The following is a 72,089-nucleotide window of genomic DNA, read 5'->3' as shown; positions in this document are numbered from 1 at the left end:
ATAACTTTTGCTTAATAAAATCTAAAAGAGAAACTGCTTATCGAGCCATTTTTTAGTAGTTATATTGCAACATATAATAAAATTATTTGCAGATAAGGTGTTGTTTGCAAAAATATTCACCTTAAGTATGAGGCAACGATTTCTCCTATATTTCTTTTAAGTAAATGATAGATCGTGAAGTGACCTCCCTGAAAGAAGACCAGATGTTGGTAGGATCCATGGGTTAATGACAGTAATTTGAAACCAAGATTCAACAACTTTTTCCACCTTGCTATACATAAGGATAGCTAGGTTGCTAATAATTGTTTTGGTCAACGAGTATGGTATATCATGTTCCTTAGGAGTCTCTCTCGAAGTGAGTTTGATGAATCACTTAAGTTGAACTCTTGGAAGATGCCATTTACTGGAGATGACTTAGGAGCTTCCAAACTTGAAGTTGGAACTCTTGGAAGATGCTATTTAGTGAAGATGCTCAAATAACATCATGTTCACAATTCAATTGTGCAATTCTTCTATTTTTCCCTAATACTATGTAACATGGACACTTCTAACAAGGCAACGCTTCTGTGTCGCACCCGCACTGATGCATGTGCGACACTTGGACACGACTTCCTTTGACCTTTCTTGATAGAAGAGTCTTCTAAAATATTGGATGAACAAGAGGATCCACTCCAATCACCAAAAAATTGAGGGCACACTTTTTGAGGCGCCCAAAAAAGTGAGAATCCACACGATCTTTCTTTCTCCAACCTTGCTCTGATACCATGTGAAGAATCCTTGCAAACAATCAAGTTTTCAAATAACTTGATACTTTAAATACTCAAGCCACAAAATAAATGCACATGTTTATAAGCTTTACACCATAAAAGAAGTGCAATAAATGCACAGTGTTTATAAGCTTTACACCACAAAAGAAGTGCAATAAATGCACACTGTTTATAAGCTTAAGGAGACAACTCCTTAATGTAATACTCACATAAAATGGGCTCACATAGCCCTTATTTATAAGCACACATAAAGAGTCGTTGGGCTATTCCCAACGACTCTTATTAGAGACGTTGGGAATCAGCCCAACGACTATCCTTTTAAAACTGTGTACAACAGTCAGTGGCTGACTGTTGTACACAGTAAGCCACTGACTGTGTACAAAAATATTATATAAAAAGAACAAAAATAAGAAATAAAAAAATTACAAAAATAAGAAAAAATAAAAAGGAGGAATTACAATCATATTCAAAAACATGAATATGCATAAAATGTAAAAATGACTAAAATACCCCTACAACTAATACAAGAAAGAAATATATATTTTATATATACAAGTAGATGGATACATGTACATATATATGAAATACATATATGTATATGTATCTTCTTATATATATATAATATATGTATATATATATATATATATATATATATATATATATATATATATATATATATATATATAGAGAGAGAGAGAGAGAGAGAGAGAGAGAGAGAGAGAGAGAGAGAGAGAGAGAGAAAATACATTGTCTTATGAATTACAATTTAACAGTTTGATAGAAAATGGTATTCCACCATTCAATCACAAGAAGAGAAGTAAAAAAGAGAGAGAGACGTCAATGGCTACAGAAAACCCAATTATGGTCTGCGGTATTGGCTTCCCATTAAGTATGTGCTGATACAACTATTAGGGTACGAAAATACCCATTACATAACAGGTTAAAATTACACTATGCCATTAATGAGCATGTTTTAAAATAAAACCAAATTGGGTCTGGATCCTGAGATCCAAACCTAGTCGTGAATGACGTCTTTTCACCCTCCCTCAAGTTGTACATGGTTTTAAACCATGAACAACTTGCCTTTTAACATCCAAAATCCACCCTTTATAAGCCCTTTTGTAAACAAGTCAGTAACTTGATCAACAGTCCGAACAAATTTTGGTTCAATTTCCTTCTCTTCGACCTTCTGCCTTACAAAATGTTGATCAATTTTAATATGCTTGGCACGGTTGTGGTAGATAGGATTAAATGACATGTTGATGGCACTTTGATTGTCACACAATAGAATGCATTTAGAAATTGATTCTCCTACTTCTGTCAACAGGTGTCTGACCCATGTTACTTTGACTGTAGCAGCTGCCATTGACCTATATTCAACTTCAGTGCTCGACCTGGCTATGGCCTTTTGTTTCATACTGTTCCAGGAGACAAGATTTAGGCCAATGAAAACACAGTATCCTAAGAGTGACCTACGCTCATCTGGATCTCCTGCCCAATCTGCATATGTGTAAGTGAGAAGTTCATGCATGTGATGGCGATGCATACTCTTTTTGTACACAAGACCATCTCCAATAGTTCCCTTCAAATATCGAAGAATGCATTTAACAACTTCCATATGCCCAATATGTGGTTCATGTATGAACTGAGATGCCTGATTAACAGAATAGACAATATTAGGTCGAGTGAAGGTAAGATACTGAAGCATTCCTACTATCCTACGATATCCTGTAGTGTCTTCATACAAATCTTCATCTTGGGAACTGAGTTTCTGATGAAGTACATTGGGTGTGCGTAGGGGCTTGTAATTTGTTATACCTGCCTTGCTAAGAACATCAATGATATACTTATGTTGGGTAAGCATCATGCCTTCAGTAGTCCTATCGACTTCTACTCCAAGGAAATATCGCAGTTTACCAAGATCCTTTATCTTGAATCTATGGTTCAAGAGTTCTTTAACCTGTTCAATATGATCATTAGAGTTACCTGTAACGATAAGGTCATCAACATATATCAATAACAGAGTAACTATATCCTTGAATTTGAATATGAAAAAAGAATGATCAAGAAAAGACCGACTAAAATCATATTTTTCTACTTCAAGAGAGAAACTATCAAACCAAGATCGAGAAGCTTGCTTCAGACCATATATAGCTCTCTTTAAACCAGAGTTACCGGAAGCGCTTAGGCAAAAGGGGAAGCGCGCTTCCCCGAAGCGCGCTTCGGAAGCGCGAAACATCGCGCTTCCGAAGCGTGGGGGGAAGCGTCCCCCTTTTATGGGAAGCGCGCTTCCCCCACGCTTCCCCCTCGCTTCCCCATTTTTTTCATTTTTTTTCGCTTCCCCTCGCTTCCGGTTCGCTTCCTAGGTCGCTTCCGGTTCGCTTCCTAGGTCGTTTCCGAGACGGTTCGGAATTTTCTTCTAAGTGGTCCCACGCTTCCCCGCTTCCTAAATTTTTGAAAGTGCCTCGCTTCCCGCTCCCGCTTCCCGTATCGCTTCCCGCTCCCGCTTCTTCGACTGGTAACTCTGCTTTAAACTGCACACGTATTCTTTGGAGTTCCCTTTTGCATACCCAGTGGGCTGCTCCATGTATACTTCCTCCTTCAGAGTTCCATTTTCCAATGCATTTTTCACATCCAGTTGACTGGGAGTCCACTGGTGCTCAACAACTAATGATAGTATGATTCTGATAGTGCCCATTTTCATGACTGGAATGAAGGTCTCAACATAGTATTGTCCTTGCTCCTGTGTGAAGCCTTTGGCCACCAGCCTAGCATTGTATCGCTTGATAGTACCATCCAGTTTATACTTTATCTTATACACCCACTTTGACCCAACTGTATTTCGATTGTGTGGTCTGGGAAAAATATCCCAAGTGCCACATTCATGAAGAGCCTTCATTTCTTCATTCATAGCTTTAATTCATCTCTTAGAATTTGTTGCTTGATAAAATGTTGTGGGTTAATCTTCCTTGCCCAAAGAGGTTAAGAAGAGTTGAAAATTCATCGTAAAGTTCTCATAACTAACCCACCTATAAATAAGATGTCGAGGCCGGGCATACCTTCTGTAGACAGGTGATTGAATGGAAACAAAAGGAGAATTCAACTCCTTATTAGAGCTGGGAGGTATCTCCTTCTCACGTCGAGAGTAAACAATGCCTTTATACCTTTTGGGGGACAATAGTGGTTTAGAAATCACACTTTTCTGAGTTCTTTGCGCAGCAGTAGACATGTTTTCCTCATCCCTTTGATTACATTCAGAAGAACAAACATCATCAATACTAGAAAAGAGATCCGAGTTCAACCAAGGGTGATAAACTTCAATTTTAGGAGTGTTAGCATTATGACCAAAATTTGATTCGTCAAACACAACATTTCTGGATATTTTGATGCGCTTGCTCACGGGACCATAGCATCTGCATCCTTTGTAATCATCAGCGTACCCCACAAATTTGCACTTTAAGGCCTTATCCTGAAACTTGTGCCGCATTGAACTGTCAACATGAACATAACATACACCTGAATGCACGCAAGTCATGATAATTTGGATGCACACCATGCAAAGAGAAATAAGGTGATTTGTTTTCCAAGATGTTCATGGGCAATCGATTTATGACATAGACTACTGTATGAAAAGCCTCTGCCCAGATGGTGACTGGAAGATTACTATCATGCATCATGCTCATTGCACTCTCGACAATATGGCGATGCTTCAGTTCAGCAATCCCATTCTGTTGAGGTGTATGAGGGCAAGACACCTGCCTACTTATTCCATTTGTCTGAAGGAATTAATAAAAAAGTCATTTGAAGAGAATTCACCCCCTCCATCACATTGAAAACAAATAATATTCTCAGAGAATTGATTTTGAACAAATGAATGAAAATTCTGAAATAACTTAAAGGTTTCAGATTTACTTTTCATAAAGAAGATCCATGTATATCGAGAATAGCTATCAACAAAAATGAGATAATATCTAGTGCCAAACATGGAAGGAACTGGAGTCGGACCCTAAACATCAGAGCATATAATTTCAAATGGTCTTGAAGCTCATTTATTAATGGGATGAAATGAAAGAACATGACTCTTACACTGAAGACAACTAGAACATTTTTTATTATCAACACTTAAATTTAGACTTGACTTGGGAATAAGACTACTTAAAACATGCTTATCAATAAATCGACTACTACAATGACCCAAACGACCATGCCAAAGATTCGGCTCAATACATTCAGAAAGATTAAAAACACTGTCAGGAGGAACCGAAGATAATGATGTGAGCTTCAAGGTGGAATCAACAGGTTGAACATGAGAGGAAGGATTATCTTGGAACACATATATATTTCCTTGTCGTTTTCCTTCAGCGAACGTTTCCCTCGTGTGAAGGTCCTTAACACGAACAAAAAAAGGAGTAAACTCAATTGAAACATTAATGTCATCTACAAGCTTAGAGACAGAAACAATATTTTTCTTGATATTAGGAGCATGAATGACATTTGAAAGGGCAAGAGAAGAGTTGGACATAAGAATTACAGAATTTTCAATGTGCGAAATATGGTTGTGAAACCCATATCCAGTGACTATACTATTTCTACCAACATAAGGAAAAGATTTAGGAGCTTACCAGCATCACCAGTGACATGAGTGGCTGCACCAGAATCAACATACCAAGTGCCTTGATCATTCTGTTTGATATTTAATTCAGCCAAGGCAGAAGATAATAACAACTCTTTGACTTCACTATTCTTCAATGTATTTGTTCCCTTTCTTGTCTCAAATTTCTTTCCTCTATTTTGCGGGTTGAACCAACAATTTGCGTTGATGTGCCCCCTTTTGTTGCAGAGAAAACAGATAGGTATTGTCCTTTGCCTTTGCAGATTTGGTGGCATACTGGGAGTAGGTAATATTCCACGAGCTCCTTGTCCAGTCCTCTCATGACCTCCCCTTTCTCGAGATTCATACCTGCCACATCCTCTACCATAGGTAACTCCTGTGGTAAGAACGTCGTGTGCTCCAATGGGGTTGTGATTACCTTCAGAGAATCCCTTCAAAGTCATCTCATATTGTAGGAGCTTAGCACGAAGGTATTCAAATGTAGGTAAGTCTGGTAAACACAACAAGGAAGTAACCATCATATGATAATCAAGTTCCAGCACACTCAAAGTTTGCTGCACCATATCTTTTGTCACTGATCGTGAAACCCACGATGGCCAACTGATCCGTGATAGTCTTCATTTTGTTTAAGTACTCCATGATAGTCATGAAATCCTTTCTCAGCATTTGAAACTCTTTCTTTAAAAATAAAACTCTAGCCTGAGAAACTTGAGAATATGTTTGAACAAGACGATGTCATAACTGCATAGTTGAACAACCATCTAGGATTGCCACAAGCACCTCCTGTGACAAAGTGAAAGTGATGTAGGCAACAAAAGCCTGATCTCTCTTCATCCATGATATATACTCTGGATTTCTAACAAATATAATCGAAGTGTCACCCTCCCCATTCTTTCCTTCTTGTGATATGAACTCTGGAGGAACAGAGCTATCTAGATGCCCAGAAAGATCCTGACTTCTTATGAATGGGATGATTTGTCTCTTCGAGGTTAGAAAATTAGAATTGTTCAGTTTCTCAGGCACAAGCTAACTGAGAAAGTTGGAAGAAAGGCCAGATTGAGAAGAAGAAAATGAATCCAGTCAATGGGAAACGAAAACTAAAAAGCTAGGAAGATTAAGAGATCAGAAAGAAAAATTCACTTTAGAGCAAACAAAATAAAAATTGAGAACAAATATTTGAATTTCAGAGAACTCGGCTCCCCCCCCCCTTTTTTTTTAATAACGTGTAGACTCGAGGCAGAAAACCAGACTATGCAGTAAAGAAAAACTGTTCTGAAGAAAAATAAGAATTCAATCAGTAAAAAGCACGTTAATATGAGAATAACGTGTTTTCTTTTCAGAATAGAGAGGAAAATAGGTTCAAAGTGATATCAATCAAGACAGAACTGAGAACATGTCCAGATCAGAATCTGTTCTGACATCAATTTGGAAAAACAGAAAGAACGAGTTTGACGTGATTTCAACCTTTGAAATCACGCACATGAAATCTGATATTGCGTGATTATGAAAGGTTATTGTTTAGGGGAAATCACTTGCAGCAATATGAAAGAAAGAACAGTAAGAGAAGAGACAATCAGGGGAAGGAAAGAATACGTGATTAATGAGCAAATCCAAGATTTTGGATTGTGAAAAAAGAGGGAATGATATGAACCGATAGGGAAATACCTTAGAAGAAGATAAAGAGGCTTGACTGGATGCTCATAAGAAAAACACGATCTTTAAGGGTGGATCTCTTGCTCTGATATCATGATAGAAAATGGTATTCCACCATTTAATCACAAGAAGAGAAGTAGAAAAGAGAGAGAGACGTCGGTGCCTGCAGAAAACCCAATTAGGATCTGCGGTATTGGCTTCCCATTAAGTATGTGCTGATACAACTATTAGGGTACGAACATACCCATTACATAATAGGTTAAAATTACAATATGCCATTATTGAGCATGTGTTAAAATAAAACCTAATTGGGTCTGGATCCTGAGATCCAAACCCAATCGTGAATGACGTCTTTTCAATGTTAACCACACTGAGGTCCATTTCTATCCGAAAGTGGATTTGGTTAACCCTAACCAAGTCCAGTTTTATCTATATTATATAATTATATATAAATACATAAATGCATACACACACCCACACACGTGTGTGTATATATGTATGTATGTATATTTTCACCCCCGTGTTAGAACGAGATCATCCACCAGAATCACTTAAGTTGAACTCTTGGAAGATGCCATTTAGTGGAGATGACTCAAGAGCTTCCAAACTTGAAGTTGAACTCTTGAAAGATGCTATTTAGTGAAGATGCTCAAATAACATCATGTTCACAATTCAATTGTGCAATTCTTCTAATTTTCCCTAATACTATGTAACATGGACACTTCTAACAAGGCAACGCTTCTGTGTCACACTCGCACTGACGCAGGTGCAACACTTGGACACGACTTCCTTTGTGCCAGGTGATGTTAGCCACACTGAGGTCCATTTCTATCCGAAAGTGAATTTGGTTAACCCCCAAGTGTGCCTTTAAGATACCGAAGAATTCTTTTGACAACCTCTACGTGAATGGTTCTTGGACAGTGCATATACTGTGATACCTGATTTATTGCATAAACAACATCTGGTCGAGTAAATGTGAGGTATTGAAGCATACCCACAACACTCCAGTATTCGGTTGGATCTTCAAACACTTCTCCTTCATCACAACTGAGCCTTTGATTTAAATGACTAGGAGTCAGAAGAGGTTTGCAATCTTTTATACTACTTTTGTTCAATAAATCAATGGTGTATTTGTGTTGTGTCAGCAACAATGTATCCTTCCTTCTATCAACCTCTACTCCTAGAAAATATTTGAGCTTGAAATCTTTGACTTTGAACTTCTTTGATCTCAATAATATGCTTTTCTGAATTCCTTGCAACTATTATATCATCCACATAAATGAGTAAGACAATTAGCCAATCTTTACCTTTATACACAAAAGGTGAATGATCAAGCTGCGATCTTATGAATTCATGTTTTTGAATTTCAAGGGAGAAACTTGAACCACGATCTGAATGCCTGCATAAGCCCATATATAGCTCTGTTCAGCTTGCACACATATTTGTTTGAATCTCTTTCACTATATCCCTGTGGTTGCTCCATGTAAACTTCTTCCTTCAAGTCCTCATGTAAAAACACATTTTTAACATCCAATTGGTTTAATATCCAACCATGATTGATTGCAAGAGATATAACACAAATAGTTCTCATTTTAATCGTTGGGCTGAAAGTCTCATCATAATCCAATCCGTGTTATTGTGTGAATCCTTTTGTTACAAGTCAAGCCTTATATCTTTTTATGCTCTCATCTAATTTATATTTGATTTTATGAACCCACTTTGATCCCACAACATTTTTGTTAAGAGGCCCTGGTACAATGTCCCATGTTTGACACTCATATAACATCTTCATCTCTTCATTCATAGCTTCAATCCATCTATTTGATTTTGATGCATGATGAAATGTTTTGGGCTCTTCTTGTTTTGAGACCGATGTTAAAAACATTGATCTATACTGAATTTTTCATAGCTTATCCATCTTTCCAATAGATGTTTGATACGCTCAAATCTTCTTACAGTTGGGGCCATGCAATCAATATATGTGCTGATTGCATTCTTCTGCACCTGATTGGCTGTGATTTCTTATAATAAACTTGTGTCAAATTCACTCCCATTTCTGCGGTTGTATACCATCCCTTTAAATATGTCATTATGGGATGCTGGAACTGCGTTTGATACATCATATTGGTTTTTTGAGTTGTCACCTTGCTGCTGTACATGAATTTCACCTGCACATTCATCTTTGTTTCCCAAGTCTTGTGATGTCTCATCATTTTTTGCCGGAAATGGATTTTCACTTAACCAGGGCTGGTAAAATGTGGCTGTTTGTACTCCTTCATGCATGTTGTCTTTGTGATTGAATTTTCTTTCATAAAAAACAATATTTCTTGATACTCGAATGCACCTGTTCTCAATGTCATAACATCGATAACCTTTGTAATCATTAGCATAACCAACAAATTTGCAGAAGTATGCTTTCTTATTAAATTTATTTCTCAGCGATGCATCAATATGAACAAAACAAACACATCCATAGGCCTTTAAAGTTTTATAATCAAGATGTTTGCGAAACAGTTTATAGCTGGGAGATTTATCATAAATCACTCTCATTGGCAGCTTATTGATAGCATGAACAACGGTATGAAATGCCTTGATTCATAAATATATAGGAACACATCCTTCATGTATCATGGCTAACACACTTTCAACGATATGTCTCTGCTTTTTCTCAGTAAGCTCATTTTACTGAGGTGTTCGAGGACAAGAGACTCTTCAATTTATCCCATTTATTTTGAGGTATTCAATAAATTCATTCGAAGAATACTCTTCCCCACCACCACACTAGATATTCATTATAGACGTGGAAAATTGATTTCGAACCATAGCATGAAATTTTTTGAAAATGTCAAAAACTTTATGCTTATGTTTCATGAATTATATCCAAGTGTATTGAGAATAGTTATCAACAAAGATCACATAGAATCTACTCCCCGAAGAAGGATTGAGAGCAGGTCCCTAAACATCAGAATGAATGATTTCAAATACCTTGGAAGTTCTTTTATTACTGGAAATAAAAGGTAGTACATGACTCTTAGACATTTGACAACTAGGACAAACATGACTCCAACTCTAAATTTAAATCAGAAACGAAAACTAATTTACTTGAAATTAGCTTCATAATGAAAGCTTTATTACAATGCGCAAGATGACTATGCCAGGCACTGGAATGATTTAACTCAGACTCATTAACAAGACACAATATTAAAGAATGACTTTTGGATTTCTGAATTGATTTACTCTTGACCTCAACTGATGGATCTTTCTTAAAGAGGTACATGTTTCCTTGTTTTTGGCCTTTAACATATGTCCTCTTCATGTGAAGATACTTCACATAAACAAAAGGGGTAAAAATAACACACAAATTGGTGTTATCAACTAATTTTGAAACAGACACGAGATTCTTTTTGTAACGCCCCAAATTTCAAACTTGCGAACCTTTTCAGAAAAACAGGCAAGAGACTAAAAATATCTCTTTTCTTCAGAGTTTGTTTATGAAATCAGCGAAAGATTTTTCTTTTGTTAAATCAGAAGGCAAGCTGACAACTTTGGGTACGTTAGCTAAAAGAACCAAAACTCACAAAATTAGGGTATCATAAGGAAAATCCGTTACAAACCCAAAGCGTCCAGGACGCGAGCTAAGAGCAGGAAGAAGAAGTCTTGAAGCCATCTTGCAATCGCGCCATCGCCCGTAGTGTACCTAATCATCACCTGTACCCATAGAATGAGTTAGTTTCGCGAAAAACTAGTAGGTGCACAAGAGAGACCACGAGAAATTAAATTAAGTACATTTAATTCAGTATGTTGAGCAGTTTAAAGCAGATATGCAGTTAAACAGGTAAGCAGTGCAACAAGGTAAGCAGTGTAAACGGGTAAGTAGTGCAAGCGAGTAAACAGTGCAAACGCGTAAGTAGTGCAAGCGAGTAAGCAGTGCAAACGCGTAAGTAGTGCAAGCGGGTAAGTAAGCAGTGCAAATGGCAAAACGTAGCAAGACGATTCATTTGATCGTAGGTTGTGAACCACCACGCAACTAGCTTGTTCTCGTTCCTAGGACGAGGTCGTTACATTGAATCATTATCAGAACATCGTTTGTCGCCCTCACTACTTCTAACAAACGCTTGTCCTGAATCACCTTAAACTATTCCCATCTCTCAAGGCCTTACGCGGCCAACTGTCATCGGTTATGACTAACTAAGGCGTCATACTTTCTCAGAAAAACCCACCCTTCCGTTGAAGGTCCAAAACATGATCACTATCTCAAATCGCTAATGATCTGATTCTCACATCTGAGTTCTGCATGTAATCATGCTAAAACAGAAAACCGAAGCTATAAATTTATAACTGGCTATCTCAAACAATCTCAGAAGAGCATCACAACTCACCATAACTTTTTATGGTAAGCAAAAACACAAGCTCCACGTCGGATCGCTCGGTCCGGGAGATATACGACCTGACAGGGAATTACCGCCCTAGAGGGTAGACCTGGTCTTGGACCCTACACTTCCTCACAGGAGTTCGCCGTCTTTGCGGCTACCCATTCGTGGATAGTGTACATCCTTATAGAGATTCTACCGCTCTAGTCGGATTACCTGATCTGGGAAATGTACAACTTCACAAGGAATTACCGCCTTAGATGGTATACCTGGTCTTGGACCATACACTTCCCCACAGGAGTTCACCGTCCTTGCGGCTACCCATTCGCGGACAGTGTACATCCTCACATAGAATCTACCACTCTAGCCGGGTCACCTGGTCTTGATCATACATACCCTCACAGCGAAACCTTTGGGAAGTCTGTCCCCAACAACTGTCATATCCAATGAAAATCATTGCGATACACACATCAACGCAAATGACCGCTCTCAGGGTCGATAGCCACTATTACAATCAACAAGATCAACGCTGGATCACCTTGTCTGCAAAATATATAACCTCAAAAGGAATTTCGCCCTAGATGGTATACCTGGTCTTGGACCATACACTTCCTCACAGGAGTTCACCGTCTTTGCGGCTACCTGTTCGTGGACAATATACATCCTCACAAAGAATCTACCACTCTAGCCGATTACTTGGTCTTGATCATACACGCCCTCGCAGATAATCCTTTGGAGATCAGGTCCTCAACAAATACCATACTCAGTGATACACGCATCTATACAATCGACTGCTCCGAACAATTGACCGCTCTTGGGGTCAGTAGCCACAATATGGGTACAAGCATGTATATCAGCAATATGCATCGTATCACTTCACATAGTAAAACAAAACACACGATCACCCATTCCTCCAATAAGGTTCCATAAACCCTGAACATATTATCGCATACTTCCAACATTTCATATCACGTGGCATATCAATCACATCACATAGAAGCATATAATACTACGCATCGTGTTATTTCCACAAGGAACATTGCAATCCTCAAATAGGACCTCAAAGCATGCGTAAACGACACATGAGAACACACAGATATGGCAATCCAGTTGATTCTATAGGCGAAGAGTAACTAACTCTATCTGACAGCCAAACAAAACAACTGAATAAGACAAGTACTCGTAACAATGCTCGTAAAACATACAATTACCATAATATGGCTCAGTCCATCAACAAATAATTAAATTAATCGTAAGGCATAAACCATTGCATCGCAAGCCATTCATAAGCTATACACGATAAGCAATCATACGGCAGCAGTCACATCAATCCTAGTTGCCACCAGTTCGTAGATTACGAGTTGTATGCAATCACATCAATCATAAGAGATGCAAGCCAACAAGTGCTACACTACAATAAACACCAAACAGTTCGACCAAGGGGTAAAGCAAGTCACATGCTAATATGTAGCAACTGGCATAATGCTATTATTATAAGCATTTAACTAGTATGAGAAGCTACTTATTACTCCGCAAAGAACTGCGTAAGCAGTTTAACCAACTAGAGTAACACCTCGACAGGCAGGTACAACTCAACGAGTAGCATACTGAACTACCAAGCAAGAAAGCAATCGACCAGTGTGAACAGACTTTATGTTTTGATATTACTGGCCTGCGGGTACGCGCAGGCAAAACATAGAAACAACTGAGACTAATTCGGGCGTCTGTTATTCTATGTATTTTCAATAACCCGAATAGCTAGTTGAGTCTGCTTCAAATGGACGACTTTAGCTGAGAGAGGATTCTCCAAAGGAGGTTGTGCCACGGATGCATCAAACTCTTGCAGAAGTGTTGAGCTAACTATTGTAGCCCCTTTCCCCTAACTCCAACGACTGGAGAAGCCAGATCATTGCCCGTAGGGTGGTTGTTAACAACCTGTCCATTGGAGTTTGTACCGCTCTGTCCTCTCTCTTGACAGACAACAAGGAGTGAATAGGTACATTAGGGGTTGCTTAACTAACGAGTCATTTTATGCTGTGGTCTTTAACCCACTCGAGCATCTTGCCTGTGAAGGCGAATGTGAGGCCATTTTATGTGATTACAACATTGTGCATTTAGCACTGTTCGAGGTCACACGACCGTCTCATCCGATCATCGCAGTACTAGACGTGTTGTGCACGACTACAAGTACTCTAGGATGAAGAGGGTATAGCTCCTCAATAGAAGCCTCAACAGGAGTGTTCCACAAAGATGTAATATTTATCTTTTGAAACAGCAGTACCTTGTGCCAACATTATGCATGCGATTTTCTAGAATCTCATCCGCTATCGGGGTATCTACATGCCTCGCATGACTCGATACCGGCCTCGATAGACGGGATACAGGTTCTCAACAGAACCAGCCAATCACCTCCTTCCAAATGCTTTGATTTGGGCAGTCTTTGATGCTTTTGCGCAACTCCCTAAAATCTCAAGTCGACTCTACAGGATTGCGCACACGAAGAGCCAGGATCCTTGCGAGGTATCCCTCTCCTTAGACGAGGATGTATCGCTCGCTCCCGACTAAACTCTTGTCGCAAGAGGGAGAGTGGTAGATGTCTTGCATCCTCCACGAAGATGCCTCAAAAGCATATGCAATGAGCGAGAACCTGAGTGTCATCTGCAATAGCACGACACTAACAACACATGCAAAAGCAAGAGCCCGGGCGCAAAGCGCGACGGCAAAGTAAAGACTGTGAGCAGGAGTGCAACGCAAAACCTTTGCGCGATGCGCGACGACAAAGTAAAGGACTGTAAGTAGGAGTGCAACGCAGAACCTTTGCGCGATGCGCGATGACAAAGTAAGAGACTGTAAGCAAGAGTGCAACGCAAAACCTTTGCGCGATGCGCAACGACAAAGTAAAGGACTGTAAGCAGGAGTCCAACGCAAAACCTTTGTGTGATGCGGCAAAGTAAAGGACAAGGATAGCGAAACCGCGTCTTTGAGTTAAGTGCGTACTCGTATATATATATATATATTTAAAGGTCTATTTTAGTTAATTGAACTTAATTCAATTATCCAAGTCTTCTGTGCAATCTTCCCCTACCTTGAGGGGTGACAGTCCTCGTATGCCAGCGGCGTAGGTAAGCACGAGCTCAAGCCATGAAGAACAAGCAGGATCCACCATTCAACCTGTGATGCTAAAAAGGTTAGCATGCCAAAATACAAATAAGAAGTGGGTCCGGTAAGACCTACAGCAGTACCGGACCCCTATACGAGGGTAGGCAGGGAGCTCAACTCCCTGCAGGAAGCAGAAGAGCAACAGAGGCCGCAAGGCTTCTTGTAGGTTGCAGTGCCAGAGGCAGGGGCCTCAGCCCTGCTCGGTAAAAAGCAACAGAGGCTGCAAGGCCTCGCCCCCTACCGGCAAAGCGCAGGAGAGCAGGGGGAGCTTCGCCCCCTGCCAGAAAACACAAAAGGGACAGGGGGAGAGGAACCCCCTGTCGACAAGACAAATGGTAGGGGGACGAAGCTCCCTACCGACAAAGTGAATGGCAAGGGGACGGAGCCCCCTGCCGGCACAACAAGAAGGGCAGGGGGAAGCGGAGCCCCCCTGCCGACCTAGCAAGGACAGGGGGAACGAAACCCCCTGCCGACAAGAGGCGACGACAGGGGGATCAACCCCCCCTCCCCCTTGTCGACCGATTCCAAAAAGGAAGGCATGGGGGTTTAACCCCCTGCCGACAAGAGGTGACGACAGGGGGCTCAGCCCCCCTGTCGATCAACCCCTTCGCGAAGTAGAAAAAGAAGGGAGAAGGGGTTTACCTCAGAAGATGACAACAAAGCGAGAGGGTGACGGGGTCACACACCGACAGAGGGTGCCGAGGCAGGGAGGAGAACAACAGGCGGTCGTCGGAGGTCACCGCTCACAGGAAAAAGAGGGAGAAGAAGGTGGCCGATGGCGGGTCGCCGACGCCAGCTCGGAGAGGGAGATGGCCGCTGGTGTCAGGCGATCGTCGGCATGATCGTCGGTGGTTGCAGAGAAAGGTGAGGAAGCAGTGGGGGTTGCCGGAGCTCAAAGGTCATCGACGACCCCGATCGTCGATGACGGCACAGGAGAGACGAAAGGGGGAAAGAGAAACAATGAGATCGTGGACTTCGGCGTCGGGAACAGGGGTTGCCGAAACTCTGAGGCCGTCGACGACGGCAAGAGAATGGGGAGAAGGTGGTGGCGACGGTCACCGGCAGTCGGAGGTCGCTGACGGCTACGATCGTCGACGTCCGCAGCACCCGGGGCAAAGGCAGTGGCCGGCGGCTGCGATTGCTGGCGACGGGAAGGTCGTCGAGGGGTATGCCTGACTCAGAGAGGAGGTGTCCGGACGGAGTTGGTTGTCGGTGTCTCCAATTGCCGACGGCAGCGCGCGAGAGAGAGAGAGTCGGTCGGGGGAGAGAGACCGAGAGACGAGAGGGGGAAGGAGGTTTCGAGAACCTCCCCCCTTCGTCGCTGCGTGCTTTTAAAAGCACGCAGCCGACTTATCACCCGGGTCGGATCCGGGTCCGAATTCGGCCCGGTTTCAAATGATATATTTTTTTTACTTGGGTTATTACACTTTTTGATGTTGGGAATGAGAAAAACATTTGATAACTGAAGACTAGATTTGAACATATGAATAAAAACTTTTCTAATGCGAGTGATGGGGTGTCAAGTTTCATCTCCGGTAATTACTCTATCTTTTCCAAAATAAGGAACCAAGTTTCAAATTTTACCTTTATCTCCCGTGATGTGGTTTGCTGCCCTAGAGTCCAAATACCAAACTCTTTGATAATTCTGTTTTAGATTAAGTCCCGCAAGTGCTGCCAATAAGAATTGTCTGTCCATAGGTGCTTGAACATCTGAACTTGACCTGGATCCTCCTTGCTTATCTGACAGTTTTCCTTAATTGTACTTGAAATCATCCTTAAACCAACAATCTTTCTTCACGTGACCTGGTTTCTTGTACACATAGCACGTTGGGACCTTTCCGTTTTGACCCGTCAATGGTAGAGTATTTAGGTGTGGAAGAATGCCACGACCTTCCTATTTCCCTGTACTTCCATGCCCCTTCCTCCTCGTACTCCACCACGTCCTCTTCCATACTGTGACTCAGACAGGAAGACATTATGATTGTCTAGCCGAATTTGCCCCTAAAGTTTCAGGCATGTTCATCTCTAAAGGCAACAATTTAGATCTCAATACTTCAAAACTGGGCAATGTTTCAAAGCAGGGTAGTGTAGTATATACCACACCATATTTAGGTCCCAAACCATTAAGTGCTTGCTGCACTTTATCCTTTTTTGGATCTTCATAACCATCCATAGCGAGTTGGTTAGTGATTTGCTTCATCTTATTCAGGTATTCTATTATGGACATGGAACACTTCTTAAGATTTTGAATTTCTTTTTTTAAAAACATGACTTTTGCTTTTGAAACTTGTGAAAATGTTTGAACCAACTTACTTCAAAGTTCCAGTTGTGCAGTCCTCAGGGATGCTAATTAAAACTTCCTGAGACATTGTACATGTAATATATGCAACAAGTGCCTGGTCTCACTTCATCCAAGAGATAAAATCTGGATTCTGCACATGGGTAGTCTCAACAACCTCTTTTCTTCACAATAAATTCTGGTGGAACCTGGATTGATCCATCTAAATGACCCAAAAGACCTTTTGCGAATGAAGAGAATAATCTGTGTCTTCCAGGTGAGGAAATTGGAATGATTTAAGTTTTTTAGATACGAGTTGATTCAAGAAATTAGCAGAAATAGAAGTAGAGGAGTCCATATCGAGATAAAGACAATGATCCAAGAAACAGTGATATGATCAACTATTAACAACAATCTGGCCTGTTTTTTTTTTTGCAAAAAACAGATAACTAGAAATTAAATCTCAAAAAGGGTTGATCTTAATAACCATATCAGATATGAAATAAAAGAATATCTTGAAAAAGAAAATCACTTGAAATATGCTGCAAAAAGATGGATTCTGAGACTCAAGAGAAAACAGGTCTCACGTGAGAAACCTGGAAGAGATGAAGAGAGAAGAATTTTGCAATTCACGTGAATCTGGGTTTGCAATTCACGTGAAAACAAGAAGAGATAAAACAGAGAGAAATCGAATGGAGAAAGATTTCAGGATTCAAGAAAATATTTTCTGAATTTCTGAATATTTAGAAATCAGATGAGATAAAAAAGAGATCAAGAATAAAAAGATCGAAAGCCAAGATCTTGGAATCACCTTGATAGTCAACCAGATATCGCCTGCTCTGATACCATGTTAGAACGAGATCATCCACCAGAATCGTGGGTAGGAGAGAGAAAGAGAGGAGAGGACTGCAGCAGAATACCCAGAAACGTCAATACCTCAGACATGTGTGGGTGTCCTCATTATATTGTTATGCTTTCTATAATTGTTACATCAAAAAATATAATATTAACCCCAAACTATAAAATACAACTATTAAATGATAAGGGGTAAACTGGATATATAAAATAATACAAAGGAAACATATTTCATAGCAAATCTTAATGTGGATCCAGATCTGGATCCACATTATATAACATTCCAACAGATCTGGATCCAAAACATAAACATATCACGTTCCAACACCCTGCACCCAGGATTTTTGAAATTGCCATGTCGCATCCTCCACACCCGCACCTATGTGACATAGCCCTAATGGAATCGATGAATACAGCATTTCCCAAGAAAACTATTTGCGGTCCTCTATTCAATCACAATAGCAATCACATTTGCATGGCTGGTAGTGGTAAACCTGAACAGAGCACTAAAACGGTATAATCTAAAATACGGTGGAATTCAGCTGGCCAATTATTGTTATATGTGTGAACTGTGATGCAAATGAAGAATTCACATATCACCTATTATGAATGTGTTGCTTTTTTTGCCAAACTCCTGAAGTAAGCATGGACTGACTGAGAGTTTGAAGATTGGGAAATAAACTCTTTTAGGGATATCTTTCTGGCCTTGTGGCCTTAAAAAAAAAGCAAGAAATGGAAGTCAGTTTGGAGGTGGTGGATCTTTTTAGCATGGTGGGAGATTTGGAATAAATGGAATAAGCTAATATTCAAGGATGAATGAAAAGGAAGACATTGCAATGACACATGGTAGAATTCACCCCCAATTACAGCTATTTACTAGAGAAAAATAGACTGATTTGGATATTTCTAGCTGCCTTTCTAGTTAGGCTACTCCATGGCCACTTGGATTTGCAGCTCATTTCTTCCACCAATGAGCAAAACCTTGATGTTTGCTTTATCACTGCTTTTCGGTTTCATGTTGCTTGCCCGACCAAGGAAGGCTGTTCATTCAATGCATCCTCGTCCTTTCCCTGCAAAATGCCGGCCCCTAACCATTTGAAGGAAAGGGGTAATTGGGCATAGTTGTATAGGATTGAGTAGTCTGGGTCTGAATATAACATCCTCATAGATTGTACTGTCGATGATATTCAGTTTATTTATGTCTATATTTTTTTGTATATTTTCTTTACAGGAACAGCTCATCAGCTATCTTTAAATGCAAATTTATCTTTCCTCTCAAACAAGATAATCACTTAGAGTTGTGGTCAAATGGACACAATGCACAGTTACATGCTACGCAGTGATGACACTGCTTCTAGAATGGACAACAGTAACCATGTAGGCTTCATCTTGTATGTGAAGTAGATTGTTGCAAATAGTAGAGGACTCTTATTTCGCCCTACACACGATGCCTCAATGTTTTGGTATATTAAACAGTTGGAAATAGGGATGTTAACAGTTCAGGTTTGGGTCAGATATCCAGCCGACCAGAACCTGATTAGTCAGAGGCGGAGCCAGGAATCTACACTAGGGTGGGCACAAATGCTAGGGATGTAAATGGTATGGGTTCAAGTTGGATATCTGACTGACCTGAACCCGTTTAGTCTAGTTTGGTTAAAAAAAATTCAATCCGATTGAGAAATAGAGTCAAATACGGTTTTATCCAATCAGATACGGATTCAGATTCGGTTTTTAAACATGATTCGGATCCTTAACATATTTCAAAAAGTTGCTACTAAAGAGGTTTGAACTTGAGAAATAAGATAACAAAATACCTTCCAACCAACCCATGCCACCACATGCCCATTCACATAGTTGTGATATAATGCAGAAAGTATTTTTTAAATGTGCAATAATAGTGTTAGGGTGGGCACTGCCCACCCTGGCCCAAACCCCTATGTTGGGGATTTTGGGGTTAGGGTGGGCACATAGGGGATTTTTGGATCAAAGTGGGCACATGCCCACCCTGCCCCTTACCTAGATCCGTCCCTATGATTAGTTGGGTTTGGTTAAAAAAAATCAAATTTGATTAGAAAAATGGGTTAGGTTCGGATTTGCATGGTAGAATCTGATCAGATTTGGATTGGACTTGGTTTCATACCAGGATATGATCGGATTCTTAAAGGTTCTCCTTTCATATGTTCTCTGAAAAAATACATTGGTGAGATTTGAACATGAAAACTTGCATGCTCAAAATGTCTATCAGACCAAATCTGCACTTGCGATAATTAGTGGGAAGATATATTACTTATGACACTACAGGTGGAACCGACCCAAATCGACTCTAAGATTTTGGGTCAGATTTGGTTAGTTCCAGTGTTGTTAAAAGCGCGCCTCAAGGCGCAAAAAGCGTGCCTCGCCTCGAGGCGAGGCCCTTTTCGCCTTGAGGCGCACTTAAAAAGCGCAACAGCCTCAAGGCGTACGCCTCGTGCCTTGAGGCGTACGCCTTGAGGCGAGGCGCGCCTCAAAGTGAGGCGCGCATTAAACATCGGATGGCTTGGACCCGAGTTCGACCCGGATCTGGGCCCGTATTCTCGAAAGATCGAGAACCTGTGTCTTTAAAAAAGACACAGGCGCTTCGGGGTGAGGGAAAGCCCTCGCCCCTTCTCTCTCCACTCCGTCCCCTCTCGTCCACCGCCACTGCTCGCCGCCGGCCACCACTCACCGCCGGCCACCACTCGCCGATCATCGCCTCTGCTGAGAAGGGATCGTAACCAATCGAATGATGCGAAGAATGGGTTTCTCTGTTGGAATCCCTCTGGTACTGGGACTCCCCTTCTTCCCTTTCTTCTATTATCTGAAGGTTGTGCAGAAGTTGGATGTGCCCACGTGGTTGCCCTTCACCGTCTCCTTTTTCTTCTTTGGTTCTGCTCTGTTGGGGGTGAGTTATGGGATTGTGTCCTCTAGTTGGGACCCTTTGAGGGAAGGGTCCCTTTTGGGATGGAACGAAGCTCAGAGGAACTGGCCCGTTTTCTGGCAGTCGCTGTGGGGAAGATCAGAGAAGAAGTAGTGGCGCTCCAATATGTATTTTTTATTGTGTAGTTCCAACTCTTGCGAGAGAAACCGCAGGCAAAGTGTTGTGAGTTGTTCCTATAAATTCTTTGTTTTGCTGCTTACCTTATTATTGGTTTTCACCTATCTGAGATACGCTTTTATCATGATATTTTGAAAGAATATATGTCGAAAAAAATGATATTTACGATACATCTCTTATTTGAAAGTGCCACCTTTTTATCACTGTATTAACACAAATAAAGAAATGTCTAAACTCTTAAAAAAGGATTGCAAAACCCTCCAGTAAGTTTAGTGAAAGCTATGTAGTCTAACATGAACTTATAATTAAATGGTTTGTTGAAACTGTAGAGAGAGAGAGAGAGATGGTTCTGCCAAATTGTCGTTGCTAAAATATGTTTTTCAAATGTGGTGTTGGGAATAGAATTGCTGAATGGTGTGCAGAGGATGTTGGGGAAACCGCAACACATCTCTAGTTCAAGGATCCCAAACACAGCATTGATGGTTAATGAGATTCAGGATTTATGTTTCGTATATGCTGTGAAATAAGAGCTCGCGTCCTGTTTAATCGCAGTTTGGATAGATTTTCCCTTTGTTCAATTGTATATCCACAATCTAAAAGCTTTTATGGATTTCTGTGGATCCCCACTTAAATCTTTTCCTTCTTTGAATTGTCTTGCCTATTTTTATGCAAGCCATCTGAGCCATGTTTCAAATATCTGGCCAAGACATCACTGAGATAACCATATTCCAAGTTATAATTTGTATCATAGAGATGATTAAAGTGTTTGGCTTGCAAGTAATAAGTTTTAGCGTTCAAATCTTTTTGGTTTTCTTTTTTTTGATCTCCATCTACAGAAATAGTATCCAACAATTTACACAGCATCAAATCAAGCCGCTTCTTCCTTAAACAACAGTGCAACATTAAGAGTTTTTGAACAATCTCACTCCTAAGAGCACCCGTGTCCATTCATTGCTTCCTCCATATAGGCAAGCCAAATAGAATTGTTGGACAACACCGACAAATGAACCAGCCGGATCCTCATCATTTAGCATATCAGACAACACATCAGTCTCAGGCAGAATGATATCAAATGGGCTCTGCATTACACCAGCCACCCTGATAAAACCGGCAGCATCATGAAGGGCATAAGCAACCCGAATGCACCCGAACATACTACGCTACCTGAAACTCTAACTGCAAAATGTCGGGAGGCTCCCAATTTGATGGAAACTCTACCTGAAACTCGTGTTGGTTGGCGCTTCATCAATAAAGCATTTCTTATTTATTTATAATTTTAGATCATTTTTATAGTTTTTTTTAAGTTTAATTTTTTTTTGAGGCTTACGCTTTGCGCCTCGAGGCTTACGCCTCGCATCAGATTTTGGTGGAGCGCCTTGCTACGCCTCAATGCTTTTCACAACACTGGTTAGTTCTTTCTTAATCATATTCGGTTCAGTTTTTGTTTTTGTTCATTCGAGCCTGAATCTGTATCCCTCTCTGATTAAAGCACATCCGTTAAGCTGGATTTGGTAATGCTCACATCTGAACCAAATCTGACCTGTTTACATCCCTAGTTGGAAAAGAAAGTAAAGTTCATACATACATAACATACTCGTACATACCCTTGTGGGTAAAGAACCCTCTGTTAGAAAGTGGCTTTGAATACATTAGGTTCAATAATGAACCCATACATGCACATGAAGTGCGAATAAACCAATTAAAGGGAACAACATAAGCACATAATGTGCTAACACATAAACCCACATAAGAGGCAAAAATATGACTTAAAGTCATAAGTTGAATATTATTGAAAGAAAGGAAGAAGAGGGGAAAAACCTCTTACAATGGAGCAAGAGCTCCTCCCAATCTCAAGAAATACAAGGGGGAGACCCCTATTTATAACACAAGAGAGGAGCCACAAAGGGGCTCCCAAAGGAGTCATTGGGAGCCCCCAACGACTCTTTGGGGAGCCTCCCTAGGTGGCGCAAACCCAAAAAAAATAGAAAAATAAAAAATAAAAAATAAAATTAAGTTACAAACATATTCAGAATGGAATATGCGTAAAACTGGAAATGTCTAAACTACCCCTATGCCTATAAATAGAAAAATATAAATTTTATATATATATAATTAGGATAATACATATGCATATATACAATATATGAATATGTATTATCCTTTATATATATAAAATATATATAATATTACAAAGGTTGAATGATACATTTTAACACCCTCTAGTTGGAACTCATAGTGGGAGGTTGTTTTGAACGAATTTAACCCCATGGATGTGTTCGACATGGTCAAAATAGTAGGAATGGACTCATATCGTTTGACGTAAAAATATGATTTTATGAGGGTTGAAAATATGGTACATTGTAGGCTGTTGATTTTTCAGCCCTCATAAAATCTTACATACATGTTGGAATAACATGATCCAAGTACTGATTTCTACTAACCCAAACATGTAGATCACATCTGGAGGGTTAGATTTGCAAAAAACATTAAAAAAATAAAAATGTGATTAGGTTTTTACCGGGGGTTCTTTATCCACAAGGGTAGCAAACATTAACCCATATATATAATCTAGCATTTGCCTCAAATTGAAGGTGCACAAGGAACATGAGTTTGTTGACAAGGCATCTAGCAAATATTAGAGATATTCTGAAGAAGTACTTACATAATGAACATGGGTTAGCTTTTTGTGCTTCACCTAAGCTAGTGCAATATGTATAACTATGTAAAGTCCGCAAAATTTTCTGTGTTTATTCCATTATTTTATGAAAATTCATCGACCATGAATAAATCAATGAACTTTTGGATGTTAAAAAGGTATAGAGTTTAATCATACACATTATGGATTTGGATCTTAGTATAAGATCCACACAGATCAACATCCATGAAACCCAGTTTCGAGGGTACTTTTGACACTGAAGAGATTCCCTGAATCTTTGAGTTTATTATATTCAAATTTAGTATAGATCCGAGCTTATAAAGCTTATAACAATGACTCAAACCCATTTAGTGGACCCGATCCGACTACAAACCCCTTTTTAAAAACTTTCCTTTTAAGGTTGTTTTTTATTTGGATCTTCGAAAGATCCAAATCCAAAACACCATTTTTCGCTTTTTGGGTATATATATTATATATATATATATATACATATAATTGAGGATTTAGTTGGGTCCTACTAGACCCAACCCAATCCAGATTTGGGTCTCAAACCCAAAGTCTTGGGTTGGATCAAAGTAAGGGATGTCGACATCCCCCCTCTTGGCTCCCTATTTAAACCCCCTACGAAGAGTTTTTTCTTTTTAAACTACATGCTCTACCCCTCTCTCTGCTTACTCTCTCCCTCTCCCCGGTTTCCCCTCCCCCCCCCCCCCCCTGCTGCACCCTCATTGCCTCTCTCCCACTCGCCTACCCACCCCACCCCCCCTTTCGGTAAGTGCTCTCTCTCTCTTTATGTGAATGACAGGAGGGCGCCACCCTCCTGCCATGCTCCCTCGTCTCTCTGTTTTCTGGCAGGAGGGTGCTGCCCTCTTGCCTTTCTCGCGACCCCTTCTTCCCCTTTTTTGTGGTTGCCCAAGGCAGCCATTGCAACAACAACCGTTGTTGTTGCCGCCGCAAGGGAGGGTCCCTCCCTTGCCTTGCCTTGTACCAGCCACCAATGGTGGTGGCTGGTCCTGGTGAACCCGAGTTGGGCTTGGGTTCCTAGCACCTTGTCGTGCCACCAAGGGTGGGCGGGGATCTTTGCCTGGAGCAAAGGAGGCCATATCGACACTCGCGTTGCCGTGGTACCTCCCCCTTTTTGCCTCTATGACGCGCCACGCTTTTGGCCCTACGCCGACCCTGTCCCCTTTCCCCTACTCTGTCATTTGGCCGCGATAGCCACTGCCTCCAACAGTGGCATGGTTGTCGTCCCTCTCCCTTTTCCCCTGCTCTGTCAGTTGGCTGCGACAGCCACTGTCTCTGGCAGTGGCCTGGCCGCCGGCCCTTTCCCCTGCTCTGTCGGTTGGCCGCAGCAGCCACTGCCTCCGGCAATGGCCTAGTTGCCAGCCTCTCCCTTTTCTCCTCTGTTTGAGGATCGAGCCAGGCTCGGTCTTGTCCTGGTTTGGGACTGGGCACTGCTCGACCTGACTGATGAGCCCTCACCCTCGTCCCCTTGCTGTGCTCGAGTTGGGCCGAATCAAGTTGAGCCCGGCTAAGGCCAAGTTCAGCCCGATTCAATCCAACACTCTCGGGTCGGCTCGGGTGCGTCGAGTCTGACTCGATTCCATCGAGCCAGCTCGATCAGACCCTGTTAGCCCTCCCTCGGCCTGACTTGTCAGGTACTACCGAGCTGAGCTCGGGTAGCCCTGAGCCCCGCTCGGTTCTCCTTGGCCCAATCTGTCTAGCCGTCAAGATCGGCTCGACTTGTACTGAGTTCGGCTCGGTCCGGTCAACTCAAATTGGGTTCAGGTTCGACCCCTGCGGCACTATCGTCGCCTCTTCCGATAAAAACCTTTTGAGTGTACCACATCAGCGCAACAGATGAAACTCCGTACTTCCGACATGCATATCGAAGCACAAACAAATTGATAACCTACGCTCAGAATCATCAAAAATTCAGACCATTTCCGAAGTAGTGGAAAGTTGCATGTGATGACGACGATGGAACCTTTTTGATATATATGTATTATATTTACACCAAATATATATGTACACTTTTAACTTAAGGATGTAGTTTTGCGTATTCTTGTCCCATTTAAATTACATTATTTACTTTGTCGCTGCGTTGTAATGTGCACAAGCTCCTGCTTTATGCAATTTATTTAGTCTAATGTACAGTTTCATACACCAGACCTTGCTTACACAATTTACTTAGCCCGATATACAGTTTTGTATACCCGGCCTTGCTTAGGCAATTTACTTAGCCCGATATACGGTTTCATACACCTGGCCTTGCTTACGCAATTTACTTAGCCCGATGTACGATTTCACCACCGGGCCTTGCTTATGCAATTTATTTAGCCTGATGTATGGTTTCACGCACCGAGCCTTGCTTTACGATATTTACTTTGCCGTCGCGCTGTTATATGCATAAGCTTCTGCTTTAATATATATATATATATATATATGTATCCTATATACATATATAATTATATAGGCTACGCAGTTTTGTGTACACTTTCTCTATTTCTATTACGCGTGTATTTATTTAGGTTACGCAGTTTTGCGTACTCCTGCTTACTTTAAAATTATGCCAGTATTTATTTAAAGATGCAGATTTGTGCATCCTTGCTTTAATACTTCAAAAGAATTTGCATGTGAGATCTCAAATTCGCATGGTCCGATGTCTTGTAAAACAAGACAAGTGTTTTATGTTCGCCTGTTCGTGATATTCATCATACACCCGCTGCTTATCCTACAAACAGATTAAGGCTCATATGCTCTCATGCATCAAGGTTGTTGCGTTCGTTTTTATCGAAAAATTGTGATTTTCAATGTGATGGGGGTTCTCTATGATAAACCAATATCTTCCTCTTCATGGTAGTACTATCAGACATGCTTGTGCGAATATCAATGAATTAGAGGTTTATGACAATCCTCATTGTGCGACTATGCACCTTTCTATGGGAAAATCATGTAAACAGAGATGATCTCCTTCACAGGCAAGATGCTCGATTTAGTTTAAAAGACCAGAGCATATTGAATGAGTTGTTGGATAAAATAAGACCTAACACACCCATTCATCATTTGGTTTTGTTAAGAGAGATGATAGAAGGTATAAATTCCGATAGATAAATTGTTAATAACTATGTTTCTCGAGTGGCAATGGCTCGACGTTCCTGATCATCAAAGTTGGGGGACTGAGCTACCAAATATTATCCTAGGTGGTAGATCCCATTGACTTATGCAGAAGTTCGGATGCATCCCCTGGTTCTTCACGCCTCTGGGGAATTCTCTCTTGGTCTCTAAAATCGTCCTCATTGAAGGGGACTCAATTAGTCGTTCGGGTTATAATTTACATGAAATAATAAACCCCCGACCGGTCTCAGTTGTTTCTCTGTATTGTCTTGTTAGTACCTACAAGTCGTTAATTATCGAAACAAGATTATCTTGTCCACTTTACTTCTCTTGAACTTGAATATTATGAAATATGATAATGCATATGTTAGTCTCGTTTGATATCGATGCACATACCAGGTTTTCATGAGTCTGGCCCGTTTTATGGGATATAGGTGACGAATAGACTGATGCTGCAACTGATGATATGATGACGCGATGATATCAAAAATCCACTTTCTCTGTTATTCGCTCCTGAGCAAACTTTTGTAATTTTGTATAAGGGTTCTTTTGCAATAACACTTTCTATATAAGACCTTGTTTTTTTTAATCTGCATGATTTTGAATGAATGTATGGAGATACATACCTAATTTGTTGAATGGGAAGTTCGTTTGTAATCCGCCTAAGGTTCGCCGATTTGTTCTTTTCAAACTTTGTTTCCGCTGAACTATCATTTTTAACTCTGAAAAAGGATTGATTGTTAAAATTTCAAAGTTTTCCTAAAATTTACAAGTTGATATTTATTGAAGAATTGACATTCTATATCCCAATGCCATCATTCTTAATGAAAAATAGCAGATTGCATCAAATACCTCTAAGGTACAAATTAAAAGCAAGTACAAACGATGCTCCAATATGTAATATATATCCTATATGAGTACAATGAGATGTCTAATGAGTGGAGAAAGAGTACTTTGGTGTTTCTATATAAGAATAAGGGTGATATACAAGATTGCACAAACTATCGTGGTATAAAACTCATGAGTCATACTATGAAACTTTGGGAGAGGGTGATTGAGTCTAGGTTGAGGAAGATTGTCATGATATCGGAGAATCAATTTGGTTTTATGCCTGGAAGATCAACTATGGAAGCTATACATCTTCTTAGACAACTTATTGAGAGAAATAGAGAGAGGAACAAAGATTTGCATATGGATTTTATTGATTTGGAGAAGGCTTACGATAGAGTACCTAGGGACGTTCTCTGGTGGACAATGATGAAGAAAGGTGTTTCTCTCAAGTACATTAGTATAATTAAAGATATGTATGAAGGAGTAGTAACCAATGTCCGCACTTGTGGAGGGGTGACAACCAATTTTCCTATAACGGTTGGGTTACATCAAGGATCTGCTTTAAGCCCTTTCCTATTTGCTATAGTGATGGATGGGCTTACGAGATCAATTCAAGAAAATGTGTCGTGGTGTATGTTGTTTGCTGATGATATTGTTTTGATTGATGAGTCTAGAGCTGGGGTTAATGCTAAGTTAGAATTATGGAGACGGACATTGGAAGCAAGAGGTTTTAAGTTGAGTAAGAGTAAGACAGAATACATGGAATGTCGATTTAGTAAGCAACGAAGTAGTGATGGGAGTGTAGTGAAGCTTAGTGAGCACGAAATACCAGTGGATGATTCTTTCAAATATTTGCGATCTATCATTTAAAAGTATGGAGAAATTGATGGAGATGTAAATCATAGGATAAAGGTTGGGTGGATGAAATGGAAGAGTGCAACTGGAGTGTTATGCGATCGTAGAATGCCATTGCGGTTAAAGGGAAAGTTTTATAGGACGACTATTAGGCCCGCTTTACTATTTGGTACGGAATGTTGGGCTGCCAAGAGACATCATATTCAAAAAATGAGTGTAGCTGAGATGCGTATGCTGAGATGGATGTGTGGAAATACAATAAAAGATAAGATTCGGAACGAGGAGATACGTAAGAAGGTAGGCATTGCACCCATTGAAAATAAGATGAGAGAGAATCGTTTACGGTGGTTTGGACATATTCGACAAAGGCCTAATGATGCTCCAGTTAGAAGGATGGAGAAATGGGAAAATATATTAGTTAAAAGAGGTCGGGGTAGGCCTAGGAAGACATGGATGGAGGTGATAGGAAAGGATATGAATGGTTTGACCCTCACCGAGGACATGACATTGGATAGAAATGAATGGAGGAGAAGGATTCATGTGGAAGACCCAGAATGATTTTCTTTGTTGGTTCATATCGCCGACCCCAATTGTTTTGGGATGAAGGTGTAGTTGTTGTTTGTTGTATCCTATATGAGTACAATATACGGTGAGAAATTTTAATTCACTAATGGCATGATAGTTATATATGTGGGGTTCATGTGACAAGAAAATGGTAGCTATTCTGCATGTGAATGTACACACGAGCATGCATAAATAAGTATTATGTTTAAATGCTTCTAATGCTTTAACTGGTGTTTGGAATTGGTATTGTTTTTTTTTTTTTGCTATATTTGACTTGGGAGGAACAGAAAATATCAGTTCGTTTGGAATCACTCTATGTTTGGAATCACTCTATATGTTGTCATACATTTCATTTTTCTACAGGTTTCATGTTTTTGGTGTTGGAAAATGGTCACTAGCATTCAATATTCGAGTTGAAGTGAAGACACAGTCTAGGAAATCGGTATGTTTAGTCATTGGGCTGTCTTAATATTTGTGCCTGCTGGGATATAAATTTGTTAGCCTAACCCATTCCTTTAACCACTCAATTTTTTGTGGTGTAAAGTGTGTTCTATGAGCTTATGTTACAATTGTTCATCAGATCTTTTGTTTGAATCTCTCTTCAAAATGAGTTTTCAATTTGTTCTACATTGAAGTTTGATGCTTGAATTCCTAGTTATTTTGTTGGCTAAGCTAGAGAGACTAATTTGCAATCCAGCATTTATGCAAACAGGATAACTATTCAGCTTTATTATCAATGCTCTCATCGCTTCCAACTAGGAAAACAAGCATAATATCCCAACGTGCTAGTCAAAATACTCAACCCAAAAGTGCACAAATCTGAACACACAAACAAAGCACACCACCATGCTGACAAACTGCTAAGAACACCTCATCTCATCCACCCAAATAGGTCTGTTAGGTAGCATGATTCTTGAAGTAGCACGAGCACAACACTATATGCAGCAAAATCAGAGAACCCATAGTCCAAAACTCGAGTTCTAAGCATAGGACATGTTACCACTAGATAGAAACTGCTCAAAATGACGTTAAAACTCAGCTAAAATCACAAAATATGCACCCACACTTATTCCAATCCCTCTCTAAGGTAAAAACGACAAGATTAGGAGCAAACCCAAGCAACAAATACCATTGACAAAGGCAGAATGAACAGTTTTCTTGAATCTGGATACTATTCATCACAATATCCAGAAATTCTAAGAAAAATCAGATTAATCCAAAACTCAACCGATGAACACGATTTTGTATTTATACATCTTCTAAAATCATAAACTAGCAAATGCCTAAGTCACAACCCTCAAATCTCTACTGACCGTACAATCCGAGCCTTCAAAGATGATGTCAGCAGGAACTATGCACTAGTTCCAGCAAAGTCCTCTTCTTCCTTATACCAGCATACTCAGATCTCCTCTTTAGATTGCATACATGGCTCTGATACCATGAACAAGTTTCCTATATTTAAGGTTTTCTCAAGAGCTCACAAGAGGAGAGGTTCTCATGTTTACGAGTTTCCATTCAATAGTTTCTAAAATGAGAGTCCCACATTTTTTATATGGGTCGACCCTCTCAATGTTACAAAGTAAAGGAAACAATAAAGAAGCATAAGATTAAACTACCCCTTTACAATATTGTAATGTACAAAAGAATGTTTATGACAAGGGTTAGTATAAGAACAGTATGTTTATGACAAGGGGTAGCATAAGAACGGTAAGACACTTATATTACATAAGTCTCAACACCACCAAGCGGTCATGATTGGTGAGCAAGGTGCAGTTATGTCCATATATTATATTTGTTCAATGCAGTTCTACTGTTTTCTCTTTGTATTCATTTAACTTTTTGTACTCTTCGTTCAGTTAAAGGTATTTACGCCTTTCTTCTGCTCTTTTTACATGCTGCAATGTCTATGTAGGCATTCACACCTTAATTTTCCATTAATGGGAACAAGGTTGACCCTTTTTATTGTGTTTTTTCTCATTTAATGGTATTAGTGTCATAGCAACAGATATATAAGGCTATGAGCCTATGACACAGACATGAATGTGGGCGTGGGGTATGACACAAGTATACAGGAACTTCTAGAGGAATGGGTATGGAGGTACGACTATAAATAAATGTGTAAATAAATGCGCACACATACACATATAGAAAAATACACAATTAGGCTTTGTTTTACAAAATGCTCCATATATGAAACTATAGACTATTGATTATGAACTAAAAGACTAGAACATATCAAAGATATATAGTTAACTAATAATTAAGGTATATTGTTAATATTGATGCTTTTGATCCTGAGGTTTGACTACACAGACAGAATCATAAAATGGATAAAATGGGTTGAGTCAAGTTTGAAATCCAATTGACCCATACCTGAAATACCCAAGTATATGTACTAGTAATTGTTAGGATCCTAGTGATTTAAGAGCTTCACTTTATGCACCTTAATCACCCTAGGGATTGGTTAGGCAACTAACATTTGGTATCAGAGCAACCTCCACGCTCAAGTTTGATTCCTGTAAGGTGTGACCTAGGAAAATGGCTACTTGAAACAAAGCCAGAGCAACCAAATTTGGAACTAAGGTTAGAGTAAGAGCCGTCCTAGTGCGTGTAGTCGAGGATATTGTAATGAAATATATTCAACCCAATAAACATGCAAGAACACACTTCAATCAAATAGAATACTTGATTGAATAATCAAACCACCCACACAAGGGTCAAATAAACTTTGTTATTGCATAGAGGCACTCTTGAATGAGTTGAAAATACAAGGTCACAAAGGGCCTATTTATAATACAAATGGAGGCTAAAGGGTGCGCTGTTGGGGCTGGGTAGCTCCAATAGCTATATAGAGTTGTCCCATCATATCTTGAAAAAAGATAATAAAAAAAGATAAAAGGAAAAATAAAATACAAAAAAAATTTAAAATATCAGCTCCTAATGGGCTGATGCCTATTACAGTGAAAAGACTGAAATACCCCTATGGGTATTTCGGTTTATATATATCTTAACACCCCCCTCAAACTCATGGTAGAACAATCGAGAGTTTGCCAAGTAGAAAATGAAATCGAGGTGACGGAAGCGCTTTAGTGAAGAAGTCTGCTAGTTGGTACTTCGAGGGAACGTAAGGCAATGTGATGGTCTTCTTCAGAAATTCTTCACGAACATAGTGGCAATCTATTTCAATATGTTTTGTCCTCTCATGAAATGTATAATTGCTTGCAATGTAGAATGCGCTCTTGTTATCACAATATAGTTTGGAGGGTTCTACGATGTGAATTCCCAGGTCCTCTAGTAGTTGGCGCAACCATACTAACTCAGATGTGGTCGTTGCCATGACACAATACTCAGCTTCAGTGGAGGAAAGCGACACCTTTTGCAACTTCTTGCATCGCCATGAAATTAGGGAACCATACTAACTCAGATGTCTGCTTGGCCAACAACTTGACCACTAACAAGAATATTCGTATTTCCTTTTCTTTCTTGATTTTCTAACAAGAATATTCTTTTTTCCTTTTCTTTCTTAATTTTCTTCGCTTTTTCCACCTCACCATGGTCGACCCCATCTTGGGTCCTTTATTGGGTCCAAACCCACATGGATCCAACGAATTCCAATTTGGGCAAATTAACCCTAATTTAAATTGCTAATTAATTTCTAACTATATTTAAATTACTATCTTAATTAAGTGCATAATTATGTGCCAATAAAAATGCTTAACAATATAGTTAACACTAAATGCCAATTAAATATGGTTTTTATTGATTTGGAGAAGGCATACGATAGAGTACCTAGGAATGTTCTCTGGTGGACAATGATGAAGAAAGGTGTTTCTCTCAAGTATATTAGTATAATTAAAGATATGTACGAAGGAGTAGTAACCATTGTCGTGTGACAACCAATTTTCCTATAACGGTTGGGTTAGATCAAGGATCTGCATTAAGCCCTTTTCTATTTGCTATAGTGATGGATGAGCTTACGAGATCAATTCAAGAAAATGTGTCGTGGTGTATGTTATTTGCTGATGATATTGTTTTGATTGATGAGTCTAGAGCTGGGGTTAATGCTAAGTTAGAATTATGGAGACAGACATTGGAAGAAAGAGGTTTTAAGTTGAGTAAGAGTAAGACAGAATATATGGAATATCGGTTTATTAAGCAACGAAGTAGTGATGATAGTGTAGTGAAGCTTGGTGAGCAAGAAATACCGGTGGATGACTGTTTCAAATATTTGGGATCTATCATTCAAAAGTATGGAGAAATTGATGGAGATGTAAATCATAGGATAACGGTTGGGTGGATGAAATGGAAAAGTGCAACTGGAGTGTTGTGCGATCGTAGAATGCCATTGCGGTTGAGGGAAAAATTTTATAGGACGACTATTAGGCCCGCTTTACCATATGATACAGAATGTTGGGCTGCCAAGAGATATCATATTCAAAAAATGAGTGTAGTTGAGATGCACATGCTTAGATGGATGTGTGGAAATACAATAAAAGATAAGATTCGAAACGAGGAGATACGTAAGAAGGTAGGCATTGCATCCATTGAAAATAAGATGAGAGAGAATCGTTTACGGTGGTTTGGACATATTCGACGAAGGCCTAATGATGCTCCAGTTAGAAGGATGGAGAAATGGGAAAATATATTAGTTAAAAGAGGTCGGGGTAGGCCTCAGAAGACTTGGATGGAGATGATAGGAAAGAATATGAATGCTTTGAACCTCGCCGAGGACATGGCATTGGATAGAAATGATTGGAGGAGAAGGATTCATGTGGAAGACCCAAAATGATTTTCTTTTTTGGTTCATATCGCCGACCCCAATTGTTTTGGGATGAAGGCATAGTTGTTGTTGTAAATGTCAATTAAATCAAATGGACAATTAAATGCCTAATTAAATGAAATTAATAATTGTCAATTAATTTAAATTAGAAATTGTATGCCAATTAACTCATAAATGCCAATTAAACTATAATTAGCAAGAAACGGCAAATTAAAAATATAATCTACACTTAATGCTAATTATAATATAATAATGGCCACATTATTCCTGAAATTCACTTTTCATTTATTTAAAAATCTTAGAAATTTTGCAGATATTACATAGCTTGTCAAAGAAAGAAGAATCAATGACTATTGAAAAAGAAAAGAATCAAAAGCTGAAGCAAAGTTTATTAGTTCTAAATATCAAGTGGTGGATATTCTCGTGAAATGCTTATCAATCAGTTCTTGAAAGACAAGTGCATATTTAAAAATGATATACAAGTTGTTTGGAGTATCGAGAAGCATCAGTAGGAAAAAATTCATGATTTTGCTTAGTGGCATCAATTTAATGACTTTATTGTAATTTTCTTTTTGTGTTGTATATTTCTTGTATTTATTTTATTTTGGCAATTTTTCAACCTTGTGAAACATTTGGAGAACATGTACTTCACACTCTAATGTTTCTTCATATATGTAAGATTATAATGGAGTCGCCCCTCTCCATCAAAGAACATTAGGGGTTCTTGGCTGGCTGGATCCTTATGTTGCCTTAACCATTGCCATTTAACGTAGGTCAGTAGACAGATTTATAAGTTCTTGATACCCAACAAACAATTAGCTTCTTATTCCTTTCTAAGATTTGAAAATTGGAAGGTGTTCTTAAAAAATACTTTTACTTTGGATAAATAAGGATGAGATCTGAATGATCTGGTTAATCAACTACCTAGTTCGGGAGGGTTTCTATTCAGAAAATACTTGTAGCCAGGTCCTCTTTGGATAGAGAAAAAAGATGCCTGGTTAGTCAAATACGTTTTCATAGTGGTCCCAAAGCTGTTGAATGCCCACGACGATTGAGACATGGATGATGATATATAATTCCTGGAATGAGGAAGAAGTCCTTTATTGTATTTTTGATGATTCATGTCTTCCGATAGAATTCCAAGTTATTTGCTTCATATGAGAACAGTTGCAAATTATCTCTTCTATTGTTTGTGTCCATATGCACGTATTGTTTGCTTCCCTCGATGCCATCAGTTGTAGAGCTAATGGCACAAACTTAGTGTTTCCACAGCTGATTGACATTTGGTACTATAATCATAAATTAAAAGCATTGAAAATTTCATCAATTTGTTGATTTGTTCTTAAATCAAGCTCTTTCAGACCTTTTGCAATTATTATAGTACATTAAATTTGATAGCTAGTTGAAACTCTTGGTTTTTTATTTAGATTGCAACAGTACTTGGTGAGTGCCATTTCTATTTATTTATTTTTTGCATCAGGAGGTCGTTCTTGGTCCTGAAAAGAAAATGGTGGTATCAAGCGACAACTTTTTAAGAGCAAACCTCATTGGTGATTATGTTGGCTACTCTAGTATACCATCATTTGAAAACTTTTATCTTGTTACTCCAAGGGAGGTACGCATACTTACAGACACAAGCTAAAAACATTACTCTCCCCCCTTATTGTTTGAGAATAGTAAAAGTCTTTGAGTTTCGTTTTGCTTAGCATATTCAGAACAATGTGTGTATAAAAACCTGCCTTTGAAGAAATATTTATTAAGCAGCAATGGCATACTTTTGAGCTATTATATGCCCTATTATTTGGCCATTTGATTCTGAACAAAGTTCATAAATATAAATTTTAATCATGCTTATCCACTATGTACCATATGCCTTGACATAAACACGAAACCTTTTAGGATGTCCTAGAGACTGTTCACCATCTTCACTGGTGATGATCTCTTTTATGGTAATTGGATATAACAAAATTTGCCAACGAGAATAGGGTGAGGTCATGCTACCACTTTGATTTTTGTAAGCCTAATGTGGTTGATGTATGTAATTGTTGTCCCTTAAAACAAAAAATTTGATGTATGCATCCATAATCCCTAGGTCCCAGACCTGGCTCTGATAGTTTAGAGAGGGCTTTTGCATTAACTTCCTTTGGATTAAAAAAAAAATGATGTATAGGAGCTTGTGTGTGGATGAGAGCATGCTAGAGGTTATTTTTAGCTATTATAATGTGGCAGTGTGGACAGTTGATACAAGTTTTTTTTCTTTTTAGAGAGGTAGTTGTCTTTTTACTCCAACCTAGTGCAATGCTGTTATCTCTTTCATTTTGTGAGGGCATTTTCTCTACATGGATAAGCGACTCTTATGTAAATATGAAGATATCAATCTTAAATCTAGTCTGATATAAACTTAGTTCAAAACTTCAAATGTGATTTTATAGTTTGTAGAGGATTACCAAAATGTCTTATAACAGGCTAATTGGTTGTTCAGTATATTATATTATATTTTATTACATCATTATCACTCATTCATGCAGTCAAATTGTCACTATATGGTGCTTTCAGAGGATTACCAAAATGTCTTATAACAGGCTAATTGGTTATTCAGTATATTATATTATCTTTTATTACATCATTATCATGCATGCATGCAGTCAAATTGTATCACTATATGGTGCTTTCAGGCTGTAAAATTTTATTTGTGTATAAAAATTGTAGCATTAATGATGGTCTTCTTTAGTGTAGCTATTCATATTTGCAGTTCACTTTTGACAAGGGAAATCTGGATATTGAACTTAATGTACTTCTGTAATGCATATAAACCCTCACTTTTTTTTTTGACAAGCCTGATGCATGAAGCTGGATTCAATATACTGTTGCCCTTGTTTTGTTGCAATAGATAGACATGGTTCCAAGTTTTGTTTTGTTTCTTCTTTTTTTCGGTCCAAGAAGGTTGTTTATTTTGAAATGTTCTATTTAGGAGTTCTTATGTACAGTTTCTCTTATTTTTCTTCAATCTTCATATGTTTCAACTTATTTTGCATACATTTCTGTTTTATTTTAGGGAAACTCTGGCCAACCAGAGGCTCTTGGGGGAAATTATTCAATGTGGATGCTTTTGGAGAGGGTACGTTTTACTTTGGATGGAGTAGAGTGCAACAAAATTGGAGTAAGCTATGAAGCATTCAATAGCCAACCTGATTTTTGCCATTCACCATTTGGGACTTGCTTGCATAATCAGCTATGGAACTTTTGGGAAGTACGTCTCTTCTCTTCAGTATGCTCTACTATTATGTGATCTCAAAGTTCTTACATATGCCATTTTGCCTTCCTGGGTTGCACTAGTTGTTCGGTTTCTTGCTTAGTTTGTTCCTTCTTGACTATATTTTATTTATTTTCTTTGGATGAACATATTCAGTTCATAAACATGTAAAAGCCGATATGAAAATTGGAGATTTAATAGTACACAGGTATAATATTGGCTCCACAATAAAAATAATCTATTTATCTACTGTTAAGTGCCAGAAACACATTCACTGAATTAGGTTTGCTACCATGATGGTATGAACCCTACAGAAATAACAGGAAAATAATAGCATTGAAAACAAGATCCAGAACTGATGCAGTACATCAGAAATTTGACTGAAACAATAAAATGGGGCTATAATATTCAACAAACTCCAATAAAAGAATTACTAGTATAACACTATCTTCTTGCTACACAACCAGCATAGCCAGGAATACTGTAACGCTCCAAGATTTAAAACCTGAAAAAACATGTTTTTTTATAGCAGTGGGTAAACAACCTTTTTGACTTTTGGTTGAAAACCTCAGGCGGGTTATAGGTTCGGTCGATAACAATAACACTGAATCATTAAGCATCTTATATTTCTAAAAGATTCAAATCCAAAATCAGAGTGTTTTCATTTCAATATGAACCATAAGGTCTGTACAAAATTAGTACAAACAAATATTTCGATGCCGCCACAACTTCCTGCAGTTGCTCAAACAACTATTCCGTGCCTAAAATTGGTAGGGGGTCAATATCCACAACCCCTCAGTAGGAATACAATAACATAACATATTTGCATAGAAACATGCATACATGAAATGCCATTATTTTTTATGTAAATAAACAATTATCAGTACAGTCATATAACAATTCAATATCATATGCAATAACTTACTTATGTAATTTAATTCATGCATGACTTACATATGCAAACAAAGCGTTCTCAATAAGCATGAATAACTTACAATTCTTTCATTTATGTTTTATTTCTTAGATGATGCATGCTATGCTTTATTATATGCACAATAGACTTTTTGTTTCTCTTTCACTATACTCTGTGGGTACTAACGCAGACAATATCCGAATCAGAGGCTCGACCCAAAGGGTATATTCAATCAAATTGTGGCTTATTACCCTAACCTTGCTCATCATTTCCGGTTTTAGCTGAGGGACGACCGTGTCGAGAGAGAGATCCCACCACTCCTAACTTGATATATCAAAATTTACTTTCAGCTGAAACAATCTCACTACCGCCCCACATGATCGGTAACAGCTATCCCCTATCTCCGTGGTTGGAGAAGCAACCCTTCATTCTTATCAATATCCCACGAATCTAGAAGTAATTCTCGACATACATGCTTAGACAATAATTAATCAATTACAGATTCAGTAGCCTCCAAAAGGCACATACATGTATGATTTCAATTTAACCTATCACAAGGTTCTAGGCCACCCATTTGGGGCACTTAACACATATCAGTCTATTAGACCGGGCATAAGGTCTGGAGCACCCATTTGTGTTGAAGCCTTCATAAAACAATAATTGCATAATGTGTTTTTCATCATAGACATTATGCAATACAAACATACATCATTCATCATGTCATAAGCATAAAATATCATGCTAACAACAACTACGCCTTCATCCCAAAACAATTGGGGTCGGCGATATGAACCAAAAAAGAAAATCATTCTGGGTCTTCCACATGAATCCTTCTCCTCCAATCATTTCTATCCAATGCCATGTCCTCGGTGAGGTTCAAAGCATTCATATCCTTTCCTATCATCTTCATCCAAGTCTTCCTAGGCCTATCCCGACCTCTTTTAACTAATATATTTTCCCATTTCTCCATCCTTCTAACTGGAGCATCATTAGGCCTTTGCCGCATATGTCCAAACCACTGTAAACGATTCTCTCTCATCTTATTTTCAATGAGTGCAACGCCTACCTTCTTACGTATCTCCTCGTTCTGAATCTTATCTTTTATTGTATTTCCACACATCCATCTAAGCATACGCATCTCAGCTACACTCATTTTTTGAATATGATGTCTCTTGGCAGCCCAACATTCCGTACCATATAGTAAAGTGTGCCTAATAGTCGTCCTATAAAACTTTTCTTTCAACCGCAATGACATTCTATGATCGCACAACACTCCAGTTGCACTTTTCTATTTCATCCACCCAACCTTTATCCTATGATTTACATCTCCATCAATTTGTCCATACTTTTGAATGATAGATCCCAAATATTTGAAACAATCATCCACCGATATTTCTTGCTCACCAAGCATTACTACATTCTCATCACTACTTCGTTGCTTACTAAACCGACATTCCATATATTCTGTCTTACTCTTACTCAACTTAAAACCTCTTGTTTCCAATGTTTGTCTCCATAATTCTAACTTAGCATTAACCCTAGCTCTAGACTCATCAATCAAAACAATATCATCAGTAAACAACATACACCATGGCACATTTTCTTGAATTGATCTCGTAAGCTCATCCATCACTATAGCAAATAGGAAAGGGCTTAAAGCAGATCCTTGATGTAACCCAACCGTTATAAGAAAATCGGTTGTCACCCCTCCACAAGTGCGGACATTGGTTACTACTCATTCTTACATATCTTTAATTATACTAATGTACTTGAGAGAAACACCTTTCTTCATCATTGTCCACAAGAGAACGTCCCTAGGTACTCTATCGTATGCCTTCTCCAAATCAATAAAAACCTTATGCAAATCTTTGTTCCTCTCTCTATATCTCTCAATAAGTCGTCTAAGAAGATGTATAGCTTCTATAGTTGATCTTCCAGGCATAAAACCAAATTGATTCTACGATATCATGGCAATCTTCCTCAACCTAGACTCAATCACCCTCTCCCAAAGTTTCATAGTATGACTCATGAGTTTTATACCACGATAGTTTGTGCAATCTTGTATATCACCCTTATTCTTATATAGAGGCACCAAAGTACTCTTCCTTCACTCATTAGGCATCTTATTTGTCCGCCAAATCTTGTTAAAAAGATTTGTCAACCATTCTAAACCTTTCTCTCCCAAGCATTTCCAAGCTTCGATATGTATACCATCTGGGCCAACAGTCCTTCTTGATTTCATTTTCTTCAAAGCCTCTGCAATTTCTTTCTTTTGAATCTTGCGCATGAAGTAACCATTCATCTCATACAAAGGAATGAAGAAGTCTCCAAGATCCTGAGCATGACTTCCATTAAATAGCTTATCAAAATAATCTTTTCATCTCTCCTTAATCTCCTCATCTTTGACTAAAACCCTTTGCGTTTCATCTTTGATACATCTAACCATACCCAGATCCCTTGATTTCTTATCTCTCATCTTTGCAAGCCTATAAATATCCTTCTCGCCCTCTTTGGTATCCAACTTGTCATAAACCTCCTTGTATACCTTATCCCTTGCGTTTCGACATTGGTATCCAACTTGTCATAAAATATCATGCTAACATACATCATAAATATAGATTGTACTCATGCATAAAAAATCTATTTTTCATTCATGCACAAGTTTAAAACTTTGTAATAATTCAGAGACATACATATTTAGAAAATCTGAGCCACATACGTACATTTATTCATAAAATTTTGAAATGCACTCGTATTTTACATGCTTGTAAAATTTTAAATACACATCAAAATATGTTCATAAAACTTGAACATATATGTGTCTTTATTTTAAACATATTTGAAATACTCACACATGGATAATTTCAAAACTTTTTGAACACATTTTTTCTCGTAAAAAAACCAATGGTTGAGGATTTCTGAAAACCGTACAATATGAACAATTTCTAAAACTATATATATATAACTTCATAAATACATAAATCCAAACATTTCAAATTACCTAAAACTACGCATGTATGTAAGTTATCGTAAACCTACCTTGTAACAAGTGCGGTCTCATAAGAAACTGAGAAATTTCAAAAATACCCTTAGGGATTTCCTCGATAAGCACGATGTGGATCATAATTTGCCGATGATCTGACTACAAGCGATGACATGTGTGCTTGCCTTGGGTTCTGTGTTGCAAGCACGGAAAAATGTGGGTGCGGTATTTGCACCTATATGCAGACTCGATGGTGGCGGCGAAGTGACGACACCAAAGCGGTTTGGCCGAACCGAAGCGGAGGAGGATCCAGATAAGTGCAGCTAAGTCGAGTCTCCTTAATGCGGCAGAGAGAGAGAGAGAGAGAGAGAGAGAGAGAGAGAGAGAGAGAGAGAGAGAGAGAGAGAGAGAGAGAGAGAGAGAGAGAGAGTGGCACGGTTGGGAACCGGACATGGTTCAGCCGCAAACAACATAAAAAAGGAGGCATTATGGGGTGGTTTTCTGGCAAAGAACCGGCAGAGGAGTGGTGGCATTGGTTGGTTTGGTGGCTACCTCAGGTGACAGCAGAAATGGAGGTGTTGATTGTGTAGTGGCAAAACAAAGTTATGGTGGTGATTGACTTTAGAGTTTTTTTTTTTTTTAAATCAAAGGGGAAATTAAAATTTTTTTGAGATCTTTTGAGTTTTCAAATTTGAGGGAAAACAAGTGGGTTTGGATTTGGATTTGGATTTTGATGAGACCCATTTGGGTCTCATTAAATCCAGATTCATTCTACTAGTTAATATATATATATATATATATATATATATATATATATATATATATATAACGAGATCCATTTGGGTCTCAAGTGGACCCAAACCCTATTTGCGTTAGTGGGATCCATTTGGGTCTCAAATGGATCCAAAATTTCATTTCACGTTAGTGGGATCCATTTGGGTCTTTAAATGGATCCAAAAATCCAATTTACTTTAATGGGATCCATTTGGGTCTCAAATAGATCCAAAATACTTTTTACTTAGTGGGATCCAAATCTCATTTTACTTAGTGGGATCCAATTGGGTCTCCAAATGGATCCAAATCCCTTTTATATCCGGTTTAAACCTCAATATGGGTCTAAACCCTACCCAAACCCATTTGGGTTGACTCGAATCATTCAGAGATCCAAATCTGAATAACTTAAGATCCAGTGGATCCTACATGTTCATTCGGATAGTTCGAACTTATGTTGGTGTGGGTTGATCCGCGTGGATCCCCACCGAGGTCAAGATCCAAATACCTCGTAAAAAACCTCATAAATCCTCAATTAAATATCAAATAACTTACAGAAATGCTAGAATATTATTGTTAAATAATCGCTAATTAACCGATCAATATTAGCTAATTAATTTGCCAAAAAGTGTTATTTAATCAAAGCTAAATATCAGAATAATTCACAAAAATTTCATCTTTTATTTATTTAGAAATTCTGAGAAATTTTCGGACTTTACAAATAGTGTTACTTGGAGAATTGCAAACCTGATTGCTCAGGCATTTGTCTTATCTTCCTCAAATGTACCTACCTTGGTAACAGGCACAAATCTAGCTAACCAAGCTTTCTTTCTGCCTCATTCATTGTAGCATTTGCAGGAAGTCCAAATCTATTCACATTCCTTGCACACACTCTTCTGCATGTACAATTTTCCTGTTAAGTTGTTTGTTTGACAGATTAGTTACATAAAATCTATTGTATATATCTATCTGAAATAACGTACTTGAATTGAAGAGTTGATAGGTTGGAGCAAGAAAGATTGTTCTGGGTACTTTAGCATAGTCCAAATTACATTAGTTCCATCATTACATTTTTCTGATCTTTACCTAGCAATTCCATATATTCTGTTTTGATTTATTTGCTAACTAAATTTATGATATTGAAACAGTCTGACTCCAATCGAATAAAAAGGGGACAACTGCCACAATTTATGGTTGAGAAAAGATTTGAAAGGATCAACCAGCATCCAGTTATGTTTCTATTTGTTATGTACGTTTCATCTCCAAATTCTTCTCTGTTCAAAACAAGGCTTTGATCTTTCATTGCTTTTCCAAGCAGAATGCTGGCTCACACTCTTTTTCAATTGGAATCACCGAAGCTCTTAGCACAAACCTTTTGGTAGAAATTAACGCTGATGACATTAAGTATGTCATTCAAAGGTAATAGTCAATTAGACTGGAATTTTTTGTCCGAAACATGTAACTGTCACTTCTTACTGTTTACCATAAATGAATTTGTATTCCATCTTTTTGTTAGAATATGGGTTCTTATTATATATACATTTGTTCATATATATATGTGTGTGTGTGTGTGTGTGTGTGTGTGTGACTATAATATGTATTACCCTGCAGGGGTATTTGGGTCTTTTAACCATTGTAATAGGTGTTGCCCATTAGGGGCTTTTTATATTTGATTTTGTACTTTGTTATATTATCAAGGGCATTATTGTCCTTGACAATATAACTGCTTTATAGCTGTTGGGAGCTCCCAATGGCTAGATTTCTAGCCGTTGGGGAGCCCCCACCAGCCATATTTAGGGAGTCGGGCCTTGAGCCCCTTGTAAATCTATGCATTTTATGTGCATTTGACATCCAATAAAGCCATTATTTTTTATGTTGTGTGTATTTCTTTAAGTCCCCCATTGGCTATCGTGCTTGTGTTTATTTCTCTAAGCCCGTAAGTGGCTATTGTGCTTGTGCCCCTTTGTGTGGGTTTGTATTTGCCCCTTGTTTGAGATGTGTAGAGACTTCTTGATATCATTACATGGTATCAGAGCCATTGCAATATTCATCATGGCTATATAACCGGGTCACGAGACTTAGGGTGTCGTACCCGTGTCGACACGGGTACTCGTACCTGGACACGACATTTGTTGTGTCCTATATTATATCATATTATATTATATATTTTCAATATATAATATATATTTTAGATCAGTGTTGTGAAAAGCGTCGAAGCGTAGCGAGGCGCTCCACCAAAATCTGAGGCGTATAAAAACTATAAAAAATATCTAAAATTATAAATAAATAAAAAAAATCTTTATTAATGAAGCAACAACCAACAAGAAATAAAAAATCTCAAATAAATACTGAAAAATTATGAGATTAACATGTAAAAATAACATTAATGCAACAACTTGATCTATGTAAGTATCTAAGAAATAAAACATGAGCATTCATTAAATAAAAAATTAACATTAACAACGAAATGCATATTAGCATTAACAATATCATGTCATAATTAGAAAATGCATTTTAGCATTAACAACCAAATGTTAATATATATATATATATATAGGGTTGTGATTGCATGTAATGGCATGACTTGATTTTGCCACTAAAAGGGTTTAACGTCACATTCTAGAAGAGAGTATTGCTCCTACGAAATTGAATACATTGAACAAGTTGACACAGTGATATTAATTTTTTGTGAAACGAAGCAACTAATCTCAATGACTTCATTAACGTGGTTGCTTTGAGTGTCTATTAGACTGCAAATTGGTGAACCTGCTACTAAGTGTGTCAATGGATTGGGTATGACTCGATCCTGACACATATGGGATCTTATAGGGCCAGGGTTTGGTTGCAAAGAAGGGATTCTGATTAATTATTCAGGTTGGACTCATGAGGTCTGATTATTATATGGGTTGGGTATGGTTTATAAAATTTTATACCAAACCAGGTCTGACCGGAGTTTCGGTTAAGATTCTCAAATTTTCAATGTAAAATAATTAAAAATATTATTTTGCCAGGTATGGACTGGGTCTAGTTTATGTAATTTTTATCAGATCTGGGTATAGTTTTTCTTATAAAAATCCATTTAAACCCGAATCTTGATCTGATACCTACATTACTTAGTCGGATTCAGGTTTGGACCCACTCATTTTAACATAGGTCCAATTGATGAGTTGTGGAGCCTGATTCAGAGTTTTTGCCCTTGAAGTAAGGAGGGCCCGGGGGCTCCCCCCGGCGCGGGTCCTGCTGCGCGTTCAGCGGGCGGGGGTCCAAGGGAGCCACCCCTGGTGGGGGTCTTAGGGGGGTAGCGCCCCCCAGAAGATTTTTTTTTCTTGGGCTTATGTTTGAGACCCGGTGTCTTATGGATCAGACCTAATTTGTTTAGGTTTAGGGTTGTCGCCCTTGCCTTGTATAAATTCTTTCTCTCTTGTATCTGCCCTTCCCTTGTAGTAAATGCCCTTTTTACTAGCAGCTTAGTTAAAACTGCGTAAAAAAAAACCTAATTTTTTGTCAAATGAGGGCTTTGACCCTAATTTGACTAAAAAATTCAAGACGTGTACGCCTCGGCTTGAGGTGCGCCTCGCCTGGAGGTGTGCGCCTCAAGGCGTATGAGGCGCACGCCTCGAGGTTGTTGCACTTTGTACATGCGCCTCAAGGCATAAAGCCCATCGCCTTGAGGTGAGGCACGCTTTTTGCGCCTTGAGGCGCGTTTTTAATAACACTGGTGGCTTGACTTGGATCATATTAGACATAATCTGATCTGAAATCAGACACCATGATGAATCTTGAAATAAATAAATATAATATATATATATATATATATAATGGAAATGTCCTTTTTGCTAATTGATATGATGTCATCCTGTTCAAGGGTATAGGGGCTTAGGTCAGATTAGATGCGATCTCATCTGATTAAAGAGAAAACAAAGAATTTGAAGGAGAGATTGAAAAGAAATCAGGGTTCAGTTTAATCCAGACCAGTGTTGTGAAAAGCGTTGAGGCGTAGCAAGGCGCTCCACCAAAATCTGAGGCGAGGCGTAAGCCTCGAGGCGCAAAGCGTAAGCCTCAAAAAAAATTGTAACTTAAAAAAACTATAAAAATGATCTAAAATTATAAATAAATAAGAAATGCTTTATTGATGAAGCAACAACCAATAAAAATAAAAAATCTCAAATAAATACCGAAAAATATAAGATTTTTGCTAGATTTATTTTGAATCTTTTAAAATTGTACAGTATAGAAAAAGAAATCTCTAATGCTTAAGTAACTAGATGCAAAGGGGTTAAATTCATCTCTGTTGTAGGCATTGCAGAATCCAACCTAGTAAGATCTTACTTTAAATTCAAATTCAGAGTCAGATGGGAAAATATAATACGGAGCCCACATTGATTGGTAATCAAATACATTCTATATGTAATTAGTTCATTATCCTATGGGTTTAAATTCCGATTTGGTTCAGATTCAGATGTAAGACTGCATATTGAACTCGAATCTGATTATTTACTACTTGCTAGCTCTATTGAATCATGCTAATTGGATATGGATTTGTTAGATATCCAACCTAAATCCGAACCAGAACTAAGTTTGAAACCTGATCATTTCAATGCCCCCAAGGCCACACTAAATCTATTGTAAAGAAGTATAAAATCTCTTATTGCTTAGGCGTTTCATGCACAACCAAAATCAATACAAGAGTGCAAATGGATCGGATTTGAACTTTTTTCCCAAACAGAAACCTTAATTAAAATAAAATCAAATTTGTATATCTTGATACTTTTTCAGATTCATGATCTCAGGCCATTCCCTTTTTTCTCAGTTAGAAATTTTGGATTTCAACGGTTTTGAGATCTCAGAGATCCCCCAGTTGAATGAAGGTCGGATCTGGGGTGGTCCGCATGTCTAGATCGGATCTTGAACCGCAAGCCATGCAGACACACCCTAAGTGTGTTTGTTCTTGTGTATTTTATCTTCCCATCTCCCCTTTTTCCTTTATCAGAACATTTTGAAGAGTTTGAGCATGCAGGGCAGTGAAACAAGTCAAGCCACTCAAACTCATAAAAGAGGCTTAACAAGCTGAATGCGAACAATGGCTACTTGCCTCAGCTTGACTCGTATATGCTCGTTACAAATTTTAACGCTAAAGGAGATTAGAACTCAACCGAACTGCAGACTGAAATTTCGCACAAAAAAATAACGTAAAAGAAAAATATATACAAATATATAAAACATGTACCTCTTCTTCTTCTTCTTCTTCTTCTTCTTCTTCCGAAACCCAAGCTCGGGTTAGGTTGACAGACGAGACGAAGAGAGGTGGGAGAGACCGAGACGAGAAGTGGGAGACAAGTGAGGGACTGTGAGAGAGAGGCGAGTGAGAGACTACGAGAGACGAGTGAGGGACTGCGAGAGACGAGAGATAGACTGCGAGATGTGAGAGAGTGATTGCGAGACGAAATGAAAAATTAGGGCTTAGGGTCGGGGTCGGGGGGCTGATTTAATAACATCTAAGTTTTGGTCAAATGGGGGATTTGACCCCCGTTTGACCAACAAAATGAGGCGCATATGCCTCTCATTGAGGCGCATTTCGCCCCGAGGCATGCGCCTCAAGGCGTATTAGGCGCACGCCTTGAACCTTTTGTGCTTTATATATGCGCCTCAAGGCATAAAGCCCCTCGCCTTGAGGCGAGGCGCGCTTTTTGCGCCTTGAGGCGCGTTTTTAATAACACTGTTTTAGATATATAAGATATATTTTAGATATATAATATATATTTCCAGTATATATTTTAGATATTTAATATATATTTTAGATATATAATATATATTTTATGTAATGCCTGTGAATTTTGTTACATTAATAAACATGAATTTTGATTTTTAATATGGCCTGAATGTTATATGTGTGTATTTTTATATTTGAATATGATATTGGTGTGAAAGTATCTCCAACAAGATACGAGGATCAAGATTACAATATTCTTGAAAATAAATACATGCACATAAGCACAACAAGAACACATGAGACACTTGTGCACACAAGCACAATACAAACTCACAAATGCGCAAATGCATACACAAGAAACATAAGCATTAAGAAAATAAGCTTGGGCAATATTCCCAAAGCCTTAAGAATACACAAGGGGAGAGCCCCTTTAAATAGAGGTGGAGGCCTTGGAGGGGCTACGAAAAAATATATATTTGATATATATAATAAGTCGATACATATACATATATATTAATATATATATATATATGTATTACCTTATATATATTAGATTACATGGTTGATTACATAATTTAACACCCCCCTCAAACTTGTGGTAGGATGACTGAGAGTTTGCTAAGGAGAAAGTTGAAGCGCGGAGCACACAAAGCTTTAGTGAAGAAATTTGCTAACTGATATTCTGACGTGACATGTGGAAGGTCAATGACTCCTTTGAGATACGCCTCACGAACATAGTGATAGAAATCATGGGTTCCTTTCTTCATCCACAAGCAACAGCACAGCAAGGGGAGAGAGAACGTGGCTGCAGCAAAAATCCCTAATCAGGGTATTCAGTTTCTCTTCTCTGATTAAATACACACAGATACAATAGCTAGGGTACAAAAATACCCATTATATGATATGATAAAATAACAACATGCCATTAATGAAACATTAATGAGCATGTGTTTAAATGAAAGGAATTGGGTCTGGATCCTGAGATCCAGACCCTATACTGAATGACAGTATCTTTTCACCCTCCCTCAAGTTGTACATGGTTTTAGACCATGAACAACTTGCCTTTTAACATCCAAAATCGGTCATTGATAAGTCCTTTTGTAAACAAATCAACAACTTGATCAGCAGTCTGCACATATTCTTGTTCAATTTCCTTCTCTTCGACCTTTTGTCTTACAAAATGTTGATCAATTTCAATATGTTTGGCACGACTATGGTAGATAGGATTGAATGACATGTTGATAGCACTTTGATTGTCACACAAGAGAATGCTTTTAGAAATCGATTCTCCTACTTCTGTCAACAGGTGTCTGATCCATGTTACTTCAGTTGTAGCAGCTGCCATTGATCTATATTTAGCTTCTGTGCTCGACCTGGCTATGGCTTTTTGTTTTCTACTGCTCCAGGAGACAAGATTTAGCCCAATGAAAACACAGTATCCTGAGACAGACCTACGTTCATCTGGATCTCCTGCCCAATCTGCATCTGTGTAAGTAAAGAGTTCATGCATGTGATGACCAAGCATACTCTTTTTGTACAGAAGACCATCTCTAATAGTACCCTTCAAATATCGAAGAATGCGTTTAACAACTTCCATATGCCCAATATGTGGTTCATGCATGAACTGAGATACCTGATTGACAAAATAGACAATGTCAGGCCGAGTGAAGGTAAGATATTGAAGCATTCCTACTATCCTGCGATATCCTGTAGGATCCTTATACAAATCTCTATCTTGGCAACTGAGTTTCTGATGAGGTACACTGGGTGTGCTTAGGGGCTTGCAATCTGTCATACCTGCCTTGCTAAGAACATCAATGGTATACTTATGCTGAGTAAGCGTCATGCCTTCAGGAGTCCTGTCAACTTCTACTCCAAGAAAGTATCGCAGTTTACCAAGATCCTTCATCTTGAATCTATGGTTCAAAAGTTCTTTAACCTGTTCAATATGTTCATTAGAGTTACCTGTAATGATAATGTCATCAACATATATCAATAACAGGGTAACTATATATTTGCATTTGAATATGAAAAGAGAATGGTCAAGAAGAGATCGACTAAACCCATATTTTTCTACTTCAAGAGAGAAACTGTCAAACCAAGATCGAGATGCCTGCTTCAGACCATATATAGCTCTCTTTAACTTGCACGCATATTCTTTAGAGTTCCCTTCTGCATACCCAGTGGGCTGCTCCATATATACTTCTTCCTTCAGAGTTCCATCTAGAAACACATTTTTCACATCCAGTTGGTTGAGAGTCCACTGGTGCTTAACAACCAATGATAGTACGATGCGGATAGTTCCCATTTTCATGACTGGACTAAAGGTCTCATCATGGTCTTATCCTTGCTCCTGTGTAAATCCTTTGGCAACCAGCCTTGCCTTGTATCGCTCGATAGTACCATCTGGCTTATACTTTATCTTATACACCCACTTTGACCCAACCACATTTCGATTGTATGGTCTAGGAACAATATCCCAAGTGTCACACTCATGAACAACCTCCATTTCGTCGTTCATAGCTTCAATCCATCTCTTAGAATTTATTGCTTGATAAAATGTTGTGGGTTGATCTTCCTTGCCCAAAGAGGTTAAGAAAAGTTGAAAATTCATCATGAACTTCTCATAACTAACCCACCTATCAATAGGATGCCGAGGTCGGGTAGACCTTCTGTGAGCAGTTGATTGAGTGGAAACAGAAGGAGAATTATGCTCCTGATTAAGGCTGGGAGGTATCTCCTTCTCACGTCGAGAGTAAACAATGCCTTTATACCTTTCGGGGGCCAATAGTGATTCAGACATTACACTTTCTTGAGTCCTTTGCGCAGCAGTAGATACGTTTTTATCGTCTCTTTGATTATTCAGAAGAACATACATTGTCAATGCTAGAAAAGAGATCTGAGTTCAACCAAGGGTGATAAACTTCAATTTCAGGAGGAGTGCTAGCATTATGACCAAAATTTGATTCGTCAAACACAACATTTCTGAATATTTTGATGCGCTTGCTCACAGGATCATAGCATCTATAGCTTTTGTAATCATCAGCATACCCCACAAATCTGCACTTTAAGGCCTTATCCTGAAACTTGTGCCGCATTGAACTGTCAACATGAACATAACATACACACCCGAATACACGTAAATCGTGATAATTTGGATGCACACCATGCAAAGAGAAATAGGGTGATTTGTTTTCTAAGATGTTCATAGGCAATCGATTTATGACATAGACCACTGTGTGAAAAGCCTCCGCCTAGAAGGTAACTGGAAGGTTACTATCATGCATCATGCTCATTGCACTCTCAACAATATGGCGATGCTTTCATTCAACAATCCCATTTTGTTGAGGTGTATGAGGGCAAGACACCTGTCTACTTATTCCATTTGTCTGGAGGAAATTAATAAAGTCATTTGAAGAGAATTCACCCCCCTCCATCATATTGGAAACAAATAATATTCTTAGAGAATTGGTTTTGAACAAAAGAATAAAAATTCTAAAATAACTTGAAGGTTTCAGATTTACTTTTCATAAAGAAGATCCATGTATATCGAGAATAGTTGTCAACAAATATGAGATAATATCTAGTGCCAGGCATGGAAGGAACTAGAGCCGGACCCCAAACATCAAAACATATAATTTCAAGTGGTCTTGAAGCTCTTTTATTAATGGAATGAAAAGGAAGAACATGACTCTTACACTGAAGACAACTAGAACATTTTTTATTATGGACACTTAAGTCTAGACTTGACTTGTGAATAAGACTACTTGAAACAAGCTTATCAATAAAGCGACTACTACAATGACCCAGACGACCATGCCAAAGATTCGACTCAATACATTTAGAAAGATTAAAGACACTCTCTGGAGAAACTAAAGATGATGATGTGAGCTTTAAGATGGAATCAACAGGTTGAACACGAGAGGAAGGATTCTCTTGGAACACGTACATATTTCCTTGACTTTTTCCTTCAGCGAATGTTTCCCTCGTTTGAAGGTCCTTAACACAAACAGAAAAAGGAGTAAACTCAACTGAAGCATTAATGTCATCTACAAGTTTAGAGACAGAGACAATATTTTTCTTAATATTAGGAGCATGAATGACATTTGAAAGAGCAAGAGAAGAGTTGGACATGGGAATTACAGAATTTCCAATGTGCGAAATATGGTGGTGAGACCCATCTCCAGTGACTATACTATTTCTACCAACATAAGGAACAAGATTTAGGAGCTTACCAGCATCACCCGTGATATGAGTGGTTGCACCCAAATCAACATACCAAGTACCTTGATTATTCTATTTGATATTCAATTCAGCCAAGGCAGATAATAGCAACTCTTTGACTTCTCCACTATTCTTTAATGTATATGTTCCCTTTCTTGTCTCCAATTGTTTTCCTCTATTTTGCAGGTTAAACCAACAATTTGCTTTTATGTGCCTCTTTTTGTTGCAGAGAAAGCAGGTAGGTATTGTCGTTTGTCTTTACCCATTGGGAGGAATATTGGGTGTAGGTAGTATTCCATGACTTCCTTGTCCATTTCTTTCTTGACCCCCTTTGTCTCGAAAATCATACCCACCACGTCCTCGCCCATAGGCAACTCCTGCGGCAAGAACATTGTGTGCTCCAACATGAGCATGAATATCTTCAGAAAATCCTTTCAACGTCATCTCATACTGTAAAAGCTTGGCACGAAGATCTTCAAATGTAGGTAAATCTGGCAAACACAATAAGGAAGTAACCATCATATGATAGTCCGATCCCAGCCCACTTAAAGTTTGTTGCACCGTATCTTTGTCACTAACAAGGCATCCCACAATGGCCAATTGATCTGTAATAGTCTCCATTTTGTTCAAATACTCCATAATAGTCATGGAGTCCTTCCTCACCATTTGAAACTCTTTCTTTAAAAACAATACTCTGGCCTGAGAAACTTGAGAATATGTTTGAACCAGTCGATGTCATAATTGCATTGCTGAGCAGTCATCTGGAATTGCCACAAGCACTTCCTGTGACAATGTAGAAGTGATATCAGCAACCAACGCCTGATCTCGCTTCATCCAGGATACATACTCAGGATTTCTAACATAGGTAATAGAAGGATCTCCCTCACCATTCTTTTCTTCTTGTGGTATGAATTCTGGAGGAACAGGAACAGAACCATCTAGATGTCCAGAAAGGTCCTGACTTCTTATGAATGGTATGATTTGTCGCTTCCAAGTTAGGAAATTGGAATTGTTCAGTTTCTCAGACACGAGTTGACTGAGAAAGTTTGAGGAAAGACCAGACTGGGAATAAGGGAATGAGTTCATATTCTTAGAAGGAGACAAATCAGTCATAGGAGGAACTGATCTTCAATATTGAACCTGTTGCTCTGATACCATGATAGAAATCACGGGTTCCTTTCTTTATCCACAAGCAACAGCACAGCAAGGGGAGAGAGAACGTGGCTGCAGCAAAAATCCCTAATCAGGGTATTCAGTTTCTCTTCTCTGATTAAATACACACAGATATAATAGCTAGGGTACGAAAATACCCATTATATGATATGATAAAATTATAACATGCCATTAATGGAACATTAATGAGCATGTGTTTAAATGAAAGGAATTGGGTCTGGATCCTGAGATCCAAACCCTATACTGAATGACAGTATCTTTTCACATAGTGACAGTCCATCTCAATGTATTTAGTCCGCTCATGAAAAGTGTGGTTTTTCGTAATATAAATTGCACTTTTGTTGTCACAGCACAGCTTGGTGGGCCCTTCTATTGTGATCCCCATGTCTTCTAGCAACTGATGAATCCATATAATTTACATGGTAGTAGTCGCCATGATACGATATTCAGCTTCAGTCGAGGATAGAGAAACTTTTTGTTGCTTCTTACATCTCCACGAAATCAGTGAGTCTCCTAAGAACACACAAAGACCAGTGGTGGAGTGACGGTTATTTGGGTCACCTCCCCAATCAGAGTCAGTATAAACAATTAATTTTAAATCAGAAGAAGATGACAGAAAAACTCCCTTATTTAGAGTACCATTTATGTATCTTACTACTCGCAAGATTGAACTCATGTAGATCGATGCTAGTGCATGCTGAAACTGGCTTGCAGTATGGACTTCATGAAAGATATTTGGTCTGGTGATACTCAGATACATCAATGATCCAACAAGTTGTCTGTAGGGAGTTGGGTCCAAACGGGGAACACCATCATCAATCTTCATTTTAGCTCCTACTATAGCAGGAGTTTCACAAACCATTTCATCTGTAATACCTGACCTGTCAATGAAGCAAGCTTAGTTTGAGATAAGAAATACCATCTATGAGAGTATGCAACTTCAATGCCCAAAAAATAAGTCAGAAAACCCAGACCAGACATTTCAAATTTATCCTTTAAAATTGATTTTATGCTCTTAACCCCTTTAGAGTCACTACTAGTTATGAGCATATCATCCACGTACAACAGTAAGATAACAATTCTTGCATTGGATTTTCTAACAAACAAAGCAGTATCAGTAAAACATGATGAAAAACCATTTTCTATCATTACGGAATTAAACCTATCATACCAAGCCTTGGGGGCTTGTTTCAAATCATAAAGTGTTTTTCGAAGGCGAAACACCTTTCCTTTAGGAGTCTCCATTCCAGGAGGCACATCCATATACATTTTTTTATTTAGATCTCTGTTCAGAAATGCATTCTTAACATCCATTTGATAGATGTTTCACTTGTTGATTGATGCAACAATTATAAGACATCGGACAGTGATCATTCGAGCCACCAGGGCAAAGGTCTCTTCATAATCAATCCCATATTCTTGACTATACCCCTTTGCAACCAGACGGGCCTTATATCTCTCGAGGGACCCATCACTCTTAGTCTTCACCTTAAATACCCATCTACACCTTATTGATTTCTTACCTTTAGGAAGGTCTTAAAATTCCCATGTCTCAGAGCTCCGAATTTATTATCCATTGTTGCTATCCATTCAGGACATTTTCGTGCTTCGAAGTTTCTAGGTTCTACGTAAGAATGAATGGCGCTTAGACATGCTCTATGTTTAGGTGGAAAAGACTTATATGAGATGAACCTAGAAGGAGTTTTCTTATGTCTTTCGGTCCTACAAAGGTTCTCCTCACTTTAAGGAGCAATCCCACCAGCATCATCATATCTTTCAAGGGCACTTCTGAAAGTATTTCTATTTCTATGAGTATAGGTTATGGGATCTCTATGTGGTTCCTCATCGACAGGTTGATGAAAAGGAGAGGATACAGGACTGGTTTCCCTGGTTTCATTATCACTTGAGTCATTCTGATTTGACTCATCATCACTAGTATCATCACTTTCAGTTAAAAGATCAAATAGAAAAGAATAGTCTATACTCTCGTTATTAGATTCAAGATTTTCGAAACCACTGAGATTTTCCAAAAATCTTATATTTCTGGAAACATATAGTTTATCATTTTTAATGTCATAACATCGAAAACCTTTTTGAGTTTCAGAATAACCAAGAAAGGTAGAAGGAATGGTCTTTGGGGAGAGTTTGTCATTTTTATCAGTAAGGACAAAATATTTACATCCAAAGACCCTTAACCTGCTATAATCAGGTTCTTTCTCATGCAATCGTTCAAATGGGAAAATCTTGTTGAAATTTTTTGACGGGAGTCTATTTATGAGATAGACCGATGTAAGGGTCGCCTCTGCCCAGAGTCTTTTTGGAATATTCTGCGAAATGAGCAAGGTTCTAGTTGTTTCAATGATATGACTGTGCTTTCGCTCAGCCAACCCATTCTGTTGTGGAGTTTTTGGACAAGATTTTTGATGAAGAATACCATGACTTTCAAGATAACTTTTAAATTCATTTGAAAGATATTCGCCACCGGAGTCGGTTCTAAGAATTTTTAAACTTTCATTGAATTGATTTAAAACCATCATATGAAATGTTTTAAAAGTTAAAAAAAAATCATGTTTATGTTTAAGAAAATATATCCAACAAAATCTAGTGTAATCGTCTACAAAAATAACATAGTGTGAGAATCTTCCTTTAGATACCGCAGAAGCCGGTCCCCATTCATCAGAGTGAACAATTTCAAAAGATTTTGTTGTAAACATGGATCTTTGAGTAAACGGTAGACTTTTCATTTTTCCAAGAATACATTCATTACATACAAAATTCTCATTTTTGGGAGTACCCACATGATTATAAATAGTGAAACAAAATAATTACATTTGTGTATTTTATTTCATGTGAAACCTATGTCACATGGGTGCGGGTGTGTGTGAGGGTGTGACACGGGTGCGGCGCAATTTCAAAAATTTTGGACACGGGGACTCTGCTATATATATATATAAAAGACTCGATCAAAGTTGTGCCCATTAGGGGACAGGTGATGAGTTGTGAAGCCTGATTCAGGGTTTTTTTCCTTAAATTCTGTATCCCAGAATTTTTTTTAAAAAAAATAATCAAAAAATGGACCAAATGATCCTGGGTGCGTTGACCGCATCCAGGGTCGGGTTGACCAAGTCTGAGCCGCACCCGTGTCAGTGCGTGTCGACGCGGGTGCGGCGACCTTGGAGCCGAGTCCGTGTGACATAGTGTGAAACTTGTATTGTACTGTGCCTTAAAATGTAGATGTTGAGCTGTGATTATTTATATATGTTAAAGGTGATCTATGAAGTTAATTTTCTCATGTGGTTTTCATTTAGTCATGTCATGTTATAGAATTGTCTTACATATGTTGATATACGTAGAATTGTGTATCCTTGCTACTTTGGACACATGGATAGTCATGGTGTTCCTATTTGTTCATACTGGTTGTAGTCTGACCCTACTATTTATACATTTCATGTGAGGAATAGAAAGGGCTGAGCGGTTGCGAGATGCTATAGGAGTGCCTTGATGCATGGATTTTTTATATTCCCGGGACAACTTTTGGATAGATTAATTATTTCAATTTAAACTTGTTTGTAATGAAGTTATAAATTTTATCTGATGTTGGACTTTAAATATGTGGAATGATATCTTTGGTATGAATGCCTCTGACGGGCCTAAGATGTTTGACCCAAAGCGAACTTATTATTTTCGTTGTGTTCCAGAAAAAAAACTGTCACATTTTTGGGTTAAAGTTTCGGGGCGATACATTTTAGATATATAATATGTATTTTAGTATATATTTAGCCATGTCTCCTTACTCACATTTTTTGGAATTGCCATGTCGTACCCTCCGTACCCGTACCCGCACTCGCACCCGTACCCAGGTGACATAGGATTGTGGTAAATCTTGTATGTATGGATGTGAGATCGTGGATCGTGTGATCATTCATAAGAATTGGACATCACTTGGGCATGACATGACACTCACATAACAACACACATATCCATAGCTTGTAAACTTGTGCTCACTAAGTATAGTCAGCTTTATTCATTATTCTAGTTGAGAACCGGGCTAATCATTCTAATAGAAGTTTGGCACTTGGCAGTTTCATAGAATTACTAACATCATTAATTTCCTTTTCTACTAGGTACATAAATCATAAATGCTCTTTGTTCACCAAAACTTTGCAAGAAATTAAAATGAATTTTCCCATGTTCTTTTGAACTTGTCTCCATTAATGTCATGGTTTTTGCAGTTTCCTATGCATTGACCTTTTCTATCTTAGTAATTCTTCTAAAATTGGCATTTTGATATAATTGTGTTGCTTTTCCTACTTCATTTGTTCTCCAGGAGTCCTGGTGATATACTAAACATTAGTATCCCAACCTTTGAAGCACTTGCTCAATTTGGTACTGCTACAATAATGTCTAAGAACACTGGGAAATTGGAAGCATCTTACAGTCTAATGGTATGTCGTCCAAACTGATTAAAGCTTAAGGATTCCCTTTTGGTGAAAAGCATTAAATAGTCATTCTTAGTCATATTTTCTTTTTAATTTATCAGTCATTTCATCATAAACATGAATAACAAGCATGATATGACAAAGTAAATACATACACACATTAACATATTTTGCTAAGACCACCTGCAAGTTTTCTATGAATATTCAAGTGTATGTTATATCTGTCTCTCATATGGTGTAGTATAATAAGAGGTCATCCTAGCATCATTTGGAGACATGAGCCTTCAGCATGGGAATGTTGCTAGTCCTTGGAAACCCCATATAAGAGGTCATCCTAGCAGCATACAACAACAACAACAACTACGCCTTCATCCTAGCAGCATGATGTTAATATATATATATATATATATATATATATATATATATATATATATATATATATTCCCTGTTATCTTTTGTAATGGCCACTAGGGGAAATTTAGTCTTTTTCTTATTATGTAAATAGACATGTCCACTAGGAACATTTATACCTTTTTCTTATTTTTCTTTATTTTTTTCTTTTTCCATTTGTATAGGGGCAAGAGGGTCCAACTCATAGTCATTGGGAGCCCCCTTGGTCCCATAAAGTGTATAAAAAGGGGCTTTTGCCCCCTCTCCTCTCTAATGCTTTATGTAGCATTTCAATATACTATTCTTTATATTTCAAACTCTCTCTCACACACATTTGTGTGTGTTTGGTGCCTAGCCCTTTGTGGCTTATTGTATTTTGCCCATTAATGGCTTCTTGTTTATGTGCTTGTGCGTTCGTTGTAGTCACCTTGTGACATTGTTCTTTGCACTAGTGTTTCATTTCATGGTACCCCTAGGTGATTGAGCACTCTTGAGACTCTCTTTTATTCTATTTTTTTGTGTGCTTGTATTTTGCGCACTTGTTATCCTATTTCCTTCTTCTCTTCCATAATGGCCGACAAGGATGCCAAGATTGATCTCTCATTCAAATTGAATGGGACTAACTATAACGACCCCAACTCATCTTTGTGAAAAGTGATTTTTTTTTTTAACAATTGCGGAAACCAAACCCAAGGATCCAGGGTCTCATAGATTTAATAAATTACCAAACCATAAGAGATAGTGCATTGGATCAACGAAGGAAATAACCAACTTTATTAACCAATGAAATAAATGTTATAAAAATAGAAATAAATAAATAGTTTGTAACATAGATCCACTCAGTCGAAAACATCATAACATATCACGCAAACTCGCAGGCTCCATGTAACAAGTCACTCCATCATTGTACTTCTGGTCCTGAAAAACATTTTTGAAATACAGGGTAAGAACCATAGTTCTTTGTACGAATTCCTTTGAAAATCCAAACAGAAAGGGAAGAGCATAAACCAAATTTATACATAAATTCAGAAGAATATAATAACAACAATCTCATAAACCATTTATTATTCAGGCATTTAAAAACAATTATCATGCAATGACAATATCTCACGTGAAACAGAACAAGAATGCATGAACTAATGCAGAATCGTAAATATGTATGATTCCAATGCACATGCATGAATAAATTATTAAGTTATTATCAGAGTTATCTTTTGCATGTATGTCCTTATTAAATACACACAAGTTAGTTCAACTTTTTATTAAAACCCGCGGATATTCAAAATGAGCACAATAATTCTCGAAGTTCAAGTTAGGTTCTCAGTTATAGCTTAACACACAATTTGTATTTTATTATTGGGTTCCACACTTGTACCTCGACCGATATCAAGAATCAACATAATTCATCGGAATATTAGAAATCAACATCTAATGCCGAGACATCAGGGAAATCAGCATCCACTAACGCCACTTTCTTGTTATATCAATAACAATAGATGTGTCAACAACAACACTCCTAGGAAAAATGGCTGAAATCTCTCTAAAACCGTGACAAAAGGTGAACCACCACATCCGGTTCAGGGGCACAATTGCACATGAAGTTTTAATATCCTCACGGTTTTCCTAAAACCGTCATCCAAGATTCCCACAACGTAGAAGAGACATCCAGGAAGAATTAGTTACATTGTTTGGTCTCTTTTATCTTTTTAAACAATTTCAAGTTCTTAATACAAGAACCGTTTTGCAAATCAACATGCAAAACCCAAATCGGGCCCTGACCCGTCACATTTAAACAGTGCAATTAATTTTGAAAGTTTTGCAATGCATAAAAACAAATTCTTGGAGCAACATATGCTCCTGGCCCACATGGCCTACAGTGGTTCTCAACTGACCACATAATCATTTCAAGAGATATATGCATCTTATACAAAATTTTTGGTGAACATGCACACACTTGTTCAAAACATGTTCACAATGCACATTCGATCACACACAACCAGAATGTATATATAAATCAATTCACATACGCATGTGAATAGATGCTTGCAACCTACATTAACATGATCCAATTCATGCATAAGCTCTCAAACATGCACGTGATCATATTCATGCACACATCAAAATGAATTTTTGAATTTTCAATGCGTATGACATGGGCAATAGCAAGTCAAACAAATCCAAATCATGTTTATATATCATTTCAGAAACTGCATACATAAATTTCAAACGTGATCATATTCGTGCACAAATTCAATTATGAAGAAATTACTTATCGAGCCAACCACAAGGCAGATTGAATTCACAACTCAAACAATCATCTTCCCAATAGATCTGGACCAGATTTGTGTACACAAGAGACTTGGCAAGTCTGACCAGATTCACAAATGCCAAAACAAATGTGAATCTGATTAGGTTTGCACCCACATAAGGGTTAGCAAGTTCGATCAGATCTGCACTCAAGCAAATCCCTGCAAGTCTTATCAGATTTGCACTCACTGAGAATCGACAAAACTGATCAGGTTTGCACTCAAGCAAAGCATTGAAAATCTTATCAGATTTGCACTCACTGGGAGTCGGCAAAACTGATCAGGTTTGCACATAAAAAATCAATTTGATATCCATCCCCAAATATTATGATAATAGTCATCCAATAACGATATATTTAAATCTAATGACAGCTATCATATACAACATATTGTTGGATCTAATGTCAGACATCAAATTAGCATATTGTTAAATATGAAAAGTCATCAAATTAACGACGTATGGTAGATCTGATAAGCATCAAGAATAACACATATATGGACAAGTCTAAAACAGCATAACAAAAAGAAATTTTCTGCGGCAGGTCTGATCAGACTAAAATCAATTTAATAACAGTCCATGGTATGGTTTCACCCATCCGATTTTCAGTTAGAAAAATAACTATCATAACAGTCCACATATAAGTGTCAAAACCAGAGTTACAGGAAGCGCCTAGGCGCATGGGGAAGTGCGCTTCCCCGAAACGCGTTTCGGAAGCGCGAAAGGTCGTGCTTTCGAAATGTGCAAGCAAGCGCATTTTTTTGGGAAGTGTGCTTCCCATTTATGGGAAGCGCGCTTCTCCACGCTTCCCCCTCGCTTCCCCATTTTTTCATTTTTTTTCATTTTTTTTTTGCTTCCCCCTCGCTTCCGGTTCGCTTCCGAGACAGTTCGTAATTTTCTTCTAAGTCATCCCACGCTTCCCGCTTCCTAAATTTTTTAAAGTGCCTCGCTTCCCGCTCTCGCTTCCCCGACTGGTAACTCTGGTCAAAACTGATTTTTATGACATGAAATCGAGGTGACGATAGTCGGCCAACAATCAGCCACTAACATGACAAAAAATATGCTCAATACAGTCAACAAGATCAGCCAAAAAAATAGGTTGATATCTTCTTTAGAAAAAACAGAATTTCAACAGGCCTAATTGGCCTGCACTAACACTGCATGTGGGTCAATGGATTTGGACCAGATATGTCCACCTGCGCAACTCGACATGCGCAAGGCTGCTAACATAACTGAATACATTAAGTTTTTTTTTTCAGAAACGATGCATAAAAAGAAACTCATCACGCATGGGTTATGTGCCCTCAATCAGGTATATGATAAAAAGGGTCGGTCAGGGCAATATATATATATATATATATATATATATATATATATATATATATATATATATATATATATATATATTCAACATGTATATTTAACTATATGAAAATAAAAAAGAAATTAACAGTCTAAATTTTCATGCATGCCTTAAATACATCGATAAAACCAACCGAATTTATGGCATCAACATACTTTAGATGCATGAATCACGAACATGGTAATATGCATGTACAAAAATAAATAAAATCAATGGGTCTGAATAGGTATTTACGTGTATATTTTCAGACACATGAATTAGGAAAATCGACATATATATGAAAAATGATACGAATGCATTAATCTACTAAAATCAACAATACATATACCTAAATATATATTGTTTCGCAACCATATTTCCCTTTTTTCCTCAAACCCATGTCTGAATCAAGTTTTTACCTATTGCGGAGGGTGTCGCCCCCTCTGGAAGTCTTCTCATAGCAGAATTATTACTCAAATTAACCTTTAAATTGATTTTAAAGTTTAAAATTGGTTATATTTGGATTTCGGATCCGAATCTAGATCCAAATCCATATAAATCCTAACCTGGACTAAATCCTAGTTAATACGGGTCCTGGACTGGGTCCAGATCCATGTCAGCTCGGATCAAACGGATCGGATCCGATCAGATCAAATCCAGAAAATGGTAAAAATAGAAGCGGGTCATTTTTGAAAAATGCGATTTTGGAGCCAACTGTAACCCAATTTCAGAAAAACGAAATACCAATGTTCTTTGAATTACGAGATGCATCTAACGGTATACTTACCTGATTTTCGCTGCTGAATTTTGCATGAACTTAATTTGAATTTTGCTCGAATTTAGAGGTTAAAAAAAAAGTTTTACAAATATTAATCATCTCGTTTTGGTCTTGTCAATGGGCCGTGGGCCATGTCCAGGCCCAGCTGACGTCACCTCTTTTAAAGGATATTTTTCATGATATTTATTGTATTCAATAAAGTACTTAGCCAAATTTTCACTGTTTTCGAAATTAAAAACCATGGAAAAACACATGTTATTACACTAATTATAGAAGGTGGACGGACGCTATGGAAAACAACCTCAAAGGTAAAAAACTTTGGGGATTTGTATGTGATACGGTTTCGGAACCTCAACTAAAGCTCACCAAGAATGAAGAAAAGGCTTGAATGAAGAAGAAAAAGCCAAGGTCATTGATGAATGCCAATCCAAAGTTGAAGATTTGGAAAGTAACCATGCCAAAATATTGGCATGGTTCATGTACAATGTAGAGCTCAAAAATTGTGCTAATCTAGCAAAATTCAAGAAGGTAAATGAAGCATGGTTCTTCACGAAAGATATGTACAGTCAAAGAGATCTTGCTAGACACTTCTTTTTGCAAGAAAAAGTGAGAGCAACCAAGAAAGGAGATATAAGTATTAGAGATTATTATAGCACTTTATCTCCTCTATGAGATGAACTTGCTCTCCTTGAACCCCAATGGTAAGGAAGTACTATTGCTATGCAGCAAGAACAAATGGAGAGAGATTTGTTCAATTCATTCATTGGCTTAAGCCCGAATTTGAACAACTACGAGGATCTCTACTTCATAGGGCTTCAACTCTTAGTGAAATTGATGCAGCACATCCAGATCATCTTGACTTATACGAGGAGATGGAGAATGACCCGCCTTTGACAGCCCATTACGGGAGAATATACTCTAGAAGATCCAATTAAAGTCTGGGCCATTTGGGTCCAATTGGATCTCAAGGGTAAAGGCATCATTTCATACATATTTATTTTTTGAGATTTTTGTTTTATGCATCTCAAAAAAATTCATTTTGGTGATGGTTCCAATTTTTGTGATTTTTAGAAACATATATATATATATATATATATATTAGGAGGTCGGATCCGGATAGTTCTAGTGCCATGTAGGATTTATTTGTGGCACTAGCAGGTGTATGGGGTTAATTGTGGTGATTTTTTTGGGGGTCCAGATCTGGATCCATTTGGTTTGAGCCCCACATTGGTTTTTATTTTTTTGGCCTCTTGTTGTTGGGCAGTCAAGAGGTCCAATGTCAGATTTGAATTTGGGTCTCTCATTGGCCCCTTGGAAGGAGTCCATAGGCAATCATTGCTTACTTTTAAGAGGAATGCCAAAATCGTGAAAGGGGCTTTTTGCCCTTTTTCTGAAAATCATGGATGGTTGAACCAAGTCTCCCAGTATATGCATGCACTGCAGAAAAGACACATGGAGGCCATAAAGAGAATCTTGAGGTATATTAAGGGTACAAAACTGGATGGTCTTGTCTATAGGAGACCTGCACAGATTGTCGCGGATATTCCCATCACTATTGTGGCCTACTCTATTGCAGATTGGGGAGGTGATCCAGTCACGCGAAGGTCAATCACGGGCTATGGAGTTTACTTGGGTTCTCATTTGGTTTCTTAGGCAAGCAAAAGGCAAAGAATTATGGCCAGATCTAGTACGGAAGCGGAGTATTGTGCTATGTCTGCAATTACAGTTGAGGTATCCTGGATACATCTCTTAGTCAGTCTACATCGGAAAATTACTCGTTTGATTCTCTACTATGATAACAATAGTGTAGTTGCTATCTTTACTAATCCTATGCAACATGGAAAGATGAAACATGTGGAACTGAATCAGCACTTTGTGAGAGAAAAGGTATATGACAAAGCGGTACAACCCAAGTTTATTTATGGGAAAGATCAGGTTGCGGACTTGTTCCCCAAGCCGCTGATCATCAGAAGACATTGGCTCTTGAAAGGCAAACTTTCCATGGTCCTTACCCATGCACAATTTGTGGGGGCGTGTTAAGGAATGACATGCTGATGTAACTCTCTCTTGTGTGTATGCCTTTGTATTATGTAAAGAGGGTATTTTAGTCTTTCAAATTATAAACCCTCCTATGTAATGCTGTTCTTGTAATTTTACCAATGTTCTATTATAAAAGAAAAGATGCCAGCCCTAAGGAAAGTCGCTGGACATCTATTCATCTCTCATTGTTCTTCTCCTTCATTGTCGTCATCCCTGTTGCACGAATTTTGAGGCCCAATTTCATAGTCTAAGAAAAATAAAATAATAACTTGTCTTCTAAGGCAGCTCCAACTCTAAGTGGATGAAGCCTTAATGGACTTGACTGGTTCTACTGGTCCTGAATATTTAAATCCCCCCCCCTATAAAGTACATAAACACGTTGGGAAAGAAAGGCAAAATCATCTAAGTAAAATGAAAGGGGTAAAATTGCAGAGAAATTGAAGAAATCATGGATGTGAGTATACTTTGGACAGGAAAATGTGTTTCTAGATGATATTCTGACTTTTGAAAGGATAGGTATATATACTACCATGTATAGTAATTTATTCTTAAATTTAGAAGTGAAATGTGTTGCTAACCATGTTGGGAAAATTTTGGTTGTACATACTGTTTATATATATATATATATAATATACTTTTTCGGTATTGTAATAGGTAATGCCCTCTAGGGGCATTTTGGTCTTTTTGTCTTGTAATAGGTTCTGTCCTCTGGAACAGATTTTTGTTTTTTTTTTTGGTTTTTTCATGAAAGACCAAGGGCACTGTGGACTTTTGGCCATAGAGTCGTTGGGAAGAATCCCAACTGCTATATTTATAGTTGTTGAGAGCTCCTTTAGTCCCGTTTGTTGTATATTTGTCCCCTCCTTTTGTTAATGTTTTTCCTAAGCATTCTACATCCATATAAGATTATTATTTTTGTGTTTTTATGTTTTTTCGTATGTGTTTATTAGTGCCTCTTGTGATCTTATGTATTTGCCATCTATTGGATTGTGTGTTGTCCCTTTGAGGTCTTGTGCTTATGCAGTTAAGCCCTTTGTAGCCATTATATGCACCTTGTGCTTGTGTAGTGGATTTATATTTGTGCTTGTGAACATTGTACTTTCGCTTTCGCTTTCGCTTGTTTCATTACACATACTTGATTTTGATATGGACTTGCTTTAGTTGTTTCATTTCCAGTGCACCGTCCTTGTTTAGAAGCTTTAGTTATTATTGTAGTCAAAGATGGATGCATATTTTATTTTATTTTTCCTGCCCTAATTTTCTCATTTCTTGTCATCTTTTGGCAAGTAATTCTTCAAAAAAATTGGAACTAAGCTTCAGAAAATATTTTTTGAGCTTAACAGAAGGCAGCACAATTAGTTATACTAGTCTCATGTTGCTAGTTTTGTGGTTTCGATAAATTTTCAAATTTAGATTGTTGTTATTCTGTGTGCAATAGTGTCATTTTCTAAGTACATGTTTTTTCTCCTTTTAGTTCGAGTGCTCTGGAGGCATCAATCGAATGGAGGTATCTTTTCATTCTTGTAATGTTCGTTAAAAAATTCAGTTCTATAACTATTGGATAGGTGTTCATCTACATTGAAAAAAGGTAAACATTATCAAGTAAGTACAGCAATTTATGCAGCTCTTATTTTATGTTATCTTTTCATTATGAAATATAAATATTTTTGTGTGCTTTCATGTGTGTGTTCATGCATGCATGCATGTGCACATCTTTCTCTCTCACTTGTTCACTGTCGTACACATATAAAACATGATAAGACTTAAAATAGCCCCTGGACAAGATTTAGATTCACCTTTTCAATCCCTTGAAAATGAATTAACATTATTCCAGTTTATAAGGATTATTAAGAGAATAGTCTATTCATATGCACATACAAAAAAAAATCATGAAATCTGAAGCCTAAGAGAAGTCTTGAATAGCCCTTAACAAAAGTTAATCTTCACTTTTTTTATCCCATGAAAATGAATAATGTTATCCACAGCTTGTAATACTTTTATGGTGATATCCATTATTTGGCTTGTCGCATTTTACAGTACCATGGAGAAGAAAGTATTATTCCATATCCACATTTTGAAATATAACAATGAAAATGCATGTACTTGAAAAGGTTACTAGAGACAATTTGTGGTAATGCCATTGAACCATAAAACGTAGTGTATTTGGATTTTCCCACAAAGTTTTAAAACAAATGAAAGCAAATAAAAGCCCAATAAACAATGACTAGCTTATAGTTGTTTAGATCAGAATTACAGCCATTTCTCAGTGTATGATTTTCTTTATTAGTTTCCAAATGCAAGGCCTTATGTTGTACTGATGAATTTTGTATGTCACTGTGGCAGGAGCAAGTCTTTATAATGAGGCCAGGAGAAATTGTTGGTCGTACATTTGAACTAATACCAACCACTGATAAAGCTACGAAATATGACTGCAAAGGTATGGTACTAATGAATCTTAAAATGCAGTGATGTAAAAAGCATATTTGTAACACCTATTGGAAGGGTTTATGATGCTATCATATCATCAGATACAAAACAACAGAGTACATTTTGAAAAGAAAATAATTAAACCATAAAAACTAAGAACTACTTATTGAAGGGTGGTATTGCATGATGAATTAACAAGAATATAGAAATTTTTTATTGCTCAAAGAAGGTAAAAATAAATACATACAAAAAGTATTTGACAAGAACAAGCATACACTTGAATAAAAAATAATTATGACAGAGCAACATACTACTGATCAGTTGGAAGGTTGTAGCTTCCCCAATTAACCGTGGTGAGCTGGGGATCTGTTTTTTGAAGCATTTCAATGACACACTACTTATGCGTTGGTTCTGGCTATTGTGCTCATTGGAAAAAAACTCAGCTTTCCTCCACTTCATGAGAGGTAAATACCACCTCAATGGTTTCCCTCTGAACTGGTCCCCAGCTTGTAGGGGTCCTATGTCATTGGCTTGGGCCTCCTGGTCCAAGTGCTGGTCACTATTTAAGGACTGGATCTGTCTGGACCCTAATGGGTTGGGTGAAATCTCTTGGTGTTGTTTGTCGGGCGGAACCTTCACCACCTCCTCTTGTTACCTGTCCCTGTTGGAGGATGGCATGACAATCCTACCTGAAAGATGCTTATGGGTGCGGGGTCCCACACCTAGGGCCAAATGGTGCCTTGGCTCCTTCTATACAACCAAGCCCTAACTCATGAAAATCTGAGCAGACGGGGTATTCAACTTCCCAGCCAACGCTGTCTATGCAGGAAGCACGAGGAAACTGGGATCCATCTTTTTGGGGAATGTTTGTTTTTCAACTCGATCTCTGTGTGACTCCCTGGGGGCAAGGAGTAAGCCCAGGGAGTTTTATGTTGCCAGGACAGTGACTGTAAGTATGGCAGGCAAAGCCAGCGCGGCTAGGTCTTTGATCCTAGGGTGGTTTCTCCATGTAAATATAAAAAAAAAACTCGATCTTTTGCACCTGCTGAGACTCAATTCAGGTCACTCTTCTACATCAGGTATGGGGCAGAGACCTTATTGGTCCTCTTTCAGTCGTCCGCAGCAAGAGATGGGCATTCGTTTGGCGATGTTTGATTATCACCTCCTAGTTGGTGGTATGGAAAGAGAGGAACCAGCATATGCATGAGGGGACCGCTTGCTCGGTGGAGATGGTTTGCAAACAGATCCTCACGGAATTATCCGAACTTGTTTCAATCTCTTATCATCGACCTCTCGATGATGCACCTTGTTACCTGAATTTTTGACTTAGTGAGTGTTTATGAAACATTTTCCTTCTCAAGAAAAAAAAAAAAGACAGCAACAAGATCAAAGTGGCCTTCAGTACAAAATCTTGATAATTACATCCATATAGCAAAACAAAAATCAAAATATAAAGCCACCAATGAAAGAATGGTCCTTTGTGATGGACTTATATTAAGCAATAAATTGTACATGACTTTTGATGGTCATAATGAAGATAGTTACAATTCATAAACATAATGCAGTAATGCTATTTAATCATATAACCATTAAAGACTGGGAAAAAGGTCCAGCCAAAGTAAAGCAAAAATAATTGCTGCAATACAGGATGTGTCTTCTGATATGGCGTTGTGATGCACCCTATGTTATCATTTGAGGGATTGTATCATATCTCATGAACCAATGATACATTGATAAATCATTGTATCATATACGGTGTGTTTCATAATCATTGTTAAAAGGAATTAGCAATTCATGTTAAGGGTATATTTACTAGAGAGAAATTATTTATGCACAGTGCAGCTATTTTGAAGGACTCTGATTATAAGGAAGTTGACAGGGCAGAATGCCAATTCACCACACTAGGGACAATTCTTGACACTGGGACACAGGTTTGTTTTTTGAAGCATTATATGTGTTGAAATCATACATCAACTTCATGTTAAATTTACTTTGCAATTGGTTTAATTGACTGCTAAAAAGATATTGATAACAAAAGAGAGTTATCATCCCTTATATATATATATATATATATATATATATATATATATATATATATATATATATATATATATATATATATATATATATATATAGAGAGAGAGAGAGAGAGAGAGAGAGATGGCCCAGGCCGGGGAGAGGGGGAGAGGAATTGTCCACATTGAGCAGAATGACCCTCCCTCTATTGTATTACCTCCCCCATCATGTAGGCAGCATTTAACACCTCTCATCTTAAAAAAGAAAAGATGAAGTAGGGAGAGAAAGAGAGATAAATTTGTATTTTATTTTCATAAATTTATCATGTTTTTTTACAATCACGATGGATTTTATTTTACATTCAATTTATGGAGTTTAAATTGTTCTGTTTTTTTAATGTTTTTTTTTTTGCAATAAATTCAAAATATCACCGATATTTATGATTTCAAATTTGTCCACCCACTCAAGATATCTTCATTTGTTTTGTTTTTGTTATTTTAGTATTTAGATAGATGAGCTTTACTTTGAGCTACTCTATTGTTTTAGTTGAATTCTACATAAAGTGTTATATCCTTTTATATCTGTTGTTCACGAAATAGAAGGTTAATTTTTATTTTATAATTTCTTTTTGAAAAAATTTGTTTCTTCACACATCTGCAGCTGTGAGTATTTGTTCCATAATCAAGTTTTTTTTTACAATTGCAAGTATAATATACCCAGATCCCTTCCGAAATTAACTCTGGTCAAGAAGGCTTTTTTGGAGAAGTCAAAAGCTTGTGGCATTCAATCTGGGATAACCTGGTTGGCTTTTTCACTGGAAAGACATGCAGGTACTAAATCCTGGGCATCACGTCTTTCATGTATGCTTGATCTGCTACTTCATTTGGTCTTTTGTCTATTTAGTTACCTTTTCTCGTGGTCTTCTTGCATATTGGCTATGAGTATTGTTGCTTCTTTCCCTTCAACAATGTAGCTTCTCTTAATTCATCTTACCATGAATTTATGCAACTGTGAATGAGATTTAAACAATTGCTACTTATATTTGAAAAGTGCCCGTAATTGTTTAAAAATGAAATTCTATAATTGAAAATCGTTCATATAGTATAGAATGAGATTTCCCGTCTGTTTTGTTTCTTTATGGGTTCAATATCTGTACTCCGTAGCTTCAAATGCCTTTTTGCTCAGAGCTGATAACTGATTGTAACTACAAAATTTTCAGCATCAAAATTTGAAACATAAGTTATTGAAATTCTTTACAGATGTCTAGAAGAACAGGAAGCCCAAGGATTAAAGGGCTTGATCATGCTGGGATTTCCCCCCCTTATTTAGAGGGCAATGCATTCTTTGTGTGTGTGTGTGTGTGTGTGTGTGTGTGTCCAAGATAGGAGAATTCCCTCCTGGGGGTTTCTGAATTGAACCTGAGATCCCTTGGTTATTATAGTGTAGTCGTACCTGTTCAGCTACCTCATTTGAACCCTAGTATGCAAAGCTTGAACTCTGCTGAAATTTTGAAGTGAATAGACAGAAACATAGGTGGTGAATTCAGTAAAAAAATGTGGACAAGGAAATAAGAATGAACAATGGATTGAACATAAGTTCAAAGCAAAAATTGTTTGAGAGAGTGGAATAATAGTTGCATTCATTATTTATATTACTAAAAGTTAGATAATTATACTGAAATTAAAACTAAGAAGTGACTAAAGGTACCTTGTACTACTTGAAAGAACCAATAACTGCGAACAAACATATGCCTAACTTTCTGAAAATCCTATGGAGAAATTGTTATATCACCATTCGCAACAACAAGGAAAGAAAGCAGCCTGTCCTCTAAACTTATCAATCATGAGGGGCATCACTATGAGGACTACTTATACATGGTATTGTGATGACCACAACATGTGCCATTAGGGATGTCCCATAATGAAATACTAATGGACAACTTACATTTCTTCCATTCATTAGTAACTTATAACTTGAATGGGCAAATTGCCTCTGTCAGGGGATTTGGGTATTCCGTAACACTCACAACAATCGCTCTCCATTTCAGATTAAAATGGTATTGCATCTGATCTTCACACCATTAGTACTACCTCAACTAGGGAAAACTCATGCTGCCCCTACGACACAGCCAAATGCAAGCCTCATGTCCTGGTTTAGGCTTGGGCCCTGGGTTGTTCCAGCACTCTGGATTATCCAAAAAAAAAATCATTGTTTTTTGTTTCCTACATGATTCTCTACTATCTTAGCTGATAATAGCTCTTTATATGAAAGGAGTAAACATGGTGCTAGAACTACTACATCGCAGAACTGTTACAGAGTAAAGTTTCCAATTATATAATTTCCCATCACTATCTCTTTCTCAAACCAAGACTTGCTTTTTAGTTCATGAATGTAAGGCCCATGCTTATGGTAGATAATATCCATGTTCTTTATTATAACTTTTGATTGAATCACTTGATGCATGTTTTCTTACTTGAGAGTTCTTAGAAGGTTGCATACAACAGCTGTTGGTTTGCTGATCTAAAGGTAGTTCTTTTACAATTTACAGGAAAAATTGCTCAGGTTTCTTTGATTTGGGGTGTCATATGCAGTATATTTGCATTAGTTGGGCCGTGATGTTTGGCTTGTTTCTTGCAATTTTTCCAATAGGTAATTTTCTCTTACCATAGTGTTTTTAATTTCTGAAGAAAAAAATGTTAAAACTTTGCGTTGAGAATGAATTGCATCTGATAATACAATTTGCAGTTGTGGTGCTTCTCTGGTTACTGCATCAGAATGGTCTCCTTGACCCTCTGTATGACTGGTGGGATGACTTGGTTGGACTGGAGGATCAAAAGCATGGATCGAAGGCAAAACAGAGAAAAAGTGCTTATGGTAGGGACATTCAAAACATGCATCATAAACAGAAGGATAAACATAGGCATGGTATCACAAAGAGTAACATTCTGCCGCACAAGAAAGGAAGGGATTGTTATCATGATACTGGAGAAAGCCATCTTCAGCATCACAGGAAGAAATACTATCAAGGTCATCATGATCTTGATGTACATCACCATCATCATGATCATGCAACTGACCATACTCATCATCCTCACAAGCATGATAATCACCATGACCATGTCCACAGGAGGAGCAAAAAGCATGAAAACGAGAACCAACGTATCAAACTGCAAGGTCACCACTCCATGAAACATGAAACATGATCCATCTCAAGCACATGGAGCAGAAACTAAGAGAACCCTGTGAAAGTAAAATTTGACTACTGTACCATCACCTTGGCAAACAAGATGGTAAAGGATGATACATTTTTGGCTTTTAGCATTCAACTATACGCAGAATGAGACGTGTCCTAGTACTGACTATAATTGATGTACATGTCATAGTTGGATATAAAACCCTTTATGATAAGAGGTTGGATATGAACTTTTGAGATCCCTACTGTCTTTTTCATGCCTTCAAGTTGCTCAGAGAGGCCAGCCTATGCAGGGGACTAATCTTGACAAGTGAGAATGATATGATGGAGAGAGGAGATTCACCCGTGGGTGTTTATTCATTGTTTATTGTTGGTGGCTAGTTAAAAGGTGGATGGCACAAACAATAACATTTTATTTTCTTTCCCAAGTGTCTAAAAATGGTACATTTGCACTCACAAGGACAAGGGCTCCCCTCATCTGGTATGGGCAACTTGTGAATGTCACCAAGGTGACAAGATGTCACAAGTTCCAAACCCAAGAAAAATGTCCCTTGCTGCAAGGT

General features: G+C 38.0%; 1 protein-coding gene across 1 annotated transcript; it reads left to right on the top strand.

Annotated features, from left to right (window-relative positions):
• The first annotated feature begins 36,567 nt into the window (after positions 1–36,567).
• On the top strand, positions 36,568–71,536 carry HAP2 (hapless 2). The gene is made up of 10 exons (XM_090009707.1): positions 36,568–36,820; positions 42,639–42,719; positions 42,809–42,909; positions 56,925–57,042; positions 65,365–65,397; positions 66,234–66,327; positions 68,160–68,248; positions 69,054–69,163; positions 70,882–70,982; positions 71,079–71,536. The coding sequence occupies exons 1-10, from the start codon at positions 36,668–36,670 to the stop codon at positions 71,534–71,536; spliced, it is 1,338 nt and encodes a 445-aa protein (XP_089865833.1). The 5' UTR covers positions 36,568–36,667.
• Positions 71,537–72,089: the final 553 nt, after the last annotated feature.

This window comes from Nuphar pumila, chromosome 6 (genome assembly GCF_984573655.1).
Source record: "Nuphar pumila chromosome 6, dmNupPumi1.hap1.1, whole genome shotgun sequence".
Taxonomy (NCBI): Eukaryota; Viridiplantae; Streptophyta; class Magnoliopsida; order Nymphaeales; family Nymphaeaceae; genus Nuphar; species Nuphar pumila.
This window is presented reverse-complemented; position numbering and strand designations above follow the sequence as displayed.

What these genes read in the sequence shown, in the direction of transcription:
- HAP2 (XM_090009707.1), top strand. Translation starts at nt 36,668, where the DNA reads ATGTGGATGCTTTTGGAGAGGGTACGTTTTACTTTGGATGGAGTAGAG. An exon ending in AGCTATGGAACTTTTGGGAA is followed by an intron (nt 36,821 to 42,638) that starts GTACGTCTCTTC and finishes ATATTGAAACAG; the next exon opens with TCTGACTCCAATCGAATAAA. An exon ending in TACGAAATATGACTGCAAAG is followed by an intron (nt 66,328 to 68,159) that starts GTATGGTACTAA and finishes TGCACAGTGCAG; the next exon opens with CTATTTTGAAGGACTCTGAT.